This window comes from Chenopodium quinoa, unplaced genomic scaffold (genome assembly GCF_001683475.1).
Source record: "Chenopodium quinoa cultivar QQ74 unplaced genomic scaffold, ASM168347v1, whole genome shotgun sequence".
NCBI lineage: Eukaryota > Viridiplantae > Streptophyta > Magnoliopsida > Caryophyllales > Amaranthaceae > Chenopodium > Chenopodium quinoa.
This window is the reverse complement of record NW_018744113.1, coordinates 3247576-3319664: the sequence shown is the minus strand read 5'-3', so window position 1 is coordinate 3319664 and position 72089 is coordinate 3247576. Positions and strand designations below refer to the sequence as shown.

General features: G+C 34.3%; 4 protein-coding genes, 4 long non-coding RNA genes and 1 pseudogene across 9 annotated transcripts; 4 read left to right on the top strand and 5 right to left on the bottom strand.

Moving 5' to 3' along the window:
- Positions 1-23441: 23441 nt before the first annotated feature.
- On the bottom strand, positions 23442-27781 carry LOC110692518 (probable folate-biopterin transporter 9, chloroplastic). Of its 2 annotated transcripts, none has more exons than XM_021869552.1 (2): positions 26792-27781; positions 23442-25296 (listed from the first exon to the last, which is right to left on the bottom strand). In XM_021869552.1, exons 1-2 carry the CDS (start codon positions 27360-27362, stop codon positions 24143-24145), a joined length of 1725 nt encoding a protein of 574 aa, XP_021725244.1. In that variant the 5' UTR covers positions 27363-27781; the 3' UTR covers positions 23442-24142. The 2 variants fall into 2 exon arrangements, with proteins under 2 accessions (XP_021725244.1, XP_021725245.1); XM_021869553.1 differs by having other exon boundaries at positions 23442-25285; positions 26792-27072.
- Positions 27782-32666: 4885 nt separating this feature from the next.
- Positions 32667-34163, top strand: LOC110692593. The gene is made up of 2 exons (XR_002505491.1): positions 32667-33098; positions 33920-34163. It is a non-coding gene; the product is annotated as an uncharacterized LOC110692593 (long non-coding RNA).
- A 585-nt stretch (positions 34164-34748) lies between these two features.
- On the bottom strand, positions 34749-36548 carry LOC110692592. Its single transcript, XR_002505490.1, has 3 exons — positions 36023-36548; positions 35770-35866; positions 34749-34927 (listed from the first exon to the last, which is right to left on the bottom strand). It is a non-coding gene; the product is annotated as an uncharacterized LOC110692592 (long non-coding RNA).
- Positions 36549-46555: 10007 nt separating this feature from the next.
- LOC110692448 lies at positions 46556-48842 on the top strand (annotated as a pseudogene).
- Positions 48843-57002: 8160 nt separating this feature from the next.
- LOC110692591 lies at positions 57003-58626 on the top strand. The gene is made up of 3 exons (XR_002505489.1): positions 57003-57352; positions 57509-57605; positions 58448-58626. It is a non-coding gene; the product is annotated as an uncharacterized LOC110692591 (long non-coding RNA).
- A 468-nt stretch (positions 58627-59094) lies between these two features.
- On the bottom strand, positions 59095-60812 carry LOC110692517. Its single transcript, XR_002505481.1, has 2 exons — positions 60277-60812; positions 59095-59455 (listed from the first exon to the last, which is right to left on the bottom strand). It is a non-coding gene; the product is annotated as an uncharacterized LOC110692517 (long non-coding RNA).
- Positions 60813-61175: 363 nt separating this feature from the next.
- On the top strand, positions 61176-65258 carry LOC110692447 (protein FAR1-RELATED SEQUENCE 5-like). Its single transcript, XM_021869442.1, has 7 exons — positions 61176-61275; positions 61800-62907; positions 63152-64154; positions 64234-64323; positions 64399-64482; positions 64602-64667; positions 64753-65258. Exons 1-7 carry the CDS (start codon positions 61176-61178, stop codon positions 65233-65235), a joined length of 2934 nt encoding a protein of 977 aa, XP_021725134.1. The 3' UTR covers positions 65236-65258.
- A 424-nt stretch (positions 65259-65682) lies between these two features.
- Positions 65683-67384, bottom strand: LOC110692516. Its single transcript, XM_021869551.1, has 7 exons — positions 67189-67384; positions 66961-67095; positions 66714-66873; positions 66483-66611; positions 66264-66407; positions 65950-66150; positions 65683-65850 (listed from the first exon to the last, which is right to left on the bottom strand). The coding sequence occupies exons 1-7, from the start codon at positions 67320-67322 to the stop codon at positions 65737-65739; spliced, it is 1017 nt and encodes a 338-aa protein (XP_021725243.1). The 5' UTR covers positions 67323-67384; the 3' UTR covers positions 65683-65736.
- A 101-nt stretch (positions 67385-67485) lies between these two features.
- On the bottom strand, positions 67486-71068 carry LOC110692515. Its single transcript, XM_021869550.1, has 10 exons — positions 70796-71068; positions 70510-70716; positions 70370-70435; positions 69481-70235; positions 69127-69402; positions 68855-69031; positions 68392-68764; positions 68247-68309; positions 68057-68125; positions 67486-67834 (listed from the first exon to the last, which is right to left on the bottom strand). The coding sequence occupies exons 1-10, from the start codon at positions 70881-70883 to the stop codon at positions 67704-67706; spliced, it is 2205 nt and encodes a 734-aa protein (XP_021725242.1). The 5' UTR covers positions 70884-71068; the 3' UTR covers positions 67486-67703.
- Positions 71069-72089: the final 1021 nt, after the last annotated feature.

Below are 72089 nucleotides of genomic sequence, written 5' to 3'. Positions count from 1 at the left end.
GTAATTAGTAGTGTTTTTGGCTCTTTCGAGCCACTTTTATTACAAATTGGTGTTTTCCAGTGTTTTCATAGTTTTGTTTGAGTTTTGTAGGAAATTTCACATTTAGAGCATTTTCCCGGATTTTAGAGGAGCGACTATGAGCATTGGAGGAACACGGTCGTTCATGATAGCCCAAGACCGGTTGGAAGAAGCAAATCGGTTATTAAGGGCTCGATATTTGAGACTCCGAGGCGTTTTGGACCGAGTATACTCAAGACCCGAAGAGGAAATCCGATTGGGCCGGAGGATAGAGGCCCAATCAACGTCCAAGCTTAGCCCAAGAGCCTCGCCCGGACCATCAAGGGCCGCTCGAAAGCGCGCCCGGCCGGGCGGGGCGAAGCAACACCCCAGCAACAGACGCGCCCGGAGCACGCGCCCGACCGGGCGCGAGAAGGCCTTCAGCAACAAAATGGCGGGCCCAATCGGGCGGCCTCTTGCCCAACCGGGCGCGTGTGTTTGAGAGGATGTAATTAGGCTCCGACTAATTATGTTTAGCGTAGAACTCTTGCTTAGTATTAAAGTAATTTTATTAGGCAAGATTAGACACTTCTTTACACTCGATTATTATTTTCTTCTCTCTCCACTTAAACTTTCTCTCTCTAGAATTTTATTTTCTCTTGTTCCTAAACTCCGTTTGTAATTCCGTCGATTCGGTACGATTTCTCTTTTATTAATCTCAATATTTTTATTCTTTCAATTCCTTATGCCTTGTTTAATTACTTTGTTTTGTTTAGCTTTAATCCTGTCTGAGTAGTTCTCTTTCTAGGGTTTAGGGGGATCTAATAAATAATATTAAGGGGTAATTTATGGTTGTTAATTGTTAATTCTTAATTGATTTCCTATTGATTGTTTAAATGCTATGCAATTAGATTTGGCCATGTTTAATTGTATGAGTTTAGCAATATTGATTCGAGATTCGAGAGATGAGAATTAATGTTTAGGCTTACTTTCAATGGGCAGATTAATTTATAAATGGTTAGGTCGAGATTCGAGAGATGAGATTTAATACCGGTAAATTAACTCTGTGACTGTAATACGTAGCGAAAGCCCTTTATGATCTGATTAATTAATGCATTGATGATTGATTATTATGTTTTACCCTGGAATATTGTTTATTAGTGAACCTATGCCCTAGGCTTTATTATTATTGATTTCTTTCTGATTTATTCTTCTTAATCATATTCTTCGTAGTATAGATTTTAATCACAAAAAATATTGGTTACTATTGATAATTTAGATTATAATAACTAATTAGGAGTGGAAAGACTTGTTTCCCTGTGGATTCGACCCTACTTCCCTATCTGCATAAGCTAGAGGACTTAGGTAATTATTTTTGATTAGGTGATACGACTTTAGCCTGTCAAAATTTGGCGCCGTTGCCGGGGAAACGGTTTTATTTTTATTTCTAATTGTTTTTGTAGTCTAGATTAATTTTTCTTTTGCCTCAAAGGACATTAGTTCTTTGAGGTAGTTCTCATACTTGTCTTTTTAGTTCTTTGTTTATGCCTAGGTGTTCTAGATCAGGTTATATTCCATTCGACCCTGAGATCGAGCGCTCTTTCCATAGACAGAAGAATTTCTATAGGCAAATCCTGGCAGGTTCTGGGAGTAACGATATTCCTAGAAATTCACCATCTAATTCTAGTGATTCGGAGGATCCTTCTGATTCAGAATTAGAGATGACTGCACCAAAGAAGCTCAGCGATTATTCGCAACCATCCTTGACGGATTTTCCACATCTTTCCCCTAGACCAGATCTCGAGGGAGTCCAGTTCGAGATCAAGCCCTAGTTCATAACGATGATAGAAAGGAAGCAATTCAGTGGAGCTAAGGGTGAAGATCCTAATCTTCACATTGCGGATTTCTGTCAATACTGCAATACTATTAGGCATAATGGGGTAACGTAGGACCAAATCAGGGAGATTCTCTTTCCCTTTTCTTTATGTGGAAAAGCTAAATTATGGTTTAATGGTTTGAATAGAACTGCACTTGGTATTACTAACTGGGAGACTCTTGCTTTGAATTTTTATAACAAATATTACCCTGCAGAGAAAACAGCTTTACTGAGAAGCGCCATTCAGAACTTTGCCTAGGAGCCAGATGAAGCATTATACGAGGCTTGGGAGAGGTTCAAGGATCTGCAGAGGGAATGTCCCCACCATAACTTGGCAAAGTGGCAGTTGATTCAAGCCTTTTACAATGGATTAGGGAATGCATCTAGGACAATTTTAGACTCCGCAGCTAGCGGTGGATTCATGAATCTTAATGTTGATGATGCAGGTCAGGTTATTGAAGATATGGCGATACACAATTCCCAATATGGGAATTCCAGAGGCTATGCAAACAAGGGAAAACATCATGTTGATTCAGTATCCCTTTTGCAAGCTCAACTCTCATCTATTTGCCAGAAATTAGATAACCTTAATACTACTATTCCTAATTCTGTTGCTAATGTTTCTGCTGTTACTAACAATGCTAATGATGGTTTCTGTGAAAATTGTGGAAGTGTAGGACATTATGAGCAAGATTGCAGGAGTTCGATGGAGCAAGTTAATGCTTTCCAAACATATAAGCAAAATAACCCATACTCCAACACCTACAATCCTGGCTACCGAAACCATCCATATTTATCCTACCGTAGCACTAATGTTCAAAATCCTCCACCTCCACAACAACAACAACAAGCACCCCCTCCACAGCAAAAATATTACCACCCTCATGCTAACCAGAAACCCCCAGCACAAACCCCTACTACATCTTCTGACCCTGCCTTGTCAGAAATTAGAGCGATGCTAACTAGTAAGCAAAAGCATATAGAGAGTAGAGACCAACAAATTGACTCAATTTTAGCCCATAATAAAGTCATGGACACACAAATTGCCCAATTGTCCTCTACCCTACAAACTCGCCAGCAAGGAGTTCTACCAGCGCAGGGAATTCAACCTTCGGAACATGCAAATGCAATTACCCTAAGGAGTGGTTCACACTACGATGGGCCCCCAATGCCCAAGGAGGATGAACCTGATTTAATTGATATTGCTAATCCTGATTCTGTTGTACCAAATGCCCCTGCAGGGCTCCAGGGTAATACTAATATTTCTGATAATTCATTGCAGGGTACAACCTCAGGGAAGGATGCACCCCAAGAGAAGAATAGGGAAGCACCACCAGTTATCAAACTTCCATTCCCAAATCGTCAACTAAAGATTAAGTTGGATAAGCAGTTTGGTAAGTTTCTGGAGGTTGTCAAAAATTTGCAGGTAACGGTTCCTTTCACAGAACCCATTACACAGGTTCTTGCATATGCTAAATTTGTGAAAGATATATTGACTAGGAAGAGGGCCTTTAATGAAGTAGAAACTGTAGCTTTTACTGAGGATTGTAGTGCATTATTACAAAATAAATCTCCTCCTAAATTAAAGGATCCTGGTAGTTTTTCTATCCCTTGTCATATTGGTAATGTCTTCATAGATAAAGCATTGTGTGATTTGGGTGCTTCTGTTAGTGTCATGCCATCGTCTATTTGTTCTAAACTGAATATGGGTGAATTAAAAATTACTAACATTACTTTGCAAATGGCAGATCGTTCTGTTAAATATCCCTTAGGTATTTTAGAGGACGTCCCTGTTAGAGTTGGTAAATTTTTCATCCCTGTTGATTTTGTTGTTTTAGACATGGCTGAGGATACACAAATTCCCATTATATTAGATAGGCCTTTTCTCCATACTGCAGGAGCCATTATTGATGTCAAAAATGGTAAACTAACCCTATCTGTTGGTGATGACAATATTACATTTAATTTAGGGAAAGTTTTGAAAGGTCCTATGTTGGAGGAAAACTGTTGTTCAATTGATGTCATTGATATAATGGACGATATTTGTGAAGATAGCTTGACACAGATTCTTTCAAGGGATCCCTTGGAAGAAATACTTTGTGGAAATTTGTCTGCAGGAGATGCGAGTATCTGGAGTAAAGAGGTGGATGTCATCGAAAAAGCTCTTGCCATAGGAGAACTCGATCCTAACGAGAACAAGAAGGTAGTAAAATTAGTTCAAGAATCAAAACCTGCAGAGGTGAAGAAACCTGAACTAAAACCTCTCCCTTCTCATTTAAAATATGTTTTTCTTGATGAGCAGGAAATGCACCCTGTGATCATTAGTACTGCACTTGATGACCCACAAACTTCCCAACTTCTAGCGGTTCTTAGAACCCACAAAAGGGCAATAGGGTACAGTATTGATGATCTCAAGGGTATAAGCCCTGATTTTTGTATGCACAAGATACACTTAGAGGACAACTACAAGCCCTGTACTCAACCCCAGAGGAGGTTGAATCCTAATATGCAAGAAGTAGTCAAGAAAGAGGTTATGAAATTACTTGATGCAGGTATTATATATCCTATTTTTGACTCTAAATGGGTAAGTCCTGTACAGGTGGTTCCTAAGAAGGGTGGGATGACTGTGATAAAAAACGATAAAAATGAATTAATTCCCACTAGAACTGTTACAGGGTGGCGTATGTGCATTGATTATCGTAGATTAAATGTTGCCACTAAAAAGGACCACTTCCCTCTCCCTTTTATTGATCAAATGCTTGAGAGGTTAGCTAACCATAAGTTCTTTTGCTATTTGGATGGGTATTCGGGATTTTTCCGAATTCCGATCCACCCTGAAGATCAGGAAAAGACTACGTTTACATGCCCTTATGGCACTTTTGCATATCGTAGAATGCCTTTTGGTTTATGTAATGCACCTGCTACTTTTCAACGTTGCATGATGAGCATATTTTCTGATTTCATAGAGTCTATTATGGAAGTCTTTATGGATGATTTTAGTGTTTACGGTTCTTCATTTGATGCATGTCTAATTAATCTAGCTAAAATCTTGAAAAGATGTGAAGAATGCAACTTGGTTTTAAATTGGGAGAAATGTCACTTTATGGTGACAGAGGGAGTAGTTTTTGGTCACATTGTATCTGATAAGGGTATACAGGTAGACAAAGCTAAGCTTTCAGTGATTGAGCAGTTGCCTCCCCCAGTTAATGTTAAGGGAGTTAGGAGTTTCTTGGGTCATGCGGGGTTTTATCGCCGTTTTATCAAAGATTTTTCTAAAATTGCTGAACCACTGACTCAGCTTTTACTTAAAGATGCCCCTTTTGTTTTTACTGACGAGTGTCTTGAGGCTTTCAACAGGATTAAGCAGGCTTTAATATCAGCACCCATCATATGTGCTCCCGATTGGAATCTTCCATTCGAAATCATGTGTGATGCAAGTGATTTTGCTTTGGGAGCCGTACTTGGACAAAGGAAGAACAAAGTTTTACATGCTATTTATTATGCAAGTAAAACTTGGATGAGGCTCAAGTCAATTATGCCACCACGGAGAAGGAGTTTCTTTCTGTTATTTATGCTTTTGAAAAATTTAGATCATATCTAGTTGGTTCTAAAGTTATTGTTTTTACTAACCATGCAGCTTGTAGGCGTCGTTCGAAGTGCGCCTACGTTAAAGCATGTTGTGAATATGCTTGGCACTCATAGGAAGTGGGAATTGACATAATACGATTAGGGACAAATAAAGTAGGGAGCCGCCAACAAGTTTTTAAGGAACTTGTAAACCGTTCACGGATCATAAAAGGCAACCACGAATAAGGGACAACGATAGGCAACAACGATTGACCCGTGAAGGTTACACCCCATTCATAATCCATGAGATTACTAACTCCATATGGTTCGGAACCACGAAAGGAGGATCAGGGATGATGGTACGAAGTGAGTTATGGAGTCACATTCGCCCGTATTGGCCTCTACTCGATTCTTATAGTGAAAAATGATTCCTGTGATCTCAAAGGCATACAAACAAAATATTCAATTTGCTCCAAACTATTATTATGCTAAATTGGTTTAATATTAATGCACACATTATTCTAAAATATTGTGATCACTTCAATTAATAACAAGATTAAAAAGGATCCTAAACCGGTTGTCCAAATTATCTTATTAGGCGTGATTTTCAATTACATATTCCCTTTAACATGCAATATGGTGATCATAATAATAAATAATAGAATAAACATTAATATTGGAAGCAATTCAACAATAATAGCGTTAGTCAAATTAAATATGAAATAACCTAATCATGATACTAGCAACAAGAATAAAAAAAAGAGTAATCAAGTGATTAATTACTCACTTTCTGTGTTTCCTTGAATTACTACATCATGAATAAACTGTTAGTAACTTCAATAAAAATATAAATCAAATTGTAACAATTAAATTAAAGTATAGTTGATTTGGTCCAAACCCTTAGTTATTTATACCTTTCACGCCTTGGTTAAAGTATAGAACTCCAGGTATTGTATGGACTCCTTGGAGTGCTTAGGGGAATTATTATGGAAGAATAAGGAGGCTAGAAATTAGGTTAAAGAGGGAGAAGAGAATGATTTTTGGTGTAAGGTGAGAGAGAATGATTATTTCTGCCCCGTACATCAGATATGAGGGGGTATTTATAGAGAAAATGTGCTGAGGGAGCACACGGAACCCTAAAATGATAAAAACCCTAAAAAAGTATCCCGCGACACGGCAAAGTGTACCGTGACACGGGAAATCACACCGTCAAACGGGAAACTTTCCCGTGACACGGTACAAATTTGCGTGACACGAGAAATCCCACCGTCATACGGGAAACTTTCCCGTGACACGGTACAAATTTGCGTGACACGGGAAATATTTAGGATACGGGAAGTGAAAACGCGTTAAGGGTTTACGCGGAAAAGACACGGAATGTCCCGTGACACGGCACTGGTACCGTGATACGGCAGTATCCACCATGACACGGTACAGTACACTGTGTCACGGTATGGGAGACGCGGAAATTACACGGAAACAGCTCCGTGTCACGGGGAATCCCACCGTCAGACGGTGTAAATTCCCGTGACACGGTGGAAAATGTCGTGACGCGGGAGTTTTTTAGGTACGAAGAACGCAAATAGGACACGGATAGCCCCGCGTCACAGCAAGGGCATCGTGTCACGGGGATTCCGACCGTCAGATGGTGCAATTTCCCGTGACACGGTGGAATTGCACTGTGCGCGGTGATTCTTGGTTTTTACCCATTTTTTAAAACCATCATAACTTTTGATCTGTAACTCGAAATGAGGCATATAATATATCATTGGAAAGCTTATCAAGTCTAGTTTGTAACCCAATTAGAATCAAGTCAAATTAATATGTATATTTTAAGATATGGCCGTTTTAGTGGAAGGGTGTCGGTTTTAGGCCGAGTTTAGTGTTTTGCTCATATCTTTTTCGTTATAGCTCGGAATTGGGCTTATGATATATGATTGGAAATCTTATTTAAAGGCCTATCCAAAGAAATAATAATTGGATCAAAATTTTATATCCATAAAATCAGTTTCTCTCAGTGGACACGAAAAGTGGAAAATAGGTTATGGTTTAGGGAAATGAGCTAGAAATCTGATTGGTTCATGAAATATGTTGGATAGAACATGGATTTAAGCACTCCAAAGATTAAATACTCAACTCAACCAATAATGGCGGTGAAAGGTGTTCATCAACGGGTTTGGTTTTGGGGAGACATTTTTAGGTGTCTACAGAAGCCCCCACTTTGACTGAGTTTGTAGAAACGTCAGTTTCGAAAATGATAGTCAAAGTAGCCGATAAGGAAGGAGAATGATTAAAGACGTTCTGCGATCCTAAATCATTCTGTATACGCCGATACCTGCAGAAAAATGTTAGTTCTACAGATAAAAGAGTAAAGGGATAGAATGGTTATCTAACACCAGTGTATTGGTGGCAAATGAGCTTGGTAGCTTCCTATGCTTGAAGGAATCCACCGGATGACGTCTGTTGAAACGCTTTCCATGCCTGAGGAAAGCCGATTGAGGAGTTTGGTAGTTTTCTAAGCCTGAAGAAACCTACCGGATAATACTTTCCATGCTTGAGGAAAGTCGACGTTTGAATTTGGTGTCATTCTATGCTTGAAGAAATCCACCGATAAAGCTTTCCAAGCTTGAGGAAAGCCGACTTGGCGGTTTTCTATACTTGAAGAAAAATCCACCGATAACGCTTTCCAAGCCTGAGGAAAGCCGACTGATGAATATGGTGTCATTCTATGCTTGAAGAATTCCACCGATAATGCCTTCCATGCTTGAGGAAAGCCGATTTGGCAGTTTTCTATACTTGAAGAAAAATCCACCGGATAATACTTTCCATGCTTGAGGAAAGTCGAAAGATGATGAGATTGCAAGTCTCTGTGTATCGAGAACGGTCATGAAATGATGATGGTCCGCTTGTCCCCGGACGTAGGCTGTAGATGGTCCGCTTGTCCCCGGACGTGGGCTGTAGATGGTCCGCTTGTCCCCGGACGTGGGCTGTAGATGCTCGAAGTTTGACTTGATGTGACATGACATGTGTATGACTTGTGAGTGTGTGTGTGTGTGTGTGTGTGTGTATGTGTGTGTGCAGACACAAGCAAATGAAGATGCAAAAGAAAAAAATTTCCGTCAATTTTTGTCATGAGTGGAGGGTTTCGACTTTCTCCCGAAAAAGAAAGATGTGAAAACTGAACTTTTATTTTCGAACTTCCTTCCAAAAGAAAAGACGCGAAAAAAGGAAAGAAGTTTTGAGCTTCCTCGTTGAGCAAGACAAAATGAATCGTATGGATTGAATTGCTTGTCCTGAAAATAATGTATGCATGATGCATGTTCTTAGGCCAGGAGGCTAAGGACAATTACATCATGTGACACGATAGATGAATGAACTTAAGTCATGGAGCTAAGCATCATATATGGTGTAAAGAAGAGATTTTGAACGTCACTTAGGTCTGGGAGCTAAGCACATATAGTGATTATTGCATAATGAACGTTGCTTAGGTCAAGGAGCTAAGCACGATATGCTTTGTATGATTAAAAATCATTGATATATAAATGTTTCTTAGCACATTATGCGAAACAATGAACATTGCTCAGGTCAGGAAGCTAAGCAAGTATACAATGTTTCTTCTACTGAATGTTATCTTTAAATATGATGAAACATGCACAGTGTTGAAACAAGATTTCATGATAAAGGGCTCTTAAAGGGAAGGATGATTGATATGGATATGGATGTGTAAGTGAAGTGTGTGAATATGATACTAAGGCTGGCTGCAAGGGTTATGGCGATGGAAAGAGGTGTGAGAAGAGTTAAAGATGATGACACTTCAGGCTGGGTAAGCTAATGTGATTTGGGTTCAAGCCCCCAAGTCTAGCTCTAAATGGGTAGGGATAAGAATTGGATATTCTTTGACTCGATCATGCATGGATATGAATATGAATGTGGCCGCACCTCGATGTGAGGTTGCCTACGTATCCGTTAGGAATCAGGCCAAACGTAGCTCTAACCGAACTTTGCACAAGTGTATGTACACCTCAAAGAGGTCTTTCAAGGGTTGTAATGTGGTTAAGTTGATGATTTAAGGAAGAAAGGGGTAAAAGGCTCAAGACCCGAGAGAATCCCCAAGATGTGTAATTTTGAATTTGAAAATTTTGAATTTGAAAATTTTGAATTTTGCAAGTTTATTTTCAACTTTTTTTTTTTGCTTTGAATTTCTTTTTTTCTCTTTTTTTTTTATTCTTTTGAATCAATGTAGACAATCTCAGATCATGCGGTCCACCACTCACTTAATATTCATGTTTCTCAGGCACGGTACCAAGCACTCGATGAGAGACACAATTTGAGACGTGTTCATATCAAAGACATTGGAACACTTGCCTTTAGACATTGTTTTATTGTTGCTTTGCAGCTTTCTTTTTTTTACTTGCTTTTTGAATGTTATACAATTACACATCTTCCAATCCCAGGGTTAAGTGAATGTGGGTTGAAGAAATAAAGGCTAAACGTTAGACGAGGCTCAAAATGGTTGATGAAGAAATGGAATGTGATTGAACGGTTAACAGGGAATGACATGGTTGCAAAGGTGCCTCAAGTCATTGGTGTACCTTGGGTTTAGTTCGGTAATTGATTTTTTTTTATTGAGAATGAATGAATGAATGAAAAATTCTATGATCAAGATGTAAAGGAAAATTGCTCATTTTATTAATGGAAAAGGTGAACGAAACACATGAAACATATAAAAAAATTCAAAGTGGAAAACCTATGCTAGACATGAATGGGGGAATGGAGAAGAATGATAAAGAAAGAAATCATGAAATTTTGCACGAAGGATCTGTGTGCCTTGTATTCATTACTTCTTGCCGCCTGGAGGGACAGGAAGTTTGTTTGCATCCATCAAGTCTTGAATGACGTCCTTCAAATTCCAACATTGCTTCGTAGTGTGGCCCCTTCCTTGATGGTACTTGTAATAGGCATTGGGATTCCATTTGGCGCTCCTTTCTTCAGGTTTTGGCTCTGGAAATGGTCCAATAGGTGTGATCAAGCCTTGACCATAAAGGCGATCAAAGGCCGCATCATGAGTGTAAGTTCTTTTCTTCTTGGGCAATGGAGCATCAAGAGCTAACACTTCATTGATATCAACTTGGCTTATATTGTTGGTAGTATTTTCGTGCTTAGAAGACGAAGAAGAAGGATGGTCGTTCTTCTTGTTTTTCCAAGTGTTATTATTGTTACTACCAGCAGTCTTTATTAGCTCATCCTCGATATTGATGCCGATGTCGTATACAGCTTCGAAAGTGTTCAGTGGAAGAAATTTGAGATGTTCCCTATATTTATGAGTCAGATTTTGAATAAAGAGGCGAACCATCTCTCTTTCTTTGGGAGGATCTACCAAGAGTGAAGTTGTTTCCCTCCACCTGTTCAAGTAAGCAGTGAAGCCTTCATTCTCTTTCTGTTTGAGAATGGAGAGTTCACGTTCAGAAGTTTTAGTTTGAATGTTACACTTGTAACGATTCATGAAACTGTCGGTGACATCTTGCCAAGTCACAGTATGCTTTGCATCTAAGGAATAAAACCATTGTTGGCAAGCATGTTCTAAGGAGAGAGGGAACACCGTAGGGAAGAGTGTTACGTCCAATCCCTTAAGAGCCATGGTTGCAGAGAACGCCTTCAAATGGAATATTGGATTGTCAGTAGGCTTGAACTTTGGAATATCAGCAGTGGAGAACTTTTCAGGGAGTATGTCCTTCACATCCAAAGGAGTGGGAGGCCGTTCCACATAAGTGAAATCCTCACAAATTCTTGTGCCACGGTACTGTGCACCGTCAGACGCTGCACTGTACCGTGACACGGCAAATTTTGCCGTGGCACGGCAGTCAGAAGATCTGACTTGTGCCCTGTTTTCCTTCGTGCGCAACCAAGTTATTCAATTTTTCCTACGGGACAGACCTAAATGCGACGTTAAAACGTTTATGCATATGCAAAAATGCCAAATTAATCACAGGAATATTTTTTCCAGAATCTTTCAAGTCTCATCCACTCATCTTAATTAAATATCGATCACTCAAATCGATAAATAACCAAGAATCCTCCCCAGTAGAGTCGCCAGATTGTAGGCGTCGTTCGAAGTGCGCTTACATTAAAGCATGTTGTGAATATGCTTGGCACTCATAGGAAGCGGGAATTGACATAATACGATTAGGGACAAATAAAGTAGGGAGCCGCCAACAAGTTTTTAAGGAACTTGTAAACCGTTCACGGATCATAAAAGGCAACCACGAATAAGGGACAACGATAGGCAACAATGATTGACCCGTGAAGGTTACACCCCATTCATAATCCATGAGATTACTAATTCCATATGGTTCGGAACCACGAAAGGAGGATCGGGGATGATGGTACAAAGTGAGTTATGGAGTCACATTCGCCCGTATTGGCCTCTACTCGATTCTTATAGTGAAAAGTGATTCCTGTGATCTCAAAGGCATACAAACAAAATATTCAATTTGCTCCAAACTATTATTATGCTAAATTGGTTTAATATTAATGCACACATTATTCTAAAATATTGTGATCACTTCAATTAATAATAAGATTAAAAAGGATCCTAAACCGGTTGTCCAAATTATCTTATTAGGCGTGATTTTCAATTACATATTCCCTTTAACATGCAATATGGTGATCATAATACTAAATAATAGAATAAACATTAATATTGGAAGCAATTCAACAATAATAGCGTTAGTCAAATTAAATATGAAATAACCTAATCATGATACTAGCAACAAGAATAAAATAAGAGTAATCAAGTGATTAATTACTCACTTTCTGTGTTTCCTTGAATTGCTACATCAAGAATAAACTGTTAGTAACTTCAATAAAAATATAAATCAAATTGAAACAATTAAATTAAAGTAGAGTTGATTTGGTCCAAACCCTCGGTTATTTATACCTTTCACGCCTTAGTTAAAGTATAGAACTTCAGGTATTGTATGGACTCCTTGGAGTGCTTAGGGGAATTATTATGGAAGAATAAGGAGGCTAGAAATTAGGTTAAAGTGGGAGAAGAGAATGATTTTTTGTGTAAGGTGAGAGAGAATGATTATTGCTGCCCCGTACATCAGAAATGAGGGGGTATTTATAGAGAAAATGTGTTGAGGGAGCACACGGAACCCTAAAATGATAAAAACCCTAAAAAAGTATCCCGCGACACGGCAAAGTGTACAGTGACACGGGAAATCCCACCTTCAGACGGGAAACTTTCCCGTGACACGGTACAAATTTGCGTCACACGGGAAATATTTAGGTTACGGGAAGTGAAAACTCGTTAAGGGTTTACGCGGAAAAGACACGGTATGTCCCGTGACACGGCACAGGTACCGTGACACGGCAGTATCCACAGTGACACGGTACAGTACATCGTGTCACGGTATGGGAGACGCGGAAATTACAAGGAAACAGAATCGTGTCACGGGGAATCCCACCGTCAGACGGTGTAAATTCCCGTGACACGGTGGAAAATGCCGTGACGCGGGAGTTTTTTAGGTACGAAGAACGCAAATAGGACACGGAATAGCCCCGCGTCACAGAAAGGGCACCGTGTCACGGGGATTCCCACCGTCAGACGGTGCAATTTCCCGTGACACGGTGGAATTGCACTGTGCGCGGTGATTCCAGGTTTTTACCCGTTTTTAAAACCATCATAATTTTTGATCCATAACTCGGAATGAGGCATATAATATATCATTGGAAAGATTATCACGTCTAATTTCCAAAACAATTAAAATCAAGTGAAATTAATAAGTAAATTTGAAGATATGGCCGTTTTAGTGGAAGGGTGTTGGTTTAAGGCCGAGTTTAGTGTTTTGCTCATATCTTTTTCGTTATAGCTCGGAATTGGGCTTATGGTATATGGTTGGAAAGCTTATTTGAAGGCCTATACAACAAAATAATAATTGGATCAAAATTATATAGCCATAAAATCATTTTCTCTCAGTGGACACGAAAAGTGGAAAATAGGTTATGGTTTAGGGAAATGAGCTAGAAATTGGATTGGTTCATGAAATATGTTGGATAGAACATGGATTTAAGCACTCCAAATATTAAATACTCAACTCAAACAATAATGGCGGTGAAAGGTGTTCATCAACGGGTTTGGTTTTGGGGAGACATTTTTAGGTGTCTACACAGCTTTAAAATACTTGATAGCCAAAGCAGAATCATAGCCTAGGCTACTACGATGGGTTCTCTTGCTCTAAGATTTCAATATTGAGATAAGGGAAAAAAATGGTGCACAGAACGTAGTGGCAGATCACTTGTCACGAATCAGGTATGATGAGGGTAAGGATTTTCTTCCTATAGATGATTCATTCCCTGATGACAACCTGTATGCAGTTGTAGAGCAACACCCCTGGTATGATGACTTTGCAAATTATTTAGTGGGTGGTACTCTACCTCCTGACTTTTCCTACCAACAAAAAAAATCCTTTCTGATGTCAAACATTATTTTTGGGATGATCCTTTTTTGTTTCGTGAGTGTGCAGATGGACTATTTCGCAGGTGTGTTCCCGAATGGGAGATACATGGTGTACTTACTAGATGTCACACTTCACCCTATGGAGGACATCATGGCCCCTCCAAAACGGTGGCCAAGATAAATGAGTCAGGATTCTACTGGCCCACCATGTTCAAGGATGCTAACATTTTTGTGCAGGCTTGTGACTCTTGCCAGAGGACTGGCAACATCTCGCGGCGGCATGAGATGCCTCAAACTGGGATTTTGGAAGTAGAAATTTTTTATGTTTGGGGTGTTAATTACATGGGACCGTTCCCTTCTTCTAGGGGAACCGTTATATACTTGTCGCCGTAGATTATGTATCCAAGTAGGTTGAAGCCATTGCCACTCCTACCAATGATGCCAAGGTGGTCCATAGGCTTTTTAAGAAAACCATCTTTCCTAGATTTGGAGTACCTAGAGCCATAATTAGTGATGGAGGATCCCACTTTCATGAGCGGAAGTTAGATACCCTTCTAAAGAAGTATGGTGTTTACCATAGGACAGGTTTAGCCTACCATCCCCAAACTAGTGGCCAAGTTGAAGTTTCTAATCGTGAGATTAAGGTCATCTTAGAGAAGGTGGTAGCAAAATCTAGGAAAGATTGGAGTGATAAGTTGGATGACACCCTTTGGGCATATAGAACCGCTTTTAAGACCCCAATAGGTACCACTCCTTATAGACTTGTGTACGGTAAAGCATGTCATCTTCCGGTGGAATTAGAGTACAAGGCATATTGGGCTATTAAGGAGCTCAATTTGGATCCTAAGCTAGCGGGAGAAAAGAGGCTACTACAACTTAACCAACTAGATGAGTTTAGGTTGATGACTTACGATAGTGCGCGTGTCTACAAGGAGAAGACTAAGAGATGGCATGACAAGATGATCCTTCCGAGAGAATTCAAAGAGGGTGACAAGGTGTTGTTGTTCAACTCTAGACTTAAACTTTTCCCAGGAAAGTTGAAGTCAAGGTGGTCGGGTCCTTTCACTGTAAAAAGGGCCAACAAGTTCGGTTCTGTAGAGTTGGTTGATGAGCATGGTAATGAGTTCAAGGTCAATGGTCAAAGACTCAAGCTATATCATGAAGGGGCTACAATTGGTGCAGTTGAATTACTACACCTAACCAGTTCACCTTGAAATACACTATGGTAAGAGGGTCGTGCGGGACCTAGATAAACCAGCGCTTTGCGGGAGGCAACCCGTATTTTCCTTACTTTTTGTTTTTATTTTTCTACTTTTCCTTATGAGAGGAGAGAGGAGGGAATTTAAAGAGTTTTTGATACAGATTAGAGGAAAAGAGTTAGCCAAAATTTCAAGAAAAGAAGCCGTTTACCTTGCACTCGGGCCCGACCGGGCGAAGCTTCGCCTGATCGGGCGCGAGAGTTGGGGTTGGAAATCGTTGAAATTCGCCCGACCGGGCGCAAAACTTGACATGTACGGACTTTAAATTCGCCCGCCCGGGCGGAAGAGCGCCCGATCGGGCGCGAGAGCCGTCTTCAAATTCAAAGGAAAATTGCCCGACCGGGCGGTGAGTCGCCCGATCGGGCACGAGAAGTAATTGGATGGGCAAGGAAGATCGCCCGATCGGGTGGTGAGGGCGCCCGACCGGGCGCGAGTGAAGGACGTATCGCATTTTTAGATCGCTCGACCGGGCGAACTCCCGCCCGACCGGGCGCGAGATTTCTCCTCCCCTCACCCGTCTTTCCTTCCTTCTTCCTCCTCTTTTCTTCTTTCTTCTTTCTTCTTTCTTTCTTTCTCTTATTTCCTCCATAATTTCATCTCTCTAAAAAATCAAATCCTCTAACTTCTCTCTAATATTTCTCCTCCATTTCTTACCCAAATCCAATAATTTTTACATATTCTTTCTCCTCTCTTCATTCTCTACATTCCCACACTAAATTTTTTCATTTTCCACAAATTTTAATTTCGACCCACTACTCAAATGGCGGGGAAAAGGGCTAGGAATTTGCTCGGCGGTAGCTCAAGCTCATCTCAGCAGTATGACCCGGCTCTACAAATCCCGCAGTGGCCGACAATCAAAATCGCGACACACGAGCAAAAGGAGAAATTAGAAGTGCTCTACGGGCGAGAGGTAATTCCCTCACGGTGGTTACACCGTCCTACTTTAGAAGCCCTAGGAATTTATGGTTTTGTTAGGAGATTTATGAATGATATTGGTATGAGAAAATTTGTTGACATGCATTATTCTACATACCGTGAATTAACATGTGAATTCTTGTCTTCTTTAATTGTACAAAATCATAAAAGTGGTACGAAATTAATTTTTAGGCTTAATAATAGAAATATCACCTTATCTTTTGTGGAATTTTGTAAATTATTTGAGTTAGAACATGATTTGGATCGACAATGGCATACTGAATTTAAAATGGAAGATGTGTATTTTGCTTTGACTGGTATTGCTAATGTAAATGCACAACATGCTAGTGTTAAACCGATCCACCATCTTGTCCCCAAAATGTGGCAAAGATTTTCCGGTGTCTGTTTCCTAGGTAGGAACGAACCCCATAACTGTCAGACCAATGAACTTGCTGTGATTGGCCATTATGTGTTTGGGTTTGGGAAATTGAACATAGACAGATACATTATCCACCACCTTAGCAGACATGCCACGGCTAGAAACACTGTCACTACCCCCATCCGTCTTGGTGGCCTTATCACTAGGATAGCCATCAAGAAAGCCGGTTTTATAGAGAACGGACCCCACCATATGACCAACATGGGAGCTGATACCTACATTACTGCTAGGTACCTTGAGGAGTTGGGGTGGTTGAGGGTAGACGGTCACCAGGTCACCCATTAGTGCATTAAGGTAGGGAACGAGCACCCTTTACCTATTTTTCCTTTGCCCAACCCAGACCTGACCGCCTTTCCCGCAGGGCAGGAGTCCTACACCTATGCCCTGTTAGTTGCCCATGCTAGGGGGGATGCACCACAACAGCCACAGCCACAACCTCCTCCACCAGTGATTGAGCCTATCCAGCTTCCACCTTCACCACCCCGACAGTCCTACTCTGTCCCCCACGGTGACTCTGACCCAGTTTGGGATTTTCAGAGTATAGGTCAGGCCTTAGGTCGTATTGAGCACAACCAGACTGACATGAGGCGGATGATTGGGTCCATTGACCATAGGCTAGGCTACCTAGAGAGGAACCAGGGTAGAGGGCTCTACCCTATTTATGATGACTATGCTCGTCGGGGTAACATTCCCCACGATTCTATTTACCCAGATTGGTTCCAGCCACCACCCCAAGGATACGATAGGGATCCCACTGCCCATGGTGTTTACACAGACTATTCCTCCTTCCATGGGTACGGCCAGGACATTCCTTTCGAGGGAGGGCCGGAGGGGGGGGAGTTATCATGCTAACTACTTTGGTGGTAGCTCTTTTGGTGCAGACGGTGCAGGTAGCATTGGTGGAGCAGGTGGGTCCACACAGATGGACCAGGATAAGGAGGATTAGCCAGCTGGGCTAGCCTCGGGCCAATGAGGACATTGTCTGATCTTGGCTTGGGGGAGATTTTTGTATTTGGTATATATTTCTTCTTCTCTTTTCTTTATTTTTGGTGTGTTTTCTTAGTTTAGATTTATTACTTTCTAGTTTAGTTTTATTGCTTTCCTTTTATGAAAAACACAAAATAAAAAAATTAAAAAATCACAAAAATAAAAAAATACGTTCCAATGAACTGTAAATCATGCTTCCCTGTGCCCCATACTTGAGAAAAATTGTTTTGATTCTTGGTTTTTGATAATGAGCATTGTGGATTTGTTGATAATGATTTGAAGTTTATTTGCTTGGATTCCTAAACATGCGTCAATTTTGCCCAACTACTTGTGAATATAGTGCTTGACTAGTTGATTTGGTTAGGAATGTGTGATTAGTTCCTGGTATGTCGATGAATTTGAGTATTGGTTTGCGACTATGAGTAGGGTTTCATGACTCATTATTATGCACATGTGGAGGACGACGCGAAGGCATTTGTTCTTTTAGGTAGCCTTCAGATTTATTTAGATACATTTGTTCCCTTCTTGCTACCCATGTTGTTGCCTTGACTTTTTGTTGTTTATTAGCCACATTACAAGCCTTATTTGCCCCATTGGTTACTAGTCCCAAGCTTGGTTTGGGGGAGCTATTAGTGAGTGAGGTGAGGGAGTTTGTAGTGTGCACATTATTTGCACAATTTGGGTGGGTTTTGAGAAGTAATTTGTTCTTCATCATATTTTATTAGTATATCATATTTTTGTTTTGATGAGTTTAAGAGTTGTATATATTCTTGAAAAAATAAAAGTGTGATGAAAAAGAGAAAAAAAAAAAGAAGAAGTTCAAAATATATATATATATATAAATAAAGAAAAAGGAAACAAAAAGCAAAAGAAAAAAAGTGTTTGATGTTCAAATGTTCTAAATGAAGGTTGATCAAAAGAAAAGAAAAAAAACGTTGAGTTTCAATGAGAAATTTCAAGTTATGAGTTCAAAGTTTGTTATTCACTCTAGTTCATTATTATCATATTTTTATGAGTGAATTTTGTAAGTATTGGGATTGATTATTATGATTGGAGTTGTATTTGGTGGTTTTTGTTGGAGTTGGTTATGTTGGAGATGTTGATCATTATCTATTTTGATCACGGGTTTTATTAGGATTTGGCTCCCTTTTAGCATGGCTTTTCTCTCACATTTTCCCAAATATTTCCTACCCTTTACCCTACCTTACATTACAAGCTTTAAAGACCTTCCGACCTTGTGCATAGAGTTGTGTAAATGTGAAAGTGTTGTTTATCAATGCAAGTTATGACTTGACATATTCCGAGTCGACTATTAGGTTGAGTGTATGTCTTTTTAAACACACGAGTGTTGTGAGTTTGGGAGGGCATTGTTCACATAAAGGGGTTGGGATGGAGAGCGATCGAGTACATATTTTACTCGCCACATAAATGAGAGTATTGTGTGTGAGCACTAGTCTTGAATTCTATATGCTCTTATGGTTTGCTCTATTTGACAATTGTTGGGGAGGAAGAGTGATTAGATGAATAAGATTGATTGATGATGAAGCATGTTCATTTGATTTGCCTTGAATCGTTTGTGCTTGATTTTACATTGGGGTGAGGCATGTTTTATATGTTCATTGATGAGCTCTTTGCTTAGGGACAAGCAAAGGTTTGGCTTGGGGGAGTTTGATATGTTCATTTTATATAGAGATTTACCCCCGTCCCTTGGTCGTAATTAGTAGGGTTTTTGGCTCTTTCGAGCCACTTTTATTACTAATTGGTGTTTTCTAGTGTTTTCGTAGTTTTGTTTGAGTTTTGTAGGAAATTGCACATTTGGATCATTTTCCCGGATTTTAGAGGAGCGACTACGAGCATTGGAGGAACACGGCCGTTCATGATAGCCCAAGACCGGTTGGAAGAAGCAAATCGGTGATTAAGGGCTCGATATTTGAGACTCCGAGGCGTTTTGGACCGAGTATACTCAAGACCCGAAGAGGAAATCCGATTGGGCCCGAGGATAGAGGCCCAATCGACGTCCAAGCTTAGCCCAAGAGCCTTGCCCGGACCATCAAGGGCCGCCCGAAAGCGCGCCCGGTCGGGCGGGGCGAAGCAACACCCCAGCAACAGACGCGCCCGGAGCACGCGCCCGACCGGGCGCGAGAAGGCCTTCAGCAGCAAAATGGCGGGCTCAGTCGGGCGGCCTCTTGCCCGACCGGGCGCGTGTGTTTGAGAGGATGTAATTAGGCTCCGACTAATTATGTTTAGCGTAGAACTCTTGCTTAGTATTAATGTAATTTTATTAGGCAAGATTAGACACTTCTTTACACTCGATTATTATTTTCTCCACTTAGACTTTATCTCTCTAGACTTTTATTTTCTCTTGTTCCTAAACTTCGTTTGTAATTCCGTCGATTCGGTACGATTTCTCTTTTATTAATCTCAGTATTTTTATTCTTTCAATTCCTTATGCCTTGTTTAATTACTTTGTTTTGTTTAACTTTAATCATATCTGAGTAGTTCTCTTTCTAGGGTTTAGGGGGATCTAATAAATAATATTAAGGGGTAATTTATGGTTGTTAATTGTTAATGCTTAATTGATTTCCTATTGATTGTTTAAATGCTATGCAATTAGATTTGGTCAGGTTTAATTGTATGAGTTTAGCAATATTGATTCGAGATTCGAGAGATGAGAATTAATGTTTAGGCTTACTTTCAATGGGCAGATTAATTTATAAATAATTAGGTCGAGATTCGAGAGATGAGATTTAATACCGGTAAATTAACTCTGTGATTGTAATACGTAGCGAAAGCCCTTTATGATCTGATTAATTAATGCATTGATGATTGATTATTATGTTTTACCCTGGAATATTGTTTATTAGTGAACCTATGCCTTAGGCTTTATTATTATTGATTTCTTTCTGATTTATTCTTCTTACTCATATTCTTCGTAGTATAGATTTTAATCACAAAAAATATTGGTTACTATTGATAATTTAGATTATTATAATTAATTAGGAGTAGAAAGACTTGTTTCCCTGTGGATTCGACCCTACTTCCCTATCTGCATAAACTAGAGGACTTAGGTAATTATTTTTGATTAGGTGATACGACTTTAGCCTGTCAATAACCCTTAATCGAGTAAGCCCTTACCAAGTAATCCTTAATCGAGTAACCCCTGACCGACCAAGTAACTCTTGATCAAGTAACTCCTGACCGACTGAGTAAACCATGAATAAGTAATTCCTGAATAACCATGCAATCTGTAAATAAGTAATTCCGATCACACGGTGTGGCTAGCCACATATGAAAAAAAAAATTTAAAATAAAATATTACGGAGTAGAAGCAACCAGAATATCTTGCCAAATATAATAAGAAATGTAGACACAATAATATGGGGTGAATTGAAGGGCCGGGAATACTATTTTGAAAAGCGTACATCGTGTGCATTGAATCATTAGCCAAGTGAGAATTCTTGGCGGAGCAAAGACAAGCTAAGTTTGAAAGAATAATTTCCTTAGCTCTATCTTGCTTCATCATCACAAAGAAGATTGAATGAACAAGTTTACAAGATAGATGTCTTTTGCAAGAATATAACACATCATTTAGATGCTGTGAGTTTGGGAGTGTAAATACCCCTTGGAATCATTTTGTTACATTAAGTATATTATAAGTCCGTTTCAAGGAGCTTTTATTCTTGACCATTTCATTCAAGATTTTGATACTTTCGCAAATCACAAGTACATATATAGTAAAGTGATTGTCGCTGATTTGCTTTAGAATCTTATGTGAAAAGAGTTACGATAAAACTAAACATTTTATCTGTTTTTCAATACATGCAACATTCAATCTTTTTATTGTTTACAAACTATATTTCGGGTATGGCGATTTATACTCAAAGTAGATTAAACATACACGAAAACTTATATTCACATGCACCCCCTCCACTTTTCCACCGACGACGTCATCGGCACCCTAGCCCTCCTAGGGTCACCGGCGGAGCGAGAGTTGGGATGGGTTAAGAGGAAAAGAGTGGGGGTGAGGGCCAGGTGGGGGTGGGTTGTCTAGGGGAGCTGATTGCCGGTGGAGTTTGGGATCGGTGTGTGGGTGGACAACTGGGAGCGAGGGGTCGGTAGTGGATGGAAAGGGTGGTGGTTCTGGTGGCTGGGAAGGCGATAAAGGTGATGGAGGTTGTGGTTTAGTTGAAGAGGAGGGTTAATTTAGTAAATTTACTAAAAAAACAAAAACTAAGGTTAACCATTTTAATTATAACGGTTAGCCATAAACAAAAAAAAAAGGAGCAATATGCTTAATTTTTCAACACTATAGTGCCACTTGATAGAACTTTTTTATTTTAAAAAAAAAAGAAGAAGTTAGTCTTCCATATAGAATTTTCAACTCTTGAAGATCACCATATAGAATTTCCCTAATAATTAGGAACTAGTCATAACATAAATATTGTAAAACTTAAGAATATTCTTTAAAAAAAAATATGTACATAATATTGTTTAAACTTACCGAATTACTTTTTTATTAAAAATTTGAACTTAAATAAACAAATAAAAGTTAAAAACTATTTTGTGATACAAACTACTAATATTATAATTTTAACCCACCCGGCACACTCACCTAGTTAATTAACCCACATGACCCACTACACTCTAACCAAGCCCACTAACCCACTTAACCCGTGAACCAGCTCGACCCACTTGCGACCTTCCTAATCCACAAACCCCTAGGTGTTTAACTTCTTCAACCCAGCCCACCCTACCCCAACTAGGTCGGTCATATGTGTCACCCTACCCCAACCCACAACACACCTAACCTTGACCCCAACACACCTAGCTTGCATGATGGCCAACTTTATGAGGCGAGTACGAAACGAGACGAATGGTGGGGGCGGGTACAACCTTAAATCCACCTTTGTCCCTTACCCTATCACCCATGGCATGTATGACTTTTTATCTCCGTCACCACCTCACCACCCGCCAAATTGGCATTCTCGCCCCAGTCACCTACATGACTGGCCTCAATGACATCTCTATGATGAACAACTTTTATCAAACAGTCAAACCCAAACTTATAAAGCTTTTCCTTACATTAGGTTAATCCTAAGGTCAGTAAGGGCCCAAAAAACTAGTTTAAAGTTTTAAACTCCCAACACCCTTATATTGTGCATAGCCCAAATCATGATGTTGTCCATCTCTGAAATGACCACCTAAGGGATTGACAGATTTGACACTAATAAATTCCCCAATACCCTTCTGACCAAGAAAACACTATAACAATTAACAAACACACTTTGATTATAGCTCTACTACTACTATTAATAGCCACAAAGGCTCCAAATTGCACAATAAACCAAAGATCACACAAGCTTAAAAGGTATTGCTCGGAATATAAACTAGCGAATGAACAAGGTTAACCCACCACACAATTGACAACAAAACTTATTATGGTTAATGGAGCACCTTACAAGGCAAAATTAACTAAGAATTCTGCTAATATATGTTAGATAAAACTCACAAAACATAATCTGATATGAAAGTAACGCCTGTCTGTACTGTGGGCGTCTCTCGTGCCATTGTGAGTCCTTGATGCTAAAATTAGATTAGAGAGAGTATATACTAGAGTGCTTCCTCGTAATGAGTTAAAGGACAATACATATACAATAAAGGTTCAAAATTAGTTCATCTACGTTTGGTTTAGCCATACAACTGTTTCAAACATATGTTCCTAAACAGCAATCACTGCAGAATTTGTGCCAATATATGAGGTTGATGTGTAGAGTTACATTTACATGGATGTACCTAATGAATAGCTGAGTCTTATGGAGAACGAAAGCATGCGGTGATTTACGACTTATCTTGCCAAGGCATAAAAAATAATAAACTTTTTACAAAACAATAATCAAAGTTTGATGCCAAAAAAAAAAAAGGGGGGGGGGTCAGAAACTCTAACAGAGAAATCACACTACCAAGAACCTTATTATTATACAAAACTTTGTGCTGTACAGAACTCAGGACTCAAGTGAATCAATCAGATATTGGAAACGAATCCCACATCAATTACAATTTTTAATGCAAAGAAATGAAACCGAGTAGAGGACTGATTTCCTCAAGATGCATATGGCATTTGCTCAAATTAATGCAACAGATCATCAATGGAAGTGCAGATACACAATTGAAACAAAACTGAGCAGCTCCGGTATGACCGTATGAGCATCTGACCAACCCCTAACTGATCTTCAAGCAATTTGTCTGTACCTTCTACACCAATTGTGCATCTGATTCATTGCCCTGGAGTGATACATTCGAGCAATATGTTTGAATCTTCTGTATCAACTGTGTGTTTCTCATTTGGATGAACCACATCCTATCCATATTGAACTTCACCACTGAACAAAGATAGATAAACTGGCATCTACTGACTCTGTAAATTCAGCAGAAAGCAACTGAACCAGAATAATCATACCGCTCCTTGTTGCCCAAACAAAAATCAGCACCAGCGTAGTTGGAGGGCTATTTGAACTATTCTGGGCATTTAAGCCATATATGTATTGTATCCTCTTTGGAAGGCATGAGACACAAGTCATCCGGACTTGCGTGGCTATTACTGTGTTATTCCTAAGTAACATAATAGGAAATTAGGAATGTTGTCATCTTTGTGTCTCAGATTCTCTTTTTCGACGGTAAGAAAAGATTGAGTTGAGCGTTACTCTTCCAACTCTCCTGTTTTTCCGACTCCTTTTACTCCTGCCTTTCTTCTTTTCCTTTTCAACGGAAAGTTGTGAAATTGGTAGGTTGTTGATCCAAGCTAAAGGCACTAAAGCAGCCAAACTCTGCAGCATGATCCCTACAGAGAGGCTAGTGTAATTGTCAGAAGTTATACCAAGTACAGAAGCCAATCCAATGCCTAAAAACCCACTAACAATTGTTGACAAAGTTAAAGCTGAGGCCAAGAACGCAGTGACTGAAGCCTCACATCCTGAAGGGCATAAGCTCCCAATAAGCACAAAAAAGGGTACTGTTTTAAAGGTAGCAATGGTCTCAGCCAACCCTGAAAAGCACAAAGCGAAAACATTGTTTGGTATTCCGAACTTCAGGTTTATTTGTGTGACTAGAACGAGGTCAAGGAGGAGAGAAAAGGCATATAAGAATTGCACTATGCCAATCAACTTCCTTATGGGAATGTTTTTCCAAAACCGGTCATAGAGCACAGTTAATGATAAGAGCAGCATCTGCCCAATTACCTTGGAAACACCGATAATTGAAGGGTCAAGATTAAGGGATTGTGTTTGATAGCAAAAGATAGATCCTGTGAGCATTGGCACCATTGCAATCGAAGCTACAACCCAAAGTAGAGGACGAGATATCTTATCCTCACTCAAGGCAACTAGAAGATCAGAAAACTGTCTCTTGATATTGCTCAAGCTTGAACTTTGTTCAACAATAGTACTCAGAGGCTTCGATAAACCAAGGGACTCCTCCTTTGTTGATATAGAAATTAGAAGTTGAACAGACAGCAGGAGTGTAAAGATAAGCAATAGAGTTCTTGGATGCGATTTCGATAGAAGTATACCACCCAATGAGTTGCCTAGAATTCCTGCAACTGCTATTGCCATGAATGTATAGGACTGTAGCCCAACAATTTTATGTTTTTGTCCATATTCTGCAATAAGAGCATCTTGTGAAACCTCTGTGACAGCTGCCCCAAGATTACTGAGAAGAACGCATGCCATAAGGGTAGGAAAGGCTTCACCCACAAATGGAATTAGTGATAATGGTCCCCATGAAAAGACCTGCAAGATGACTACAAAGTATGAACTTATTTATGAGCATCACCAATTTGGCTTAGCCTCAAGGCGCAGACAAAATGCACCACATTACTGCAAAATGCTAAGCTAGAGAAATCAGCTAGAAAAACCGACAAATGAAGATAATGTACTTCTATGAAAATGAAACCAATATAATAGAGCATAAGCACAAAAAAAAAAAAAAAAAAACCTATTAATCATGCAAAGACTCCAAGAGATAGAGTAAATGGATCAAAGAAAAGTATAGCACCCGAAGAAGCAGATGAGGGTCTGAGGGATGTTGGTTCAGGCATACTACTCCTACCTCCAGATAAAGCCATCTGGTTTTACGAGTTCATATGGGTTTTGGGGGCAGGGGTTATGGAAGAGGACATGACAAGCACCATTCTAGGATTGGCCAAACATTCTATACAAAGTATCATATTGAGGTTAAAAGAAATGTTAGGAGAAAAAAAGCTGGATTAGAAACCTCTATGCAGTTCCCAGAACAAAAAATCTAGATCATAGTAACCTTGTGACCAAAATTTTCATTTTAAAACTTATTTAGCCCAAATTATTCAATATACAGTATATTTCATAATTTTAGCTCTTAAATTTTGTATTAGAACCAAAAAATTCAAACTCTTTCCATCAAAAGACAGTATTATCTTTGTCTCCATCTATTACGTCTCGTTTAACCAAAAAATTCAAACTCTTTCAATCAAAAGACAATTGTTACCTTTGTCTCAATAGATTACAGTATTCTGTACCATCAATACCATAAAAGATACAGAGTGCTGCATACTACATTACATGAATTTCGACATAGATGACCAACAATGGTGTAAGTCACAAAGTCCAAGTATCATACTAGGTCATTTTCAAGGTATATCCCCCATACAAAATTAGTGGTCAACTCGTCACATTGTTCCAACCCCTTCATAACTACCTATATTTTAATTTAGATTGTCAAAAAAAAAATAAAAATAAAAAATAAAAAATAAAATAAATAAATAAATAAAAAAAAAAAGCATGGTTAATTTACTACCGGCAAATTTGCAGATTGCAAATTCAACCATAAATCATTACTATTACATGTTGGAAAATTGCGGTCATTAGGACCACCTATACAAAGCTAAAAAATGAAATAACGAGTACTAACTAAGCATTCATTACACTAATATGCGCGTGTTTTAATTTTGTCATAAAAATCTCCAAACTTATACCATTCTAACTTTCTAAGAGACCTTTTTCACACGTATATGCAGCGCTAACGGCTTGTACGGCTGTAATAACACTACCCACTTTGTATTTTAGATGATTTTTCCAGAACATCCTTGAATAACAATTAATAAAAACAATAAACTATGTATTACATCAATTTCATAATTGTCAGCAAGTGAAAATTAAATGCCAATGTCATTTTTAGCAAGGATTACACAATATAAACCAAAAAATTACAAATACAAACAACTAAAAAAACCCAAAAAAAAAATGAATTCAGAAACTAACCTCCAATACAAATATAAGGAATTCTATGAGCAGCACCAATATAAAGAGCATCAGATAAAATCCCATAAAAGGGTTTAGCCACCATTGGAAGAATACCACAATATTGCACCCATTGTAAAGTTGATGGGTCATAATTCAGATTTTGTGCCATGTGAAAATTAAGAGCTAACCATGGAAAACACCTAAACCCTTGTACCCAATAACCCAATCCACACAAAACCAACATTTGTTTTCTACTGCTACTAATAGTATAATCATTTTTGCTAACACCAATCTTTGTTTCAACAATTATCTCATCACCAATTCTCCATCTCATGGGGCTCTTGTCCTTGCATTTTTTCCCGAAAGGCGGCGGCGCGGCTGCCTTTGGGGGTTCAATAATGGAATAATGTTTGTTTGTAGAATTGGGTTTCCATAATTTGTTGAAGAAATTGTAAGGGGCAACGAATTTTGAGGTTTGGGATTCAAAACAAATGATGGGTTTTTTCATGGAAATTGAAGATGATTTTGGGAATTTTTTGTTTAGTATTGGGTTTGAAATCAATCCATTGGGAATTATCAATGAAACCATTGTTTTTCTTTAATCTTATTAACAAGAAAATGCAAGAAAATTAATTAATAAAGAGAAAAAAAAATGAAAAAGAAACTAGTCCTTAAATTTGTTTGGCTAAATTTTACAAGAATATAAAAATAAAATTCTTGATTTATCTAGTGATGAGTAGAAGAGTGTAGTGTAGGGAAGGGAAGGGATTTTTGTGGAGTCAGCCAAACAAATTCTCCACAATATGAGTCATTGGGAATTGGGAGGGAAGAGGCAGAAGAGACAGAAAGAAATTTCCAGGCTTTTTTTGAATATTTAAAGCTGAATTTTACAGCTGCTGGCTTTTTTGTCTCTTTTTTCAATTATTTTTTTAGGTTCGAAAGTTTTTTTAACAAAAAAGTGGGATTCATGAGTTTGAGTTTCACCTACATTAATCCTTACCTTGAATAATTTAGGAATTACCCCATGTTTTGAGGGACTATTTATGAAAAAGTGGATTATTTTATAATTTTAGGTTAATATTATTGTTTATAGAGGCAATTACAACATGTTCATTTATCGGTTTTAAACTGTTGAAATTGAGAATGGCATTCTTATGATAAATTTGAAAATAGAACTTTGTCTCTATGCATTTGTTATTGTTCAAGAACTTTTGTTACTATATAATACCAAATTTGAAGAAAAATATTCTTTCCTAATTACGAAATTTACTCCTTGATTCAATGTAACATCACATCTTCCACTTGATTTTTCTTGATTTCATCAAATTTTATTAGTTAAATAGTTGATGCACACAATATAAACACTCTTGCTTCAACAATCTCAAGGCTTAACATCTGTATCGATCTTCTTGTACAGTTCACCAGATGCATTTAAAACAATTTGCATTCTTGTTGGCTTGACTTTTGACTCAAAGTTTCAATTACAACGTTTGTTTTCCCTTCATGGTATTAGATATCAAGATTGTCGATATTCATATCAACTCCAACCATTTTCTTTGATGCATGTTCAAGTCTTTATATGTGAAAATTTGCTTCAAACTCTAGTGATCTATTTAGATTTTACACTTCATAAAGTCTCCAAGTTTTCAAAGCAAACACAATTGCATCCAACTTCATTTTATGGATAGAGTACTTCACTTCATATGATTTATAACTGAAATTACTAAAAATAACTAGCACTTCCTATAATGAATACATTAGTAAGCTAGGGTGAAGATCCACAAAGACTATATATAAGAATTACACAACCAATGTGAACATGAGTTAATTTAAGTTAGGTCTATGACAATGTGATTTGATTTGACTAAGACTACTATGATTAATTAATAAACAAATGCTAAAGAAAAATATATGTATAAAATTTAGACTAAACACTAAGGGCATATAATTAATGGGGTTAAGGTCAATCTAGTGGAATAATTAATGGGCATTATAGTGATGCTAAACCAAATCCAAGTACTACTTAAACTAACCATTGAATCTCAATATAGCCCAAAATTTTTCTAAGTAATTTCTTCAAGCACCAAATATGAATTCTAATTCTATGAAATCACATCTCATCATTTCTTACGCTTCAACAAATGTTATTGAAATTCCCCGCTCAATTCGGCTGGCCATTTCTTAAACTTCAGCGGGAGAAATCAAAATTCCTTACTTAGTTCAATTCGTTATTTCTTAGATTGAAAGGGGAGTAGTCACGCTTCCCAATTGTCTACTTAAGTCTCATAATCGCTAACACACTCCTAAGCCTTGGGAGGCTAGTTTTATGTGGAGGATCTCAGCTGGACGACCTGTTGAGTAGTATCAGGTCAATACGGTCGGGCACTCAAAAGAGTTGGCATGACTAACCTCATACCACCTGTTGGGGGGCTAGTTGAACAGGATAACTCCTACTGAGCTATCTCCTACTCCCAGCTCCACCATATTATGGATAATTTAAAGTCCAAGTCAAATTAATAACTCAACCAAAATCTTAGGCCAACCCTAATGTATCAAATTACACTCAAGTGATTAATTTGACTGCAATAAGAATTTAAAGAAAGCAACAATTTAATCAAGTTTAGCAACTCTAAACCCCACATTCATCAAGTTATTTATTATCCTACCCCTAAAAGAGGAACTACTTAGTATGCATACCCATAATGAACTCTTATAAGAAATTATTTAGTTATGTCGTTCATTTTTAAACAAACTTTTATAGTTATAAAGTCACTAAGCTTAACAATATCCAAGTTAAATTTATGGAGATTCAATAAAAAAAATGACATTAAATCACAATCAATTTAAGCAAGATAGTAGTATAGGATTAAACTACAATAATAGAATGCCATATGCATTAAGCATAAGAATGATAAAGTAAAGCAAGTATCATTAGTGAACAGAAAGAGATGGGGCGATTAAAGAAAGTTAGTAATAGAATTGCTTAAATATATTATTGAATCTTCAAAACATTAATCGCAAATCTTCTAAAATAAATAGGTGCTCAAAACTTAACTAATTAATACCCTAAAAAAGTAAGTAATCTTTGTCTGAACAAAGGCAAGGTTCGAGTGAACTTGGAGGTAGGTTCAACTGAACATCAACTTAGATTTGAGTAAACCACGAGTAGGTTTTTTTAACCTAATCTAGGTTTGGTAATAAAAAGCCTAAGTCCAATGGTTGAAGAAGTGTTCCCATCCCTAGGGTGTAGGTTTGGACCAGGCAAACTTAACTTTTTCTAAGGTTTGATCTTGTCCTCCTCTAAAATACTACAAGGAATTAGACTAAGAGGTTTGGGAAAACGCTAAAGTGGTGTATTTTATATGGAAATTAAGTTATGAGCTATGTTCGCGCAAACCAAGAAGAGGTCGGGTGAACCACCACAAAGCCTTAATTCTATCTCAATCTTGAAAATCCCTATGCATCACCATACGAAGGTATTTGGAATAAATGAGTGCATAAAACAGGAAAAGATTATATAAATATAAATGACGTTCAGAGAATTAGAGAAAGTCCTAATGATAATGGTGCAATAATATATTATAAAATGCTAAATATTCTTAATTTTCTAGCTTATAAGCGATATAATTACGCTCATCAACAACTTTAATTGATAGAGTATGCAAGAAATCAATTTTTTTTTTGTATCATAACGCAATTCGATCAACCACTACAAAAAAAAACGCATCTTTAATTTACCATTAAATTTTTGAAGAACAAATCTCGTTGCCGAAAACTAGCTGTTTGAAATTGGCCATCGTTATTTCGTTCATTGATTATTTTAAATTAACAGTATAATGTTACAGACGGATTGTATATTTTCTTGGAAACCAACAAAACGAAAGTCATATCGGAAACAACCATCATCCATGAACTCTAAATCCTTGTCCTCTTCCCATTCCCAGGCCACCACAAATCCAGGAACCCACAATCCTACAAACACATGTACCGCCACCACCAAAAACCCACGAACCCACATTTATTATTCCACAAACCCACACCTACAAACCCACGAACCCCTACCACAAACCCACACCCACAACCCACGAACCACCACGACCACGAATACCCATGAACCCAATACACCCACAAACACTCAAACACCCACGAACACCCATAACACCCATGAACACCCAACCCACAAACCACCACCACAAGTATTATTGTTGTATGCATGAGTGTTAATTGGTATCATTCTTACATGACAAGGTTAACGTTGCATACATGTTAAACATGTTTTCAAGCTAAGACTTGAAACACTTCAATTCCTCACACTTTTCATTTAATTTCATTCAAACTTTGAATCTTTCTTCAACAAGCTAGTTGTAGGGAATAATTTCAAGCCTTTAAAATCCCACTAGCTCGAACCCCACTGTGATCATACACTAAAGTACGGTGGCGTCCAAAAGGGAAGAAGATAGAGCAAAAGAGTCGCCAACAAGTTTTTAAGGAACTTGTAAACCGTTCATAGGATGAAGGTTACACCCCTTAACGATCCAAGAGATCGTCAACTCCATAAGGTCATGAACCAAATAAGGGTCCGGGGATGAAGGTACAAATCCAACCTAAAAGAGATTGAACATGCCCTAATAATAGGCCTCTACTTTATTCTGATCATATTCATGTGCACTTTTTAATCAACATGCAATCAATAGGATTAACCCTAAACCTGTTTATCTATGTTGGTTGAATATAATGCACAAATAAACTATTATTGGCGATCACTTGAATTATAATCATATTAACTCTAAACAAGATTATTAATTATCTTATTAAGCATGATTACAAGTACCAATTCCCTTTAAACATGCAATAAAAGGTGTGATCAAGCAATAAAGAATAAATAATGTATCAAGCAACATAATAAATAATAATCATGATAATAATAATCATCATAAAATTATAACAATTATAATCACAATCATGTTCATGTTAATATTAAAGCATAATAAAAATAGCAAGATCCTAGGCATGATACTAACAAGATTAATAACAAACCCTAACATGTCACTAAGCATTAAAAATCAAATCTTTAGCCCTAACATGATACTAACACGAGTAAATATTAGGAAGAAAATAAAAGGCATCATATCAATCATATTTAATATTAAAAATACCCTAGACATGATACTAGGAATATCATAATAACATTAGTAACTTCAAGGAAAATAATAAACAAAACAATTAAATTAAATAATTGAAAGAGAGATTTGGGACCAAACCCTCAGAAATTAAAACCTTTCACGTCTAGGGCGAAGGCAACTTCGAATATGGCTAGGTGTATCTAGATCTTGCGAATGCGGAATTTTGTATGAAAAAGCAAGAAAGAATTGAATGCTAAAGAATACTTGAGAATGAGAGAATTGGTGAATTGATAGATGTAGATGATGAATTCGTCAATGAAAACGGAGTTTTGATACGATATTTATAGAGAAAATAAGCCAAAAAAGATAATTTAACAAAACAGAGTCTGAAGATCGCTAAACAGGATTGGCGCCAACCCTGGCTAGCTGGCGCCAATGGCTAGCGCCTAGCGCCAAGGCCTGGGGTTGGACGCCAAACTGGATTTCAACGCGTTTTTGAAAATCTGATAAATTTCCCGTACTGGAAGATAAAATAATATAATTCCTTCGAAAATGCTATTTGATCTTGATTAAAACTCTGAAAAGTCAACAAAGTCAACTTATCAATGCTAATTGAATTAGGAATGAAAAGAACCTTCTAGAAGATTCTAGAAGACCAAAACCATTCCTAATTGCATTAGGAATGATAAATCATATTAGGCCCTCCCCTAGATCATTGGTCCGTACATAAAGCTCAAACCGGGCCCAGTTTAGTAAATTGGCCATAACTTCCTCAATATTTGAAAATTATACCCTACATCCTAGTGTAGGATGGTCTACCTACACCCCCTGATGCTACGCCGTTTTGTAGCTTGCGGGGAGTACTCACAAGCTAATTCATGCTTCAATTCTTTCCTTTTTTTATTTATTTTTTTAATTCCTTGTTTCTTATTATTCAAGCTATGTATATAAATGATTTTAAATCCAATATTTTCTCTCTCCTCAATTGATCAATTTCCATTTTTCTACCTACATTCTCTCTAGTTAATTCATCTTCTTCATTTGATTTTATACTAATTTTGCCGTTTATTTTTCCTACGATTTTGATAATTGTTGTTGATCATCAATGGCTGATTCTTCATCTGCTAATTTCGATCGTGATTACGAAAGTGGGTTTCCGTCTTCTAGAGTTCGATTGATTGATTCGTTTGTTCATCAACAATGTGAGTAATTACAATCATAATTTTGTAATTTTTATCATCAATACATTGTTGTGTTATAATGCTCTGTTTATTTCAACTTAATTTATGTATTATTATTCTTTTCGTTGCTTCAATTTTCAAAATTTGATTATGATTATGATGAACGTTTTTGGATTGTTCATACTTTGTTATGAATATTTCGCTGCTTCAATTTATTTCATTGCTCTATGTTTGAAAATTGCGTGATTTTGTTTGTATGCTTTTATTTATTTATTTATTTTTTGGATCATTTTTATATTTAAAATTAATCAATTATGTGTTATCATTTGTACTTCTTAATTTTTTTATGTCATATATGATTATTTGTTTTTACCATTTTTTCTTGATAATATTATGTGTCAAAATTTTCCACATTGATCATGTGCAATTTTGCTATTGAACATTGTATTTGTTAATTATTGTTCATTTTTGAAACATGTTATGTTCATTTATAATTGTATATTAAAACTTTGTGCAATGAGAAAAAAAACTGATATTTCATATCTTGCTAAGGTTTTGATCTTATCTGTTTATTTAAGTGTTTGAAATTGAACATTTATATATTTTAATATGATCATTTAACTTTTATTTGAAGGCGAAGGATTTAGTGTTTAAAGGATTTAATATGATCATTTTTTGAAACTTGTTATGTTCATTTATAATTGTATATTAAAACTTTGTGTAGTGGGAAAAAAGCTGATATTTCATATCTTGCTAAAGTTTTGTTTTTCTTATCTGTTTATTTAAGTGTTTGTAATTGAACATTTATATATTTTAATATGATCATTTAATTTGTTTTGCAGTCGAAGGATTTAAATATTCCTATAAATAAAAGTGTTGCTGGTGTTTCTGCTGCTCAAGCTCAATGTAATGTTCCTATAAATAAAGGTGGTGCTGGTGTTAAAAATGATGCTCAAGTTAATCCAAGAGTACTAATGCGTCTACAAAATCTCAAACTAGATATTTTGTTCCACCCGTAGTTCTTGGCATTGTTCCAACTTCAACTCAGGATTGTTCAAACTTCAATCCAGAAATGTTTAAACCCCATTCCAGAAATGTTCAATCGACAAATGTTTAAGTTATTCCTCCCACGGTTCCAATAAATGATCAAGGTGCTCTTGTTCAAAGTTCGTCAAGTGTTAAAGACATAAGAATTTGTTTCTATATAATACCTTTTTTAGTATATTGTTTTTTTTTAAAATTCAACATATGTAAATGATTATTTATCAATTTGAAAATGAACAAAAGTAAAGAACCAACAACCAATTCATAAAACCTAAAAATTATATATTTTTTTTCATACAAATAAAGATTAAAATGAAATATCAATTCCAATAATTTTTTTAACAAATAAAATCTATAAGTCTATTTTCCTCCAAAAAAAATCATCTATAAAACTATATACTTCCTTCGTTTTCTTTTACTTGCAACACACCTTTTAGGCACGCAATTTTAGGAGATGATTAGTGAGGGTAAACGAGCTATTTTATCAATATAATTTTTACACGAAGATTAGAATAGGGTTAAGTATCATTTGTAAAAATTATAATGAATAATTTATCCGTTTACATTACATAAACCCGACCTCAAAACACGTGCCACAAGGCTGTGTTGCAAGTAAAAAGAAACGGAGGAAGTATAAGATATGATCATATACACATTCATTAATGAACATATACACTTTCATAAATGAACATATAACATGTACTATTCATTTGCAAACTTCCTTGCTTATCTTCTATTTAACCTATATTTAGTGTTTTTCTTCAAATAACATCAGTTCCGCATCCTTGCTTCCTAATTTGGTTCACCTGTTGAACAAAATGAATTAACAAATGTTAATTATTATATACACTACTTTATAAATGAACAATATATCTTACATTATTGTACATTTATCACTTTTACACTATTTGGTTTCAAATCACAAATCTAACTCTCATTAAGTTTAGTAGTGAATGTTTCTATATGCTTCATAATGTATACTCCGCAGTTTGTATAATCAGCGTTGTTAAGCCATTTTATCTTCTCCAAAACAACTACGTATTCTTCAATTCCATGTGCAAATTTATATCAAATATGTAACTTTGGACATCACTACAATATAGCTAGATTAGTTGTAAGATATTAGTTTTAATGCATACAAATGAACATTATCAATAGTATACATGAGGATAATGTATAAAAGAAATGAACATTCGTTATTTAGGCATATAAATATATATGTAAACTGAAATGAACCAATATTAACATATATTTTAAAATGAACATTACTTTATATGTAAATGAACATTATGAATTTCATAAATGATCAAAAGATTTGATAGAATAAATAAGTCAGTTTCTCAACTCAAATGAATGATTATTTATGCATTTCATAAATGTGCATAACATATCATAAAAATGAACATAATTTATTTAGGCATATAAAGTCAAATATAAACTCAAATAAATTCAAATATACAAATGAACATTTATAATTCTATATATGTTCGTATATTAACTCGGAATCGTAGAAATGTTAACATCTATACCATAAGACTTTTTAATATCTTTTAAAAGTTCTAGATCTACAACTTGAGACTTTTGTTCGTTGTTTTTTTTTTAAAATTTTTCTACTCTTGTTTAAATAGGTTTTTGAAATAATACTTACGTTTCTTCAGACTATGCCTTGTTATGTTCAACGAACAGGATTCTTCTCTGAATCCTCATTCTCTTTATCTCTCTAATTCGAAATATATTTTTCGGTTCTGTAAAAAAAAAACACAAAACATAGTAGATTTTAATGATTTTTGCATAAAATAGTTCTAATCAAGTTAGATTATGTTTCTGAACATGTAATTTCAAAATGAAATACGTAGTAGAAAAAATAGGTTCATACAAAATTTTTTAGTAAAATTACTTACTCTTTCTGTGAATGTTGTTGCGATTGTTGAATTTCTTCGCAAATGTAGACATTTGAAGGAATTTAGCAATATTTTGAAGCAATTTCGTAGTATTTTGAAGCAATTTCGTAGTATTTTGAAGCAATTTTGGTTCATATTTTCTGGTTTTGATGAGAGAGAAAGTCTAGAGAAATGAAGAAGAAGGTTTTAGAGAGAATGGTGGGTAGTTACAGTAGGTTAGTGGGTTATGGGATGTGGGTAACATGATAAACGCATCATTTAGAGGGGGGTGTAGGTATCCCTACCTACACTAGGGTCTAGTGTATACCAATTAAATTTTCCGCAGCTTTTTATTTAGCTCCTTTGGGTTTTGTTAAGAGTTTTATTTTGGTTAGGATTAGTTTTTCCTAAGCTTATAATTAAGATAAGATTCTTAAATCCTTATAAAAGGTGGAGTACGTAGCTTTTTAGGGGAGGCAAATTTCTTAGGTGTTATTAGCTTAGTTTTAATTCTTTTATTAGTATTAGTTTTAGTTTAGTTTTCTTTTTCTCTTTCTCCCTCTAACTTTTCTTTGTCTCTCCTCTTAATTAAATTCTTAGTATTACTTTCTCTCTTATTTCTCTCTCTACAATTCTTGGTTTAATTCCACCCTTTATTTAATCTCTTCCCTTGATCATGTCTTGTTTTATTACTTTGATTAGTTTAGTTTTAATTATGTGTGAGTAGTTCTATTTCTAGGGCTTATGGGGATCTAATAAATAATATTGATTCAAGATTCGAGAGATGAGAATTAATGTTTAGGTCTAGTTTCAATAGGAAGATTAATTTATAAATGGTTAAGTCGAGATTCGAGAGATGAGATTTAATACCGGTAGATTAATTCTGTGATTGTAATACGTAGCGAAAGCCCTTTACAATCTGGTTAATTGATGCATTGATGATTGACTATTATTGATTATTGATATTGCATGATAATTTCCTATTGAATTGTTTTAATGTTTTACAATTGCGGCTTGTAAAAGTATAGCAATATTAAATTGATGAATCGAGCAGATGTTAATTTGATATTAAAGGCTATTTTCAATAAGAACTTAGATCTAGTAAATTGCGAGAGCCTGTTAGATCTATGTTGATTAATAAATTGCGAGAGCCTGTTAATCATGTTATTTATGCAATATCAATGATTGATTACTATGTTTTACCCTGGAGTATTATTTATTGGTGAACCTATGCCCTAGATCCTTTTATATATTGTTTTTTCCCCTATTCCTTTTCCTTGTAGTTTAGTTTCATACTCAAATATAAATATTGGTTACTTAGATAATTTAGATTATAATAATTAATTAGGAGTAAAAAGACTTGTTTCCCTGTGAAGATCGACCCTACTTCCCTATCTACTTTAGTTAGAGGATTTAGGTATTTACTTTTGATTAGGGGATACGACTTTACCCTGTCACATATGCACAACAAAAGGTCCTCATTGGAAAGACCATCCGAAATGAGTCAAAAACATAAGATTTGTTACACTTAGGAAATTTGAGAAATATCTTTCACAACTAGAATTGAAATTATACTGCGAAAACAAACTAGCATTTAGCAAACAGAGCCAGCGCCTGTGAGATGGCTCTGTCGCCTGGCGACAAGCTTGTCGTCTTGCGACAGGGTCATCTCCTGGCGCCCTGGCGCCAATCTCTGTTGTATGGCGCCAAGTTCTTCCAATACCGAGCCAGAACTCTGCCTTCTTATTTTTACTAGTTCTAGCACTGTTTGCTTGATTCTACTTCCTGATAGATTTTTTCTCTCTTTTCTTAACCCATATGTGTTCTACATATGGCTATAACCCTCTGGGGTTTCACGCTCCATCTACCCAATTGATTGGGCAACGACGGGTACATCCGAGTTTGTGAATCCACCAAACCGTGGAAGCAAGTTTAACTTGCGGGGTCCCATCCATATGCGCCAACCCTTCCAAAGGTAAGGCTTCCGCGCGATGCATCCGGACTCATAACCATGGACCCTCTTTGACTAACCCTTATCCTTGAACTTTAGAGAACTAGAGCCATGGTTAGGTTGCAAACTCATTGCATCATATTGTGACTACTTGACTACTTGTGCATCTTTTACTTGTGCATACTTCTTATGTGATTAAACTAACCGTTTGGTTTGACTTGTGATCATAAATATGCTTAAATAAACTAGGAAAATTTGTTAATTACTACCTCAAAAAGGGGTCCTTTGTGAATTACTACCCCTAAAAAATAAAGTTGTTAATTACTACCCTTAAAACAGATTAATTCTAGTAACTACTACATGTTTTCTTAATCAACCTACTTAAACTCTTAATGACATCATTATTTGTCTAAATTTTAATTAATAGCTTTTTAACCTTAATTAATCAGATAAACCCTTACACCACCTACCCACCACCTCCGTCAACCCTCCTTTACCACCTCTGGCGGCTCCCCCAATACGAAATCCACTCTCTCTTTGCCATCCATCAAAAAACTCACTTCCACCGCGAAACCCACTGCAATTAACGCCCCTTCCTTTGCCCCAAACCTTAAAACCCACCCCTCCCCTTTCCTCAACCCTGATTACCGACTCTTCCCTTCTTCTAGCCCCCGAAAATAACCCATTCATGGGATAGGGATTTGTTTTGTTGTGGGAAATGGGAGGGATGATGGGTTTTGTGGTGATGGAAAGTGAGGGGGTGGGTATTGTGTGTCGGGGAAGCGAAATAGAGGTGGAAATCGTGATGGGGGAACAAGAAGAGGGTGAATTTTGTGGTGGTGGAACGTGAGGGTGGGTTTTGTGGTGGGGGATTGAGCGCAGGGAGTGAGTTTCATGGTGGAGGAGCTGTCGGAGGTGGTAAGGGGCCAAAGAGGGGCCGCCGGAGGTGGTGCAACGGTGAGGGGAAGGTGGTGCTAGGGTTTATCTAATTAATTAAGGTTTTAGAGCTACTAATTAGAATTTAGATGAATAATGATATCATTAAGAGGTTAAGTAAGCGGATTAGTAAAAAAGTTAGTAGTTGCTCTAATAAATCAATTTTAGGGTAGTAATTAATAACATTTTTTTTAGGGGTAGTAATTCACAAAGACCCTTTTTTTGAGGTAGTAATTAAAATTTTTTCCAATAAACTAACCAATGACTAAAGGACTTTGCTTAATTAATTAATTAATTCGAGCTAATGAATATGTCTAGAATCGAGTCATAGTTGCTTTAAGTCAACCCGAAATTTTATTCCCGTACACTGCACAAGCGTCAATTTGTTTTGGTCATAGCCGGAGTTCTAGGAAGAACTACGAGTTGTACAACCCATGAATCTGTAGCCCCAAGTTTTATCTTTAATTTGGCGTTGGTTTCGTCTTAATCAGAGTCACAGATCAAAAGTTAGAATTAAAATACTACAGTCTGTCCAGTTTAGTGCACATACGTGAGGTCTTAACTTAGTCTTTGCTTGAGTCTAGTCACATAGTCTAGCCACACGGTCATGATACAAGTCATATCATGTCACCTACACTCACTAGTCTTAGCACACACTTTGTGAATATGTCACCATGACCATGCATGTCTTAGGTTCATGCATATGTCGTTTTTCCGTCATATGAGTTGAGGGTCCATTCCATTTCTATTCTCTTCCCATCTATTGCATGTTGAATAGAGCTTGAGTCAAAATAATAAAAAAATCACCCCTAAATTCCCTTTCCACAGCACTTGGTCAAGGAGAGAAGAGCGATTAATCAAGAACAACACCTTCGTTCAAGTTCAACCTTTTGATAAACCAGTCAGTCGGAAAAGAAAAGCTAAGAAGATAATGGCAAGTCAAGTAGAAGTCAATGAACTTAGGAAGGACGTGGCTAACATGAGTGAGGTGATGAAGGCTTTGACCCTTCAAATTAATGACCCTGCGAGGCAACAACAAATCGAGCTCATGCAAGAAAGCTTGAGCAAACTCTCTAATGACTATAGATTCCAGGGCATTAGCTCACAAGGGGTCTCAGTGGACAAGGAGCTTCTTCCGCAGAATTTTAATGCCAATGACATCCCTAAGTTTAAGCCAACTGAAAATCCTTATTTCCACTTAAGAGCTTTTGAAACTATAATGAACATTAAAGGAATTGATAAGAATATTTTTCACACTTTGTTCTCACTACATCTTGAAACTGTTTGTCAACATTGGTTCTTTTCTCTTGATAAAAAGAAGACCTCTACTTGGGACGGAATAGTATACGCTTTCATTGATAGATATAAGTGCAACATTCAAGTTGGAACAGACTATAGACAACTTGAGATACTAAGGCAAAAAGAAAACGAAGGATTCACTTCTTTCTTTAACAAGTGGAAGGAAACTTCCGCTAATATGATCGAAGCCCCTACTGAAAAGAAGTCTGTAAGGTTTTTCATCAAGAACCTACAAGAAAAGTATTCAAAGCACTTGAAATATCAACACAACATGAATACTTTCAAAGCCGTCTATGACATAGGTATTGAAATCGAAGATGACCTTGCGAAGTAAAAAGCTGCTAACAATAGTAACAACAGTGGTTGGAAAGGAAAGAAGAACAATAATCCTTCTTCTTGTGAAAACACCTACTCTAGTAACAATGTTAGTACCTTTGACCATAACGATGTCTTAGCCATGGATAATCAAGGATCTAAGAAGAAACCCAAAAGAGAGCTCACACCCATTGGAATGATCTATGATGTTGCTTTCGATCATCTCTATGGTCGAGGATTAATCAAACCTATTAGCCCTACTGAAGATCTAACGCCAGAAAAGTGATCTTCAAGATGGAATCCCGACTCTTACTGCAAGTACCATCAAGGAAATGGTCATACCACGGATGAATGTTACAGATTTCAAAATCTCATTCAAGATCTCATAGAAGCAAACAAGATCCCGTTACCTTTAGCTAGCAAGAAGACTGGGTGATGATAAAGCAAATGACACAAGGCGAGCTTCAATGACAAGATTTCGTGACCTCTTTTTCGATTTCTTTTATTTATCCTTTCCCTAATAAGTCTAGCATAGGCACCTTTCATTTTTCCTTAGATTTTATTTTGTAGAACTTTTCTTTTTTTTTTCCTTTTAATAAAAAGAGCATTTCTTTCCTTGCATATGATCATTGCATTGCATAAAAAAAATATTCCATGTCGAACTAAGCACAAGGTATACCCATGATTAGAGGCAGCCCTTGTAGCCTATCATATCATCTTCACCTTCAAAAATACAATCACTCTTTTGATAAATCACTTTGAGCCTCGTCTAACGATAGACCTTTCATTTTTTCAACCCACATCTACCTAACCTCGGGATGGGATGGTGTGTAACTTATGCATTTGTCAAAGAACAAAAGCTTGAGTGATTCAAAAGATTAAAATAGCAAAAATAAGCAAATAATAATAAAAGCGTGCAAAAGGGCAAGTGTTCCAATGTCTTTGATATGAAAATATCTTTGATAAGAACACGCCTCGGATTGCATCTCTTATCGAGTGCTCGGTACCGTGCCTGAGAAACATAAATGCCAAGTGAGTGATAGACCGCATGATTGGGATTGCCCACACTTATAAAAAAAAAAGAATCGAATAAAAAATAAAAAAATGCAAAAGCAAGAAAGAGAGTAAAATATACACAAAAAAGAAAGAGAGCTAAAAAAGAGTTAAAAGCCTCAAGCATACAAATACTAAGATTCAAAAGCAAGGTTAATTGGTTGCACACCTTGGAGGCTTATCTAGGGTTTTGAGCCTTTATCCCCTTCTTTCTCTAACCTTTAGCCTAACCACGTTACAATCCTTAAAATACCTTTTTGAGGTATACGCACACTTGTGTGAGGTTCGGCTAGAGCTACGTTTGGCTTGATTCCTAATGGATACGTAGGAAACCTCACATTGGGGTGCGGCCGTAATAAAATTGCATTCATATTCACATCCACACACTCACACCATGATCATATCAAGGGATCTCTGATCTCATCCCTATTTATTTAGAGCTAGACTTGGGGGCTTGATCCCTACATCATTAGCTTACCTAGCCTTAGAGTCACCACAATTTGACTCTTCTCAAAATATTATCCATACACTTAACCTTTGCAGCCTAGCTTTAGTGTCACTTTCACACACATCACAAACACATGACCAAATTATACTTCCTTTAGGAACCCTTTGTCATGAAATCTTGATACAACGTTGAAGCATACCTTGTCATATCAACATCACTCATCAATCATAATCATCATTACATCACAAAGTATGAAGTACTTAGCCTCCATGCCTAAGTTACTTAAATACTTTCATTATTGAGTCAACAATTTAGATAGCTTAAAATGAATTAATCCTTGCACTTTGAGAGACAGCATCAAACGCATATATTTGACTAAGCTCATTCAACATGCACCCCCAAACACTTCTTCCTTTTTGCGTCTTTCTTTTTCGGGATAAAGTTGGTACCCTCCACAAAAATGACGGAATTTTTTTTTTCGAGTCAATGCACACACGAATCACACATAGTGAGTCATCATTAAGTCAAGTTTACACCTTGAGTCATGTTAAGTCACATGTGTTTGAAACATATTAAGTCTTAATGAGTTAAGCAACATTAAACCTTAGGTTAACCCTAAAGAAAGATAAGCAAAGTCCTATAGTCCAAATATAAGTGTAGTTACATTCCAGTGAGCAAGAAAATTCCCGAATTTTTTTGAAAAACCGCGAATATAAACCTGATACCAGCGCCAGACGACAAGGCGGTCGCCTGACAACAACATCTGTCGTTTGGCGACAGAGCGAGATCGCGGCGACAGAAGTTCTGGCATGCGCCAGTGCAGCGACAAGATACATGGCCCCCATATTAAATTATGCGGACCTCATACAACAATTTTGGGTTCCTTGGTATGCCAGTTAGCCCCTATAAGCAAATTGACATGATTAGTAGTCGGCTCGATTACAATCACATTAAGTGACTAACCTGACGACGATCGTCTCACTTAGCTTAAGCGCCTAAACATTGGCTCATTACAAGCACCAAGGCATCAGTTCAAAAGCAAGCACATCACTTATACGACAAATTTTCCAAGATTGGATTGTCATCTCAAACTGACAATATTTCCAAGTGTGGATTGTCGCGTATCTTCTTCAACGACAATTTTTCCAAGATTGGATTGTCACCTCTGGCAAAGTTTCCAAGCGTGGATTGTCGTACTCCTTCTCTGTTTGGAAAATATTTTCATCTTCAGATTGTCATATATTCATAGAATCCTTGGCAATTTTTCCGAGATCGGATTTTCATACACCCAGTTCCCTATGGCAAAATTTTCCAAAGGATTGTCGTAGGTCTCTATTCATCTTAATATTTCGGCAAAGGTTCCTTAACGTGGATTGTCATTCATTTCAGTAAGTGTCAAATTTTCCCGAACTGGATTGTCGATCGACTCTTTTTCACAAATGTTCCAAGACACGGATTGTCAATTGTGCAATATTTTCCTAAAAGGACTGTCGCATAGCATTGGAAAATTTCCAAGGTGGATTGCTTTCAAGAGTTACATTCCAAGATGTGGATTGTCGATCGAAGCATTGGCAACTTTTCCCAAAAATTAGATTTAGGAAAAATTTCCGAGATACTGATTGTCGCTTCATCGTGGCAACATTTCCATGGATGGATTGTTACGAAGCATTGACAACTTTCCCTAAATCGGATTGTCGTACATCATTCAAGAGTTGTGTTGACAACTGTTCCTAAAGAAAAAGAGGATTGTCATCACCCAAAGAATTAACAGCAGCGAAACTGAGGATCGTTACAAGCAGAATGGTCTTCGATGACATTCCCTAGGATGAGGCAGATCGTCACAACAAATACAGCAACAAAATCGGTTACTCTAGAGACGTGTGCTCGACGGTGCAAGATACGCGTTTCTTAACTCTCATATCTGTTTTAACTAACACTAGTTTGCAGGTATCAACGTTACAAGAATGATTTAGGATCGCAGAACGTTCTGAATCATTCTCCGTCCCAATCATTACTTTGACTTTTGTTTTCGAAACTTAAGTTTCTCCAAACTCAATCAAAGTGGGGGCTTCTTTAGACACCCAAATGTGTCTCCCCAAAACCAAACCTAGTGTTGAATACCTTTCACAGCCTTTGATAATCGAACGAAGTGAAAGTGTGAAAAGTCTAGTGATGCGGTTATTTTTATTTAAATTCCTTCTTTCTATTTTTGAAAATATTTCTTTTCGTACTCTATTTATGAAAATGTCCCGTTCAGTTTAGTTTGGTCCATGATAAGGGTCCAATATTTGTGTAGTTGAATGGGGTTTGAAAAGACCTTTCCAACGATATATTATAAGCCCAATTCCGATGAATAATGAGGAAGTTATGGCCGAAATACTAAATTGGGCCCAAACCGGATTTTACCTACGACCCAAAGATCATGTGGAGGGTCCAAAGGTTTAATCCTATTTCTAAACTAATTAGGATTAATAAAAGCTTCTATAAGTTTCTAAAAATCTTAATTATCCTTTTTTGAAAAGATAAGATCAAAGAATTTGAATTTGAATAAACTTTCCTTTTTTAAGTCCTAATCCTATTCAAATTTAAAGATGTTCAAAGACAGTCAGATTTAATTTTTGTGCCTCATAATCTTTATTAAAATACTCTATGGTTTGATAGATCTTGAAATTATCTTTCCAATGATATATTATAATATTAATTTCGAGCTATAACGAAAAAGATATGAAAGAAATACGAAACTCTATCCAAAACTAACACCCTTCCACTATTTCGGCCATATATTTTTATCTACAAAATATTTTAATCAGATTCTAATTGGGTTGGAAATAATATTTAAAGAGCTTTCCAACGACATATTATATGCCTTATTTGGATTTCTGGATCAAAAGATATGATAAAAACAAAATCCGCAAAAAACTGTCTAGGTGCCAAACGACAAGCCTGTCGCCTGGCGATGCACTTGTCGCCTGACGAAAGGATGTGTTTTACTCCTTTTGAAAGTCTAAATATTTCATATCGGATTCCTAGTATCATGTTAGGATGTTATTATTGCTTTCTAGAATCATGTTTAGGTTGCCTTTTATTCTTTCTAATAGCATGTTAGTATCATTTTAAGGGCTAAAGCTTTGATCTTTATTGTTAATGACATGATAGGGTTTGTTATTAATCATGTTAGTATCATGCCTAGGATCTTATTATTATTATTATTATTAAGCTTTAATTTTAATGTGATAAATATTATGGCTGTTATGATTGTTATAATTTGTTATTATCATGTTGCTTGATATATATTATTGTTATTGCTTGATCACGCCTTTAATGAGGTTTAAAGGGAATTTGTACATGAAATCACGCTTAATAAGATAATTAATAATTTGGTTTAGGCTAATATGATTTTACTTCAAGTGATCGCCAATAATATATTTATTTGTGCATTAATATTCAAGCAACATAGATTAATTAGGTTTAGGGTTAACCTAATGATTGCATGTTAGTCATAAAGCACACATGAATAGGAGCAGAATAAAGTAGAGGCCTATTTTATAGGGCGGGTTCTTTCTCTTTTAGATTGGATTCGTACCCTCATCCCCGAACACCAGTCATGGTTCCAGACCTATTGGAGTTGACGATCTCATGGATCGTTAAGGGGGTGTAACCTTCACCCTGTGAACGGTTTACAAGTTCCTAAAACTTGTTGGCGACTATTTTTCTCTAGTTGCCTTCCCTTTGGACGCCACCATGCTTAAGTGTATGATCACAGTGGGGTTCAAGTTTGGGATAATGCTTGAAATATTCCCTATAAACCCTAATTTTTTGAATTGAGCAAAAACCCCCCAAATTGATTACCCAAACCCTAATTAAACTACTTAATTAAGTACGTTGTAGGTTATATTGTAGCAATTATAACCTAATTTGTGAAATTTTTGTATTTGAAATCAAATTTCAAGATGAAATTGGAAGGAAATCATGGGAAGAAAGAGGGAAATCGAGGGAAAACAAAAGTGTGGGCCCATAATGACGTCATGTCACACAAAAGGTGGGAATTTGAAAATTTTTGGAAAAAACTAGGTGGTAAAATTAAAAAAAAAAACTTGAGGTGGTATTTTCAATTTTGGCAACAATAGTTGGTGGTAATTATCAAATTTTCCTTCTATTAATTCACATTTACATATAAATACAAGTATTAAATTGTATAGAATAACAACAAAATAAATCCAATAGAAGTTATTTTAGTAATTCTATTCTAATTTACCCATAATATAAAAGTTAACAAGACTTTTAAAGCGTCTAATATAAAAATAAAATTATTTAAAGTACCACCCGGAGCAAAGCCCGGGTCACATGCTAGTTGATGATTACTAGGAGGATTTGGTGCCTTTTTACCTATGCACCTTTTCATTTTTTATTTAATTTAATTAATCGTGAAAAAAAATATTAATCAAATACTACTTTCATACATTTTATTTTATTTCAAATTGATGTCCTATCATTACAATACTACTAAAAGATTAAAGAATTGTTAATGCTAATTTAATTTGTATAAGTTATTTAGGCTTTATAAAACTGTCAAGGACGAAAAATGAAATCAATAAACATACCATTTTACTATATTGAATTTGTATTAAATTTAGAAATTTTTTTCAGTTTGTTTAGTTTTTTGCACCTCCTAGCAAATTATATGTTGTAGATCTTATGACGCCAATTTGTCAAATATTAATAAGAACGCATGTCAATGCGCTTCCTCCAATAGTACCCAAATCATAAAAAAAAAAATAAAATAAAAAATAAAAAAATAAAAAAAATTACAAAAACTAATTGTCATATTATTTAAATTAAATTAAATATAGGAACACTTTTTTTTTGTTTTATTACTTTTTAGCATGTCCTAGTAAGTTGTATTCTATACATCATATAATATCAAAATTACATGAGAAATCCAATATTATTAACACCACATGCCAATGCGCTCTCACCAAAAGTACAAAAATCATCATGTAAATGTAGTCTTAATTGTCATATTACAACACAACCCTCTATATATACCCTAAATCACTTTGGAGGGATAATCCTAAACACACTATTTAGTCCCAAATTATTCCCTCAAGTGAAAAAAATATACTCACCCCAAAGTCCAATCTTTTCCTTTGAATATACACCTTCTTTTGCAAATCAAAACAATTAAAAATAAAACAAAAACAAACATATGGAAGAAATCTTTGTCCTAGTAGTGGGCGCAGGTCCTGCGGGACTTGGCATTGCTGCATGCTTAACAAAAAAATCTATTCCCTACATTGTTCTTGAAAAGGTAGATTGTTATGCTTCTCTTTGGAAGAAACGCGCATATGATCGATGCTATCTTCATCTAGCAAAAGAATTTTGCTCATTACCCCATAAGCCCCATGCACCACCAGCCAAGAAATATATGAGTAAGAATTATTTCATAGAGTACATTGATGATTATATCATCGAGTTTGATATTAGGCCACGATACTTTCACTCTGTTGAATCAGCATCGTTTGATGCAGCCAAGAGAAAATGGCTGGTTGAAGCTAAGGACACTTGTGTGAAAACATCTAAATTTTTCGTCGCGAGTTTTTTTGGTAGTCGCAACAGGTGAAAATGGCAAGGGTTACATCCCTAATATCCCCAGTTTGAAGGATTTTAAGGGAGATATAATGCACTCTAGTGAATATAAGTCTGCTCGTGAGTTTCAAGACAAAGATGTATTGGTCGTTGGTTGTGGAAACTCTGGGATGGAAATTAGTTATGATTTGTGTAATTCAGGAGCCAACACTTCAATTATTATTAGAAATCCGATTAGTTTTTTATCACATTTTTTATCTTGTAAATATAGCAAACACAAATAAACTGTACTTACATTTTTTTTTTTATTATTGGTTGGTTTATATATAGGTTCATGTGGTTGCAAGAGAAATGATCTTTGTAGAGATGCACTTGCTAAAGTACTTTAGTTTATCAATAGTCGATGCTCTAGTCACTCTTTCTAGCAACTTGAAATATGGAAATTTATCAAAGTATGGAATCTATCGACTAAATGAAGGCCCTTTTTTACTTAAAGCAACAAAGGGAAGAATCCCTGTTATTGATGTTGGAACTATTGGAAAAATTCAATATGGAGAAATTAAGGTAAAATACTCATAATTATTTATTCATTAATAAATTTTGTCTATTAATTTTTTTTTCACCCCTCGGTTTTTTTTTTCCATTGTATATATGGGGACAAAATGGACAATCCTAAATAACATTATTAAGATAAATTACCAAGTACCATGAATACCTCCATTAAAAAAGTATCATCCATTAAATCTATCGTTTGTTACTTGTATTTTATTTGCAAATTTCTTACCTGTTTTATTATTATTTGTGAAACTTATAGGTTTTACCAGGAATTGAGAAAATTAATAAGAGCAAAGTCATATTTGAAGATAAAGTTGAATTAAGCTTTGATGCAATAATATTTGCAACCGGATTCAAAAGCACAGCTTGTGAATGGCTTAAGGTATTATATATTTATGTAACATAAGAAATAATCCAATCTTAGTTTATTAAACTAAAATTATTCTCATGGTTAACCATAACAAAAATTATAACATATTATTAACATAGACACTAATGAAATTGATTTATTTTGTTAGGATTATGATTTTATACTAAAGAACGATGGATTTCTGAAGAATTGCTTCCCAAATCATTGGAAAGGAAAGAATAAATTGTATTGTGTTGGCTTATCTAGAATGGGACTACAAGGTGTTTCAAAGGACGCCATAGCAATTGCCAACGATATTGAGACGGTTTTAAGAACTATGCTTCGTTAAGAAATTTAAGTTATTACATGAATATTTTTTTTCTCTACTTTGCTCTTTAAGCTGCTACGTATGTTGTAGCGTCGTTCACATACATTTGATTTTGTATAGTCTTAGTCATGCTTCTATGTACAAAGTTTCAAATCTAAAATACATGTTGATATCAGATATTTTAGAATCTCTAAATTAATACATTTTGCTATTAAATATTCATTGTCTAACTTATGCTTTTAGAATTATTATTATTGTTAAAAGGATGAAGCTCAAGAGATTAATTACACTAAAGTATGAGCCACCTTCTTAATAATATTTTAAATACAAAAAGGGATGTAGGGACAGGGGCGAACCCACCTTTAGTCATAGTGGGTCCGGTGACACAGTATTTTTTTTTAAAAATAAAAAATCAAAGAGACCCCTTATTATAGATAGGTGGTCTCTTTGATGCTGCTATTGGTAAAAACAAACAATATCAAAGAGACCTCTTATTAAGATAGGCGATCTCTTTAATGCTGCTATTGCTACAAAAGACTTGCTGTGGTTTTTTTTAAATATTAAAGAGACCTGTTATTTATATAAGAGGTCTCTTTGATGCTGCTATTGCATTTCGCAATTTTTTTGCGCTACTTTTTTTTTCATTAAAGAGACCAGTTATATTTAATAACTGGTCTCTTAAGTTATCTCACTTTTTTTTGTATAATTTTTAATAATTTTTTTCCCTTTTTATATCTTATATTTGTACAACCAATTTTTATATTTCCCCATAAAGCTTATCAATTAATGAAAAAATCATAAAGTTAATTCAATATAATAATTTTATTGTACCATTTGTTTATAACATGTTATTTGTAGTATTTTCGACTTGTAAAATTGAATTCTTAAGTATTGTAATTGGTTGTGGTATGAATTTTTGTGTCCTATTTTTGGATTGAAATCAATTTGGTGAAATATATATATATATATATATATATATATATATATATATATATATATATATATATATATAATTTTTGGATTGAAATTAATTATGAACAAGACATGGAAAAAAAAATTGTACTTTCACAAATGATCAATAATTGATGGTGACACACTATCTCGGAAATCCTGGATCCGCCACTGTGTAGGGATATGGTTAGTTCAATTTACTCAAGTTGATATTTGTTTATTTAAAAATTAATTATTAGATCTAATTATTTTAAATTACGCTATAGGATAAGTTGATATTGTTTTTATTTTTTTTATTAGGCATGTTAATTGTTAAAGATATTTAATTTTGAAGTTAATAAAATAATGAAAACTCTATATTTGGAAAGGGCAAATTAATGTGAATATAATGATTTAAAATTCGATCGGATTAAAGCAAATGAAATGAAGCACGGATACAATAAATAGTTACTGGCTCGAGCGATGATGCTCTAAATCAATATAAATTATATTTATAATTTTGATGAAAATGTTGTACATAGCCCAAAGGGATGTATTTATGAAATTTATCCAATAGTTACATTAATTTGTTCGTGATTTTGTCATGTATTTCTAAACTAATATTAAGAAAAGATATTTAGTACTCATTTGTAGTCTTAAGGGCTATATATAGAATTATCCAAAAATTTAAAATCTATACTTTGGCCCTGTTTGTCATCGAGAGCTTAATTTAGTTAGTTGTTTGTATGAGTTGGTTTAACTATACCGATAGTTTTTTTAGAAATCTTGCATTAATGTATAAGATAAAAAATAACTTTATAGTTTTGATTTAATACTACAAAAAATTACTCTATAACTACAATTTTCTGAATTAATGGACAAAAATAAAATATTATAATGATTGAGTTCTTACAAAAAAAATATTATAACTTTTTGTGCAATTACTAAGGAGTTATTATTTAAGGGAAACTTGAATAGGGTGTTTGTACATATGAAGATTTTTTCAAGTAGACTAAACATTACTACAATGTGGTCATGGAAGGCGGTAATGACACATCAGATGACACATAACACTCATGTGGCACTAAAACATATTGATTATTGAGGGAAGAAGGATGAAACATGATAGTATCATATTGCCCTTTTGATTTTAATAATATTATAGATTACACCTCTTATCATATCTTAATATATAATAGTTTGATCAATTAATCCGTCAATAACTACATACTAAAAGACACACTAGCAAAAAATTTGGACGACTATAAACCAAAAATCATATTCTTAAGCTATTTTACAATTAGAAAAATTATTGCTCAAAATCTTTGCCTACTTTTGTTTTAGTTGTGTATTAGAAGTACAACTATAAAATCAACGTATCACATATTTTTATTACTCCTCGACTAATTTATGATTATAATATTTATTAATCAATAATTTATAACTATAGTATGTAATTGTAGATCACTGTGCATGATACGAGACCTAACCTAGTCTTTAATTATTTCCTAGTAAAACGTAATTGTAATACTTTAACAAACCAAAGGTAATATCTAACGCATGAAAAGCTTGATTGATTAGCCAACTTACAGATTGGGTCAATCATATTGGATTTATTACCCATTCCTAATTATATTAAAGAGATTTTAATTAAACAAGTAACGAGTAAATTACAAATTATTCAAATATACGTCCTTTGTTCTATTAATATTGCAACAATGGACTTTTTGCACTATTCATCACTCTTGTTTGACCATATAATATGATTTATACGTAAAACAAAATATAGTCATGTGGGATCTTGTTAGATTCGTCTCATATCAACTTGGTATAATTTTTACTCTTACACAATTATAGATATTTAACATTTAAAATGTGTTTTGGGATGCATAATTTCATCCTTGTCGCAATATTATTGGAACGGAGGAAGTAGTTAACACTAACTCGACTGATTTAATTCATCGTGAAAAAGCCCTAAAAACTAAATCAACCAACTAAACCTAGTCAAACTAATATATATCAATGTATTATTGAAGCATAGAGGGCTTTTGGTACAAAAAATTGAAAGGAAAGAATGAACTTGATTCAATTCCCTTTGTCTTTTCTTATATGTATTGTCACTTTTATCATTATCTTCACCATCACAGTACCCCCAAATTTTTCTACATCAACTACCTAATGATAGTTTCATTCCTTTCTTAATCTTCATGAAACTAGGGCACATATACACCCACCAACACTAATGCACCAGCAACTTTACCCTACCACCCACCTTACTAGCACCGCTCTGATCCACCACCAGAGCTATCTAATGACCATCTTCAATAACAACCAAAACACCACCCTAAAACCACTGGAAGATCAAACTCACTCGGACCAACCCACCCGAAAAATCACCCAGATTATACCGACACATAAGCACCAACGTCCACCCAAAAACTCAAGACTCTTATTTTCTCAAATTTTTGTATTCATACAAATTATGTAAAAGACAAGTGTCCTCCCTAGTGATGCTTGAGTGTAGTCTTTTAATTTTGAACTAAATTTCGTGATCTCTTAATAGTAATAAAAAAAAGGAAATTTGATACTTACACATAATATAGTTCACATTTTAGTAATTACCACAACATTTTTTTTAATTTAATTTTACCACCAACAAATGTTCAAAACATTAAATTTTACCACCTATTTGTCTAACGCCTCGATTGTGACATTATGATAGGCTCCACTAATTACCCCCATCTTTAATTTTTGTACCTTTTCTCGATTCTCACCCCTCTATTCTTCTCTTTTTAACTCTCTCACACTCTCTCTCTTCTTTAATCCTAATTTCTAAGCTCGTCCACCAAATTAATTCCAACAAGCTAATAGATTCTTCACTAATTCTCTATCTCAACTTTCTTTCTCAAAATTTAGTTTTCATCATTGTTTTCTCAAGATTTGCATGCCTAAAAGTTGCGCCTATTGTAGACACTTAAAAATGTCTCCCCAAAACCAAACCCGATGATGAACAACCTTTCACCGTCATTATTGGTCGGGTTGAGTATGTAATCTTTGGAGTGCTTAAATCCATGTTCAATCTCCATAAATTTCTTAAACCAAACTAATTCCTAGCCCATTACCCCATACCGTAACTTATTTTCCTCTTTTCGTGGCTTTAAATCCAAAATAATTCATTTCGTGTCCATTAAAATCATTCATTTCGTAACCTTTTTATAAAATGTTTAGACCAGTTTATTTTGGTCCATAATCTGGGTCCAATGGTTTAATAGTTGGATGGGTCTTGAAAAGATCGTTCCAACGGTATATTATAAGCCGAAATCCGAGTTATAACGAATAAGTTATGGCCAAAATACTAAACTGGGTCTAAACCGAACCTAAGCCCACCTTACCTACGACCCAATGATCATGTGGAGGGTCCAAAGGATTTAATCTTATTCCTAAAACAATTAGGATTAATTGGAAGCTTCTATAAGCTTCTAAAAGATCTTAATTATCCTTTTTGAAAAGATAAGATTAAAGAGTTTGAAATAGAATAAAACTCCTCTAGTAATTCAATTCGAATTGAAAGACATTCAAAGATAGTCAGAAATTATTTTCGTGCCTCACTGTTTTTATCTAATTCTTAGGTGGTTGGATAGCTCTTGAAATTATCTTTCCAATGATATATTATAATATTAATTCCGAGCTATAACGAATAAGATATGAATGAAATACGAAACTCTATCCAAAACTGATACTGTCCCACTATTTCGGCCATATCTTTTGTTCTACAAAATATTTTAATTTGATTCTAATTGGGTTAGAAATTATACTTCAACAGCTTTCCAACGACACATTATTTATATTATTCCGATTTCTAGATCAAAAGATATGATAAAAACAAAGACCGCAAAAATTGCTGTCTATCGCAAGAGTTTTATTCCGATTCGAACTCCATCTTTTCTTGATTCTTCGACCCTCTTTTTTCCCTATAAATAGAGGTCATATCTCCTCTTTTTCAATCATCAACAATCTTGATCACCAAATTATTCTCTCTTTCTTTCTTCTACACCAAAAATCATTCTCTTCTCTCTCTCATACTCTAAACCTTAAACTTATATTCCTCTCTACATTATTCATCCCTTAAGCACTCCAAGGAGTCCATATAATACCCGAAGTTCTATACTTAAACCAAGGCGTGAAAGGTATAATTAACTGAGGGTTTGGACCAAATAATTTCTAAATTTATATAATTTAATTTCCATTTGATTTATTTTTATTGAAGTTACTCACAGTTTATTCATGATATAGCAATTCAAGGAAACGCGGAAACTGAGTCATTAATCACTTCATTACTCTTATTATTATTCTTGTTGCTAGTACCATGATTAGGGTTATTATTATTTGATTTGACTAACGCTATTATTGTTGAATTGCTTCCAATATTAATGTTAATTCTATTATTATTATTTATGATCACCATATTGCATGTTAAAGAGAATATGTAATTGAATATCATGACTAATAAGATAATTTGGACAACCGGTTTAGGTTCCTTTTTAATCTTGTTTTTTAATCAAGTGATCACAATATATTAGAATTATATGTTGCATTAATATTCAACCAATTTAGTATAATAATAGTTTGGAGCAAATTGAATCTTTGTTTGTATGCCTTTGAGATCACAGGAATGCTTTTCATTATAAGAATCGAGTAGAGGCCAATACGAGCGAATGTGACTCCATGACTCACTTCGTACCATCATCCCCGATCCTCCTTTCGTGGTTCCGAACCATATGGAGTTAGTAATCTCATGGATTATGAATGGGGTGTAACCTTCACGGGTCAATCGTTGTTGTCTATCGTTGTCCCTTTTCGTGGTTGCCTTATAATGATTCGTGAATGGTTTACAAGTTCCTTAAAAACTTGTTGGCGGCTCCTTACTTCCCTTGTCCCTAATCGTGTCCCTAATCTTATATGTCAATTCCCACTTCCTATGAGTGCCAAGCATATTCACCACATGCTTAACGTAGGCGCGCTTCGAACGACGCCTACACCTATAAAACGTCCTTAGTTTTCCCTAGTCCATGAAGTGAGCAACGAAATTGAATACCAATTCTTAAAGTTCTTACAAATAGAAAATGGCACCTTGCAAGACAAAAAATTGCATCCTTAATTTTGTTCATCAATAGCAGTAATCTACGAAATATGAATCAATTTTACAACAAACTCTAACCACAATCAAACCCAAAATTCAATTTAAAAACCACTATATTGATTTCAAAAACCCTAATTACACATACCTGTCTTTTGAGTAACACCTAGTGATTGATTGGAATTTTTGCCCAAATTTACCGAGGTTTTAAGAGAAGAGAAGAATAGTGGAGTGAAAATCGAGAGAAGAGAGGGGAAGTGAGGGAAATTGAAGAGGGTGGTAATTAGTGTGGCCCACCATGATATCATAGTTGAGGCGATTGGGCAAACCGGTGGTAAATGAAAGGTAGGTTTTGAAGAATTGTTGGTGGTAAAATATAAATAAATTGTTGGTGGTAATTACTAAAACGTGGACCATAGTAGGTGGTAATTATGAAAATTTCCTAATAAGTAATGACGGGATACTTAGCTAGTTTAGGAAAATCTAGGGCTATTCAATTTAAATTTAAAAATAAAATAACTTCTATTAAAATAAGACAAGTTCAAATAAGTTAAGCAAAAATTTATAAGTAGTAGTATTATATTCGAATATGTTAAAATTTATTAAAGGAAAATTTGATAATTACCACCCACTATTGTTGCCAAAATTGAAAACACCACCTCAAGTTTTTTTTTTTTTTTTTTTTTTTTTTTAAAAAAAAAAAAAAATTATTCTACCACCTAGTTTTTCCATAAGTTTTCAAATTCCCACCTTTTTGCCGCATAACGTCATCATGGGATCCACACTTTCGTTTTCCCTCTTTCTTCCTTCGATTTCCCCTATTCTTCTACTCCCTTCTTTCAATTTCATCTCTCAAATTTGATTTCAAATACAAAAATTTCGCTAATTAGGTTATAATTTCTACAATATAACCTACAACAAACTGAATTGAGTAGTTTAATTAGGGTTTGGGTAATCAATTTGGGGGTTTTGCTAAATTCGAAAAATTAGGGTTTATGAATTCATTAATTGGATGAATAACTGGATAATTAAACATGTAATTGGGGTAAAAACATAATTTAAATGGGCAATTAAACATGTAATTCATAAAATGTTAGTGTTTTCGCCCCAATTACATGTAAAATTAGGGTTTATGAAAAAATTAATCACCACTACAATGTTAGTGTTTTCGCCCCAATTACATGTTTAAATTATGTTTTTCCCCCAATTACATCTTAAATTGTCCAATTAATCAATTAATAAACCCTAATTTTTTGTATTGAGCAAAAACCCCCAAATTGATTACCCAAACCCTAATTAAACTACTTAATTGAGTTCGTTGTAGGTTAGCTAGATTGTAGTAATTATAACCTAATTTGCGAAATTTTTGTATTTGAAATCAAATTTAAAGATGAAATTGGAAGGAAATCGTTGGAAGGAAATCGTAGGAAGAAAGAGGGAAATTGAGGGAAGAGAGAGGGAAAACGAAAGTGTGGGCCCATGATGACGTCATGTCGCACACAAGGTGGGAATTTGAAAACTTTTGGAAAAAACTAGGTGGTAAATTTTTTTTTAAAAAAGCTTGAGGTGGTATTTTCAATTTTGGCAACAACAGTTGGTGGTAATTATCAAATTTTCCGTTATTAAATGAATAAAACATACCATTAGTCAAATATTGTATCAAAAACATACATCTAATACATCAAATTTACTAAATAGTCTTATTTGGTTGTCTCTGCTTTATTTTTTATTCAGTTTCAATTTATATATCTTACCTATTGAAACATACTTACCTCCAACAACTCTATCCTTTCATTTTTTTTGTTGTCTTTATACATATGTTGTCGCATAATGGAGCTAAAGTTGGAATAGATTTATCCTAAACCATGGACTAGTGTAGACACCCATTTGTGTCTCCCCAAAACCAAACCCGGTGATGAGTACCTTTCACGTCGAATCATAATCGAATGAAACGAAAGTGTGGAAAGGTCTAGTGTTGTGGAAAGTTTTATTTCTTTTCTCTTCTCCCTGTTTTGGAAAACTTTATTTTAAGAAAACAGCCAATCCAGTTTGATTGGTCCATGATATGGGTCCAATAGTGGTGTAGTTGGATGGGGCTTGCAAAGACCTTTCCAACGATATATTATAAGCCCAATTCCGATGAATATTGAGTAATTGGTATACACTAGACCCTAGTGTAGGTAGGGATACCTACACCCCCCTCTAAATGATGCGTTTATCATGTTACCCACATCCCATAACCCACTAACCTACTGTAACTACCCACCATTCTCTCTAAAACCTTCTTCTTCATTTCTCTAGACTTTCTCTCTCATCAAAACCAGAAAATATGAACCAAAATTGCTTCAAAATACTACGAAATTGCTTCAAAATACTACGAAATTGCTTCAAAATATTGCTAAATTCCTTCAAATGTCTACATTTGCGAAGAAATTCAACAATCGCAACAACATTCACAGAAAGAGTAAGTAATTTTACTAAAAAATTTTGTATGAACCTATTTTTTCTACTACGTATTTCATTTTGAAATTACATGTTCAGAAACATAATCTAACTTGATTAGAACTATTTTATGCAAAAATCATTAAAATCTACTATGTTTTGTGTTTTTTTTTTACAGAACCGAAAAATATATTTCGAATTAGAGAGATAAAGAGAATGAGGATTCAGAGAAGAATCCTGTTCGTTGAACATAACAAGGCATAGTCTGAAGAAACGTAAGTATTATTTCAAAAACCTATTTAAACAAGAGTAGAAAAATTTTAAAAAAAAAACAACGAACAAAAGTCTCAAGTTGTAGATCTAGAACTTTTAAAAGATATTAAAAAGTCTTATGGTATAGATGTTAACATTTCTACGATTCCGAGTTAATATACGAACATATATAGAATTATAAATGTTCATTTGTATATTTGAATTTATTTGAGTTTATATTTGACTTTATATGCCTAAATAAATAATGTTCATTTTTATGATATGTTATGCACATTTATGAAATGCATAAATAATCATTCATTTGAGTTGAGAAACTGACTTATTTATTCTATCAAATCTTTTGATCATTTATGAAATTCATAATGTTCATTTACATATAAAGTAATGTTCATTTTAAAATATATGTTAATATTAGTTCATTTCAGTTTACATATATATTTATATGCCTAAATAACGAATGTTCATTTCTTTTATACATTATCCTCATGTATACTATTGATAATGTTCATTTGTATGCATTAAAACTAATATCTTACAACTAATCTAGCTATATTGTAGTGATGTCCAAAGTTACATATTTGATATAAATTTGCACATAGAATTGAAGAATACGTAGTTGTTTTGGAGAAGATAAAATGGCTTAACAACGCTGATTATACAAACTGCGGAGTATACATTATGAAGCATATAGAAACATTCACTACTAAACTTAATGAGAGTTAGATTTGTGATTTGAAACCAAATAGTGTAAAAGTGATAAATGTACAATAATGTAAGATATATTGTTCATTTATAAAGTAGTGTATATAATAATTAACATTTGTTAATTCATTTTGTTCAACAGGTGAACCAAATTAGGAAGCAAGGATGCGGAACTGATGCTATTTGAAGAAAAACACTAAATATAGGTTAAATAGAAGATAAGCAAGGAAGTTTGCAAATGAATAGTACATGTTATATGTTCATTTATGAAAGTGTATATGTTCATTAATGAATGTGTATATGATCATATCTTATACTTCCTCCGTTTCTTTTTACTTGCAACACAGCCTTGTGGCACGTGTTTTGAGGTCGGGTTTATGTAATGTAAACGGATAAATTATTCATTATAATTTTTACAAATGATACTTAACCCTATTCTAATCTTCGTGTAAAAATTATATTGATAAAATAGCTCGTTTACCCTCACTAATCATCTCCTAAAATTGCGTGCCTAAAAGGTGTGTTGCAAGTAAAAGAAAACGAAGGAAGTATATAGTTTTATAGATGATTTTTTTTGGAGGAAAATAGACTTATAGATTTTATTTGTTAAAAAAATTATTGGAATTGATATTTCATTTTAATCTTTATTTGTATGAAAAAAAATATATAATTTTTAGGTTTTATGAATTGGTTGTTGGTTCTTTACTTTTGTTCATTTTCAAATTGATAAATAATCATTTACATATGTTGAATTTTTTAAAAAAACAATATACTAAAAAAGGTATTATATAGAAACAAATTCTTATGTCTTTAACACTTGAAGAACTTTGAACAAGAGCACCTTGATCATTTATTGGAACCGTGGGAGGAATAACTTAAACATTTGTCGATTGAACATTTCTGGAATGGGGTTTAAACATTTCTGGATTGAAGTTTGAACAATCCTGAGTTGAAGTTGGAACAATGCCAAGAACTACGGGTGGAACAAAATATCTAGTTTGAGATTTTGTAGACGCATTAGTACTCTTGGATTAACTTGAGCATCATTTTTAACACCAGCACCACCTTTATTTATAGGAACATTACATTGAGCTTGAGCAGCAGAAACACCAGCAACACTTTTATTTATAGGAATATTTAAATCCTTCGACTGCAAAACAAATTAAATGATCATATTAAAATATATAAATGTTCAATTACAAACACTTAAATAAAAAGATAAGAAAAACAAAACTTTAGCAAGATATGAAATATCAGCTTTTTTCCCACTACACAAAGTTTTAATATACAATTATAAATGAACATAACAAGTTTCAAAAAATGATCATATTAAATCCTTTAAACACTAAATCCTTCGCCTTCAAATAAAAGTTAAATGATCATATTAAAATATATAAATGTTCAATTTCAAACACTTAAATAAACAGATAAGATCAAAACCTTAGCAAGATATGAAATATCAGTTTTTTTTCTCATTGCACAAAGTTTTAATATACAATTATAAATGAACATAACATGTTTCAAAAATGAACAATAATTAACAAATACAATGTTCAATAGCAAAATTGCACATGATCAATGTGGAAAATTTTGACACATAATATTATCAAGAAAAAATGGTAAAAACAAATAATCATATATGACATAAAAAAATTAAGAAGTACAAATGATAACACATAATTGATTAATTTTAAATATAAAAATGATCCAAAAAATAAATAAATAAATAAAAGCATACAAACAAAATCACGCAATTTTCAAACATAGAGCAATGAAATAAATTGAAGCAGCGAAATATTCATAACAAAGTATGAACAATCCAAAAACGTTCATCATAATCATAATCAAATTTTGAAAATTGAAGCAACGAAAAGAATAATAATACATAAATTAAGTTGAAATAAACAGAGCATTATAACACAACAATGTATTGATGATAAAAATTACAAAATTATGATTGTAATTACTCACATTGTTGATGAACAAACGAATCAATCAATCGAACTCTAGAAGACGGAAACCCACTTTCGTAATCACGATCGAAATTAGCAGATGAAGAATCAGCCATTGATGATCAACAACAATTATCAAAATCGTAGGAAAAATAAACGGCAAAATTAGTATAAAATCAAATGAAGAAGATGAATTAACTAGAGAGAATGTAGGTAGAAAAATGGAAATTGATCAATTGAGGAGAGAGAAAATATTGGATTTAAAACCATTTATATACATAGCTTGAATAATAAGAAACAAGGAATTAAAAAAATAAATAAAAAAAGGAAAGAATTGAAGCATGAATTAGCTTGTGAGTACTCCCCGCAAGCTACAAAACGGCGTAGCATCAGGGGGTGTAGGTAGACCATCCTACACTAGGATGTAGGGTATAATTTTCACGGAAAATTACATCTGAAGGTTGCCAAAATAATTGGGCCTTTAACCATGAAGCCCACTGACGAAGCTGGCAAATCAATTTGCGGCAACAAGCATGCCCGATCGGGCCCACTAGAAATCACGCCCAGCAGTACTTGGTTGAAAATTTTACCCTACACCCTAGTGTAGGGTGTGTTCCCTACACCCCCCCTATGCTACGTCGTTTTGTAGCTGGTATTGAGTTCTCATGTGCAGCTTCTTTCCTTTTGCGATTCTTTCCTTTTTTTTTTTTTCCTTTTTTTCTTTTTTTCTTTTCTTCCTCTTTTTTCCTTTTTCCTTTGATTCTTATTATTCAATTTATGTATATATATGATTTTAAACCCTATTTTTTCTCTCTCTTCAATTGATCAACCTCCATTTTTTATCTACATTTTTCTCTCGCTAATTCATCTTCTTCATTTGATTTTTTGAACGAATTCGTTAATTGTTACCGATCATCAATGGCGAATTCTGCATCTGGAGATTGCGTTGATTTTGATCGCGATTGCGAGCGTGTGTTTCCTTCTGGACTTCGTTTCGTTGATTCTTTTGTGCAACAATGTGAGTAATTGTGATCATAATTTTTCAATTTTTAATTATCCCTAATTTGTTCTGTTATAATGCTCTGTTAATTTGAACTTAATTGATGTATTATTATTCACTTTCGATTTTTGAATTTACTACTTTGATTACATTATGATGAACGTTTTTGGATTGTTGTACTTTGTATGAACATTTTGTTGCTTCATTTGTTGTTTCATTTGTTGTTTTCTCTGTGTTTTAGAATTGTGTGTTTTTGTCGTATATTTTGTAGATTATACTTTCAATTAATCGTTTATGTTTTCTTATTCATTGTTACTAATGTGTTTATGTTCAGTCTTAAAGTCATTTTTGATCATTTATTTTTACATTTTTATATCGATATTATGTGTAGTGGTAAATAATGAAAATATTGTTCAAAATATTATGTGCTGAAATTCTTTTTGCAATTGATCATGTGCTGTTTTGATATTGAACATTTTACTTATTTGTTATTGTTCATTCATGAAACTCTTTATGATCATTTATAATTGTATATTGTGCAGTGGAAAAAAATGATGATATTATGTATTTAGAAGCAGAACAGTCTGAATTAAAGGATAAAGAATTTAAATCTGAAGATGAAGCTTTCGAAGCGTATAATGAATATGCTTTTAGGAAAGGTTTTGGAATTCGAATTGGGAAGAGTAAGAGAAGAAGAGATGATTCTTTTTTGATGAAAAGATTTGTTTGTTGTAATGAGGGATTCAAAGATAATAAGTGTAAGAATAAAAGGATTTATGAGAAGTTGGATCATCGAACTGGTTGTTTAGCTTTTGTGCAGTTTCATATTGATCATTTAGGGGTCTATACATGTACAAGACATGAAATGGTTCATAATCATGCTATGATTCCTCCTGAAAAAAGGCATTTGATAAGGTCTCAAAGAGATGTGAATAAAGAGCAGCTTCTTTTCATTTCAACAATGAAATTGAGTGGAGTCAAAGTTACTGATTCTTTGAGGGTTCTAAAGAAGGAGGTTGGGGGATCTCCTAATCTTTGTTTTACTGCTTCTGATGCTTATAATGCATTGTCATCTGAAAAAGCTGCCCAAATTGAAGGATGTGATGGTAACCAATTGATTAAATATTTTGCCAAGAGACATGTGGATGAGACAGATTTTTATTATGATTTTGAACAAGATGATAGTGGTGCTTTAGTTAGTTTTTTTTGGCGTGATGGTAGGATGATGAGAGATTATCATTACTTTGGAGATTTGTTGGTTTTTGATACAACTTATAGAACTAATAAATATGGAATGATATGTGCTCCATTTGTTGGGATGAACCATCATGGTAACAATGTCATGTTTGGTATGGGTTTTATTCTTAATGAGCGCACCGAGTCTTTTGATTGGTTGTTTGATACATTTTTGCACTCAATGGGGAGGAAAAGTCCCATTACAATTATGACTGATCAAGCACAAGCGATTGCAGCGGGTATAAGAAACATTTTTCCTTCAACTGTTCATCATCGTTTATGTGTATGGCATCTTGAACAAAATTCTAAGAAACACATTGGAGCATTGAGAGCTTTGGAAGGCTTTACAGATTTGTTTGGATATCTTTTGAAGTATTGTGAAACTCCTGCTGAATTTGAATATTTCTGGAAAAGGTAAATTATTGTTTTTTGTATTTATTTTTTATTTTTATTATGTGATATATTTGATTATTATGTGATATATATATGAACATTTAGTGTTTTACATATGATCATACAATTTACTTTGTTATGTATGTTATCATAATATTATTAGTGTCCATATTGTTTATGATCATTATTCTTTATACAAATGTACATATTTTAATTTATATTTTGTTCATTTTTAAATTAATATATGATCATTTCTGTTATACAGGATGTGTGATAAATACAAATGTGAAAATGATGATTGGTTATGTGATTTGTATAAAATAAAGGAAATGTGGTGTCCTGCTTATTCTAAGAAGTATTGGTCTGGTGGTATATTGTCTTCTCAACGTAGTGAAACTACTAATAAGTCAGTTTCACAACGTCTTAATAAGACTCAAGGTTTATGTGATTTTTATCATGTTTTTCTTGATGTCATTTCTGAGTGGAGAAGTAAGGAAGGTGAAAGAGATTACAATACTCTGAGGGGTAATAGGCACCTAGCTTTTGCTAATATTGGTATATTAGTTCATGCAAGATCATTGTACACTATTCAAGCTTATGTTCTTTTTGAAGAGGAGTTCATTAGGGGGACAGCTTATGATCATGTTGATAATGGTTTGTGTTTTCCAGAATATTCATATCTTCTTTGGAGGCCTGGGAAGGATATAATTAAGCATGAAGTTGTTTTTAATAAGGAAACACATGCAATTTGTTGCACATGCATATACTTTAGTGAGACTGGTTTACTTTGTTCTCATTCTCTTCGAGTATATCATTTGCATTGTGTGCGTAATATTCCACAAGAGTATATAATGAAACGATGGACAAAGGCTTCCATGTGTAGTCATGGTATTGAAGAACCTACTTTGAGGACAAATGTTGTGGCTACTAGTGTTTGGAGGTCACAAACAATCAGAAAGTTTGTTAAGTTGATAACAAGTTGTCAGAATTCTTTGAATGCAAGGGCAGAGGTTGAGTGTTATTTCAATCTGTTAAAAGAAAAGGTTGAGAGTGTATCAGGTGTAATTGACTTTAGTGAACCTGTTAAAGAGGTTGAAATTGTTGATCTTGAGATCAAGAATCCTCCAAAAGCTAGGCCTAAAGGTGAGAGGAATGTAAGGCCTAAGAGTACCTTGGAGAAGCAGTGTAACAAGGCAAAGGGTAATTTCAAGAGGAAAAAGTCTCTGTACACTCCTTACAAAAGGGGTATAGGGCAAGCAGTTGTACAGGTATATGATCATTTCATATTTTCAAATTGATCATTTCAGTTTTCGTAAATGATCATTTATGTTTTTTTTTTTTAAATAGGAACTTGATGAGAACGGTTGTGCTGTTACTTATGCTAATTCTATTAGTGATCCCATTGAATTAATTGTTTTGAGCAATAAACGGGCTCAGGTAAATTCAAATGTGCCAAAAAAAACATTTTATTTATATTTTATTAATATTGATTTTTATAATTTAAAAATATAGGTCGGCTTAAAATCAGCTGTTGTAGAAGAAATTCCTTCTAGTTCTAAGGAATCAAATCATAGTATTTCCAATGATTTTGATCAGGTATGTTTGTTTGTTATTGATTATAAATTTATTTTATTTTTTGGCATTTATGATCTATATTATAATTTTTTTTTTATTTAATTTTTTATTTTTTATATTTTTTTTTGGTTTTTTTGTAGGCTACTGGTGAAAGCTCTCTTTCATCTATCATATCTATTGATGTTGATATTTCATCTATTGCTAAGGTTTTTTTTTCCATATTTGTTTGTATAAGTGTTTGTAACTGATCATATACTGGTTTATTAATGATCAATTTAATTTTTTTTAAAGGCGAAGGATTTAAATCTTGAAGGTGTTTCTGCTGTTCAACCTTGTTCTAATTTTGGTGCAAATAAAGGTGCTTCTGGTGTTAAAAATTACTCTCAAATTAATCCAAGAGTTCCAATTCATACTAGTGCGTCAACAAAATCTCCTGTTGTTATTCAACCTACTGTTCCCAGGAATGTTCAAAATCAAACTCAGAATTGTTCAAACACCAATCCAGAAATGATCATATCCAACTCCAGGAATGTTCAATCAACAAATGTTCAAGTTATTTCTCCTACGGTTCAAATAAATGATCAAGGATTTCCTGTTCAGAATGTTCAAGTTACTCCTCCCACAGTTCAAAGAAATGATCAAGGTGCTCGTGTTCCAATTCTTCAATCAAGAAATGTTCAATTAGGTTCTAAAAAGATTTCTTCTAAATATGATAGGTTGTTAGCCTTTTTTGATACAAGTGTAGCTAAACGTTTGGCTAATAAAGATAAATAATTAGTATTCCAGAACTTTATAAACATTAGACTTTTTTGTAATGTTGATTTAATTACTATTTTGTAATTTTGAATTTTCGATCTATTATGTAAAAGACATAAATATTATATTTTATATAGTACTATTTTTAGTATATTTGAACTTTATATTAGAATTTTATATGTTTTTAAAATTATACATTTATCAATGATTATTTAGTCATTAGAATTTTATATGTTTTAAAATTCTATATTTATCAATGATTATTTAGTCATTTGTATATGAACAAAAGTAAGAACCAACATCCAATTTATAAAACTTATAAAAAACTTTCATTCAAAGATTAAAATGAAATATCAATTACAATAATATTAAAATAAAATATAAAAAACTTTCATTCAAAGATTAAAATGAAATATCAATTACAATAATATTAAAATAAAATCCATAAGTCTACTTCTAAAAAAAAATAGTCATATATAAGAAATGAACATATACATAGTTGTAAATGAACATTTGAAACTACAAAGTTGCAAATTTTCTAGCTTTCCTTCTATTTGCTCTTGATTCAGTGTTTTCTTCAAATAACATCAGTTCTGCTGTGTATTGGAGCCTTAGATTTCTAATTTGTTCCACCTGTTGAACAAAATGAATTGTCAAATTTTAATTAAACAATCTTTACTGTTTCATAAATGAATATTATATCTTAAATAATTGATCATTTATAACTCTTACATTGTTTGGTTTTAAATCACAAATCCAGCTCTCATTAGGATCAGCAGTGAAGGTTTCCATATGCTTCATAATGTAAACTCCACAGTTTGTATAGTCATTGTTGCTACGCCATTTCATCTTTTCCAAAACAACTGTGTAGTCTTCAATTCTTTTTGCATCTTGATATCCAAGGTGTTTCATGTACTCTGCCAATCCTTTTAACTGATAGAAAAAAGAGAAAAATTGTTTAGAAGTTTGTATTGTGATGAAGACATGAACAATTAATAAAATATAATTGATCATGTAGTCAACTATAAATGAACATATTATCTCACCATCATTTTTGGTTGTTCTTCATATTTTGCTTGGACTGATACCTTTTTTGGTAGTTTTCTATTGTCAATTATATGAATTTTGTCTTCTATATGATTGACGCACAACAGAAAAAAATGTTGAGAAGTTGATACTGGGAAGAAGACCTGAACAAATTATATAATGTTATTGGACAATATATTGAAGGTAATTGAACATTTGTATTAAACAAGAATTAATACCTGTTTATATCCAACAATGCTGTCAATTTTATTCAACTTCAGTTCATTGTCAATTCTTTCTATGAAGGCATTAATTCTTGTCTTCATTGATGATCCTTCTTGACAAACTCTATTTGTGCACATAATGTGCTGTTGAAATACAAACAAACATATAGAAGTTAAATGAATTTTTAGCAATTATTTATCATAGGAAAATAGAATCAATAATATAAAAAAAGAAGAAAGACTAACATGAAGCACTGTTGAGAAATAAATCTTGTTTCTCGGCTTTTTATGATTAAGAAACCTTGCCCATCCATCTATGACACAATTTGTCACTTCAACATCATCTCCAAGAGTTTTCATTTCATTTCTATTGATGAGATTCAAGCCATCATAGTATAAGAGTGCACTGCATTATGAACACTTAATAATATGAATGTGAACATATTTTTATAAAAGATATTAAACCTTAAGTTTAATTAGTGTAAGTAATTACCTTTCATCTTTTCCACCAAGAGCAAAGTCTACTGCAATTTGGTTCATGGCTTTCTCATCTTTAAACAGATCCTTGTACTTGACCAAGTAAGGAGATCGGAAAGCAGGAGGAATTGTTTTCTTTTCGCGTTTTGGTCTTGTTGTTCAATATAAAATATTGTTAAATTAAGAAAATTATGAGGAACATAAATGAACATTTGAGTGTATATAAATAAATTTGAAATTATACCTTTCAACCTTTTCCTTTTCAGTTTTTTTCTTCTTTTCTGCAATTGACTTTTTCTTATCATCATTCCTGGTCATATTACATAACACAAATGTACATTTAGGTATATGAAAATGTTCATTATTATTTTTGAACATTTACTTAATATAAATAATGTACCTTTTTGTGACTTTTGAGGATGAAGCAACAATCTTCTTGTTTTCACTGAAAAGTCAAACAATGTCAGTACATATTAATAAAATAAAAGCTTCTTATGTAACACCCTGAATCATTTTCAATTCATAAAATGAAAGATATTGATTTAACATAAACCTATTGATTTAACATAAACCACACATTCATATTACATATTCAACAAAATAATGTTCACACATACAATAGTTTGAGAAACACCAGTTTCAAGTTACAACACGATAGTAACATAAGTTAAATTGTTCCATCTAGATATTTTATCCTACACCATTACATAACCCTAATAGTAAGACATGTCTTCAGGATTTTACCCCTCCACTTTTTCATCATTTTTTGTTTTTTTCAAAAACATCTTCCTTGTTTTGTTTTCCACCTCCAACTGTGTTTTTTGGATCATCACTTTTTTCACCACCATCTGACCTAGGGTCAGCATCAACCACTGAACCAGATCCTGCATCTAAGAAAAAATTTAATTAGATATAATATAATTTCTTTGTAAATGAACATTTGAGTATTTATAATTGAACATTATACCTGTTCTAGGCAATCCTTCATTATCTGACCTGGTGTCAGCATCAAATTTTGAACCAGTTGCTGCGTCTAACAAAAAAATACAATTAATAATGAATATTTCTTGTTTGTAAATGAACATTTTACACTTTTTAATTGAACATTATACCAGTTCTAGAAAATTCTTCAATTCTTTGTTCTGAAGCTGCTGAAGTTTTACCCACATCCTTTTCTCCAGCTGTATTATAAATCATCATTTTGGAGATACACTAAGTTAATAGTATTTACACATAATAATTAGAAATGAACATTTCTACTTAAGTTTATGTACATTATTATTAAATATATGAACATATTACCATTTGTTGAAATTATTGGTTGTTCAATTATATCACCAAGTGTTGAAAAGGTGGGCCCTGTTTCTGTTTAGGACAATTTAGACCACAAATTTAGAATTTTTCATATAAAAATTAGGATATATAGTCTCTTTTAGTTAGAATTTACCAATGGCTGGAGAAGGTGGAGTCAACCCCAAGCTGAAAGCTTTTCTGATGTCATATTCTTGTTCTTTTTCCTTTCCCTTTTTGGTTAATTTCTTCCCAGTCATTTGCTTCTCAGTTGTTTGCTTTTCAGACCCTTGCATCAGATTCTTCTCAGCTTGTGCAAGTGCATTTAGGAAATCCTCACTGCCAAAGAATTCTTCATCTTGGCTTAGAATTGATGGTTCCCTAGCTACCACCTTTCCTAAAACTTCATCAACTTTTTTCACCAAGTCATTTCCAGGGAAGATATCCTTTGCCTTCACCAATTTTGAAGAAAGCTTTGACAGGTTTGAACAAGTTGTTTTTACCAGGGAAACAAAATCATCCATAAAAACCTATATGAATGAATATTAAAAATTATGCAGTTGAACATTTCAGATTATACAAATGAACATTTATGTTAACAAAAGTGATCATTTTATAACCTTAGGACTTTCTTCAACTTCTGCAGCAATCCTTGGTAGAATTTTCCCTCTCCCAAATCCCAATTCTAATTCAATCTTCAACCTCTCAAGAACCATGTCTCTATTCCATGCAGATATGATAGGAATTGTTCTTGGAGGCCTTTTGTCTAACCTCTGAACTCTATCAAAATAGAACAACTACAAGAAAAAAGAAAACATGGAACAGAACATAAACAATAAAAAAAAGTGCATTTATTTAAATTTAAATGAACATCTTGTATCTAAGAATATACCATCAGAAATTGAAGAGGGCCTTTGTAGAACCCCTTGCCTTGCTGCTTTCTCCAATCAACATGACATTTGATAAGTGAGTCATATACAAACTGACACCAGTTCAAATTTTTTATGTTTTCTTTGTCCATCATAGAATAAAGAAATTTGAAATGGCATTGATTGTTTGATACACATTTCATCAAGCAGTTCACAGCCACTGCTAAAAAGTTAGTAATGAAATGTTCACTTGGTGGTCTGTTGTTGGTGAATTTATCATTTATGTATCCATTCACAATCTGCAAACAAAATGAACAAAACATTTATACTTTTGATCATTTAATGTATTTAAAATGAACATTTAAAACTGATCATACCTGACTCACTGATGGAGTTTTTCCTGACCATGATTTTCTCCATTTCTTCAGAAATTCTGCATACTCCTCACTAATTTTATCAGACTTTGGCTCAACAATTGGAATTTCTCCTGTAGGCAAGCCATAAACTACCCTAACATCCTCTACCTCAATTTCTATTTTTTCATTCTTTGGTAGTTCAAAACACTGGCTATTTTCTTCAAAACTTCCCAATAACCAGTTACAGAACTTTTGATCAAGTTGAGGTAAACTAATGTCAAGAAGTGATCCTAACCCTATATCAATAACTTGTTGTTTTTGGGTAGGTGTCATCTTTTTTATCCATGCAATGAACTTCACATGTCCTCCTCTCTTTGAAAATTTCTCTTCCTCAAATTCATCTTCCTGAATTTCCTCAACTTCATCAGTTTCTATTGCTTGAACCATTTCAGTTTTCATTTTCTTTTTTCTCCTACCTTCAATCTTTCCTTCATCATACAGTACCATCTTTTGCTCCTCCTTTTCAACCTTTGCCTTCACTGAATTCCCTTTCTTTGCCTGTTTCTTCCTTGGCTTTACTTCTTCCTCTTCCTCCTCTTCCTCCACCTCATAATCATCCTCACTGACAGGCTCTTCTTCTGCTCTATAAACTGACTCTTCACTATCATCATCACTGTCAGTAGAACTTTCATCAGTAGGATCTTGAGAGGGTTCATCTGATGGTACTTCTTGTATTTTTTTTCTCTTTCCAGCATTTCTCTTGGCAGGACTGACATCTGAAAATTAAATATATAATTTTGTTTAAGTATTGAAAATGTACAGTAAGCAAATGATAAAATGAACAAAATTGTTTTCTCAAATGATCATTCTATATATAGAAATTGAACATTTATAATATATCATTATATACCTGCTTTTCTTTTGCCAGCAACCTTAGAAGTTTTCTTCACTTCTTCTAGAGTTTTCTTTTTCCCACCTATATATTGAAATTGAACATTAATGATATACCATCATAAATGATCATTCTATACATTAAGATTGAACATTTACCCTTTTTGCCTTGGTCTGGAGGATATTCAGCAGGAGCACCTGCCATTTTTTTTATTGGAGTAGGTGCTGGAGGTGGTGCATCAGCTTCCTTTTGAATAGGAAAATTCCTTGTAGACATTCTTCTCTTCTGTCCTATTTTTGCGGTTTCTTTAGCAGGTTCAACATCCTTCTTCAGGCTTCCCTTTTCAGATTCATCTAACAGAACATCTATTGTTTTTAAAAAAATTTATGTTAGTATATTTGAAAGTGTAATATTTATTGTGTAACAGAAAAGTATTATGATTACCTTGGCTCCTTGTAATTCTACCACTTGGCACAACAACAAGGCTTTTGTTTTTGTTTTTCCTTGCAACCATTTTGTATCTTGTTTTCATTTTGGTTGACTGATCACTTTTTTGTGATGATGGAGCTGTCTCCTCACTAAGTTTTGTGGAAACTTTATCATCATCTTGATCTAGAAGATAAGTTTCATCCTCAATTTGAACAAAATCAGGTGCAATTTGTGCTGCATATGAAATGATCAAATATAAAAGATTAAATAAACATTTATTAAATTGGATGACAAATGTTTACTATATACAATATAAATGAACATTTCAGATAATGAATATGTACATTTTCCACTATTTACCATTCGGATCTGTTGTCTTTGTAGACTCATCTTCCACTGTTTTCTCTTTAGGGATTTTCTCCTTTTCAGGCTCTTTTTTCCCTCTTGTCCTTCTATGAAAATTTAATTAGTTAATATTTATATATTTTTTTAATCTTATTGAACATTCAATATTATGTAGATCCAATATGAACATTTTATGTAATAAAAATGTACATTTATAAATTTTTACCTTCTACATTTGTTGTCTTTGGAAAGACATCTTCCACAGTTTTGTCTTTAGGGCTTTTCTCTTTTTCAGTCCCTTTTTTTCCTTCTTGTCCTTCTATTAAAATTTATTTAGTTAAAATTTAATTTTTTTAATGTTATTGAATATTTAATATTATGCTTTTCCAATATGAACATTTTTTGTAATAAAAATGTACATTTTAAAATTTTTACCTTTTTCCACAGTTTTCTCTTCTATTGGCCCTTTTTCTTTCTTTTTTGCTTCACCTTCAAAAGTAATAGTATTGTTAAAATTGATATTTATGACTATTAAACAAAAATATTCAATAAATATGATCATTTACCTTTCCTGATTTCCTTGCTTGCCTTTTCCATTCTTTTGAGATTTCTCATAATTCTGATTGTCGATTCTTTGTACTTTCTGTAAATGTATGATATTAACTTTGAAATATATTCATTAATTGATTAAATTAATTCAATTATTTAAATTTAAACATACTTTGGGTTTCTCTCTATGTCTAAATGTATTTCTTGCATCTTGTCCTTTAATGTTGTTATTCTTGAATCATCTTTGGGTTTTCTGATATTTCATTAAAAATATGTTTGAATTTACAATTTTGATTAGTAAATAAAAAAATGAACATATAACTTATATTACTATTGGCCATGAGCAAACTTTTTTGTACTGATTTTCAAATGAACATATAGTCTATCTAAATTGAACATTTAAGTTTTCTTACTT

Coding starts and splice junctions, on each gene's coding strand:
- LOC110692515 (XM_021869550.1), bottom strand. CDS start 70,883: ATGAAAACAAGATACAAAATGGTTGCAAGGAAAAACAAAAACAAAAGC. Junction 68,765..68,854: donor AAGTTGAAGAAAGTCCTAAG/GTTATAAAATGA, acceptor TCATTCATATAG/GTTTTTATGGATGATTTTGT. Junction 68,310..68,391: donor TCCACCTTCTCCAGCCATTG/GTAAATTCTAAC, acceptor TGTCCTAAACAG/AAACAGGGCCCACCTTTTCA.
- LOC110692516 (XM_021869551.1), bottom strand. CDS start 67,322: ATGTTCAAAAATAATAATGAACATTTTCATATACCTAAATGTACATTT. Junction 67,096..67,188: donor GAAAAGGAAAAGGTTGAAAG/GTATAATTTCAA, acceptor TTGAACAACAAG/ACCAAAACGCGAAAAGAAAA. Junction 66,874..66,960: donor CTTGGTGGAAAAGATGAAAG/GTAATTACTTAC, acceptor TTCATAATGCAG/TGCACTCTTATACTATGATG.
- LOC110692518 (XM_021869552.1), bottom strand. CDS start 27,362: ATGGTTTCATTGATAATTCCCAATGGATTGATTTCAAACCCAATACTA. Junction 25,297..26,791: donor TCCTTATATTTGTATTGGAG/GTTAGTTTCTGA, acceptor CATACTTTGTAG/TCATCTTGCAGGTCTTTTCA.
- LOC110692447 (XM_021869442.1), top strand. CDS start 61,176: ATGGCGAATTCTGCATCTGGAGATTGCGTTGATTTTGATCGCGATTGC. Junction 61,276..61,799: donor TGATTCTTTTGTGCAACAAT/GTGAGTAATTGT, acceptor TATATTGTGCAG/TGGAAAAAAATGATGATATT. Junction 62,908..63,151: donor TTTGAATATTTCTGGAAAAG/GTAAATTATTGT, acceptor TCTGTTATACAG/GATGTGTGATAAATACAAAT.